The sequence below is a fragment of the Ananas comosus genome, linkage group 1 (assembly GCF_001540865.1).
Source record: "Ananas comosus cultivar F153 linkage group 1, ASM154086v1, whole genome shotgun sequence".
Classification (NCBI taxonomy): domain Eukaryota; kingdom Viridiplantae; phylum Streptophyta; class Magnoliopsida; order Poales; family Bromeliaceae; genus Ananas; species Ananas comosus.
Window position 1 is genome coordinate 11,559,280 of NC_033621.1, and position 63,627 is coordinate 11,622,906.

Genomic DNA, 63,627 nt, shown 5'->3' on the forward strand with positions numbered 1-63,627 from the left:
TTGTTAGGATTATATGTGGATCATTAGAATTTTTATTTGATTATTAGGATTGTATGGATAGATTATTAGGATTTTCAGGCTGTTAAGATTATATCAAATTATATGGATAAATTATTAGGATTTAAAGGTTGTTAAGATTATATATGATTTGTTAGAATTTTTATGTAGTTGTTGGGATTATATATGGGATATAGAAAGAAATAGTGAATAAGTGAAAGACGGTGAATGATTCACCGTCTTTAAAAGAAATAGGAGAAAACGGTGAACGATTCACCGCCTCTAAAAGCAATGGGAGAAAGCGGTGAACGATTCACCGTCTTTAAAAGAAATTCTGACGTGGCGCCGACGTGGCGAAAGAAGGGTTAGTTTTTCAAATAAAATTTTGAGAAGGTTATTTCACAAATTTCAAAATTTTAGAGGGTTGTTTTATAAAAAAGTCCAGCGCAGAGGTGGGTGAGTGAGTGGGAGTTAGGACCCAAATTAACTAATTAATTAATCGTATGATTGATTTTTATGCTTAACTAATTAATATAAACAATTGATGAATCAGCCAATTCGAAACATCATATAAATTTGATAATATATCGTATATTTAGGAAAAAAATAATAAATTGTACATTCTCGTGCTTCTGCTTCACCAATAAGTTCATCTCATAATTCTTTTGTCGTTACTCTCAACGAAAATAATTCACTCCTAAACAAGGAAACTATGCAGTTCACAATTACGTACCCTTTTCTTTGAATAAGGAAATAAACAGACCAACAACAAGATTACTTCATCTAAGTAGTGTGAGAACTTTTATTTAAACACGGACTCAGATAGTTCAACTATACTACATGCTTGAAGCACAGGGAGCAGGCGCAACCGCAGCGTTGCTCGTTAACATGTAGCATCTGAAGAGTTTGAGAGTACGTATAATTAAAGTCACCAAACGCGGGCACTTACAAATGCTCAAGGCACTGCACTGAGCAAATTTACAAACTTAACAAGAAGCACCACTTTTATTAGGAGTATATCTTTCTTCACTACCGTAAAATTAGGCGATTTGGTAATAACACATGATGACAAGAACATATAAATGTAACAGTATATACAAGGCCAGGAGGACTTCTCCAGGTCAGAAAAAAAGAGTTCTTCTATGCGTCCAAACAAAGGTTTAAGGGCTGACGATGAACATCGTGACAAAAGTTGGAATTTCACAAAGCATTTTCTTTGGAACGGGCATGCAACCACGAAAATGTAGCTCTCTCTGTTTTCAAATGTTAAATTTCCAAAGAGAGCACACCCAGACCATACCAGTTAAGGTCTCTGAATTCAGCATTATGATATTTCACAATATTAGACACAACAAGCTTGAGTGGTGACCCAGCTAGAAGGATGACAAGGATGAAGGGTAGGTTCTCTGCATAATTGAGCCGAATCACCAAGACAGATCGCGCCATGGGGTGAGAACTGGAGGTTTGCTGACGCCAGCTGAGACTATATAGGATAGAGCATGAGAGCCGCTTTCTCGGTTCTGAAAACATGAGGGCCCCTCCACGGCAGACACACATGCGAGAAGGGCTCTGTACTCGGTAGCATGGCATAGAAACTTACTTTTCCTCTGCTTTTTAGATTAGATCAGTGGATTGCCGATATAACCCGTGGGACTGCCTTTTCCGAATAATAGAATAAATTTCATGTTCACGCTGCAACCAAAAGAGGAAAAGAAAAACTGTAAATTATGTTTGGAACGCTCACCTCAACAAAGTCTTCACTGAACAAAATCTCAATACTACTACCTTACTAATGTCTCAAGGATGTATTAACTTACCAATTAACAGAACTCCTGCAAATGCTGGCTCGGTCGCAAAGATATGCATCCTTTATCAGTTTCATTAGATGAACTGCTCCTGTGAAGTCAAATACCTCACCATCAAATCAAAGGCACATATTTGCATGCCTTGAAATGACACTGAAAAGGAAGAAAAGAATAGATACTACCTCAATCCAAAAATGTATAAAAACAATCCATACGATGAGTGTAGAATCCAATGGTACCAAAGTTAAAAGGCATACCAGACTAGATCGAAATGGTGAAACACAAATTCCATATCTGCACATCATATCCAGGGTGTCCACCCTTCATACATGTGGCACAAGTTGTCAATACTTGCGGCCTGCTTAAGAAGATGGTCAACTTGCTCCGATATTTCCAATGACCTTAAAAAGCATTCCAACAGTTAACACACAATGCAGGAGATATGCTCGCAAACACAAGAAAAGTATTGAAACTCTCACCACTACAAACATACCTAGTGCCTTCAATATCTCTCCCATGTAGCTTCTGTTCAACCTGCTTCAGGACTGACAAAGCAAAGGTATTTTTACCTGCAAAAATAATGCCTCAAAAATGTCAACAGAAATGAAACTATAACCTTTCTACTGTTATCTCTTTCTTATCAAAAGCCATTCAATAACCAAATTATCGCATGGGACAAAGCAGTCAACAAAGTCAACATACTGTGAAGAATTAAAACAACCTCGTATTAAGGTGCTATAGAGCAAGACAACATAATTTTACCACCATATTGAGGAAAAGGAAAAGGAAAAACAAGCCATGATCAGGCTATGTCGATTTCTATATTTATGTAGAAAAGTTAGAATCAAAATCTTTGAAATATGCTAGAAACACAAAGTTACGAAGAAAAACTCATCAGGTAGACTACACATAATAGAAAACTAGGTTGTAGGAGCCTGACAAGTATCAAAATGACTAAAGACCTGGTGCTCATAAATAATCAGAAAGAGAAAATTTAAGACTATCTAAAGAAAGCATACTATTAGCAGAATATCATGAACTTCTATCCACAAGGTCTTTTTCCTTGAGGGCATTTGATAAACATTAAGGGCATGTTTGGTTCATGATTGAAATAGGAATGGGAAATGGAATTGGATTGCTTTGGAATGGGAAATGGAATGACGAATCATCCAAAAATGTTTGGTTTATTATTGGAATGGAAATCGGAATGAAAATTTAAAATTTTTTAGAGAGGGTTTTGATTAAGAGAGAAAAAAGTGATGAAGGAAGAGGAGGTAGGTGTTGATGAAAGAGGATTTTGAATAGTTTACTTTGGAATGAACCAATCCGGGATTCAAAGCCGGATTAGATCATAAATGGATTTGGCCATTCCCATTCCGGAGTGGAATGGAAATCGGAATCCTATTCTTATAAAACAAACGGCAACAATCGGAATCAATGAATTCCATTCCGATTCCATAGTCTAAAATAGGTGAACCAAACATGCCCTAACTTCCTATAATCATTGATGCTTCCCAACATAGTCTAGAACTAAGAGTGCAACAGTAGAGTCTCAAGCAAAGCTTTTGATATTGCTATCTCCACTACATTGTTGAAGTTGTTACCTATGCCATTACTCATTAGCTAAACTAAGCGAGAAGCAATTCAGTAAACTGAAATACGCCAAGAAAAGCAACCTAACTGCTACTGTATCGTACCTCTCATCGCTCGGTTGGCAGAATCTGAAGGACGGTTCAGATTTTCGGTACTCGATGCATGTCCTTTAACCTGCTTTACAAACTCTGCATTCTCCCTGCTGAGCAGCTTTGTATCCTCTTCGGTGTCCTTAACAATAGCTTCATTTAAAAATGATAAAATTTGTTCATCTGCGGGTTCAGCACTAGTGCTATTGCCAGAGTGATCCCCTGTCATCTGTGAATTTCCCGCATATGTAGATTCTTCTCCATCAGGATTTCCAGAGGAAAGGCCAGCACTTTTGTCACGCAATAACTGTTCCACTGTTTCTGAGTTCTCAGAGAAGCTTGATTCAGTTAAGGTAGTGATGGATCCTGAGCTGCTTGTGTATGTGTGTTCTGGAGGAGAGATCCATTCATCATCTTGCACAGAAAATTCAGCTCCAGCTGTAATTGATTCTTGAGTGCCGCTTTCCTTCCTTTCCGCAGGTTCTTTATCCTCGTTGTTGAATAAGGTAGCACCTTGCAAAAGCTCGGACCTTGACAAAGAAAGGTCCTCCTGAGACCTCACCATTTGACTTCCTCCAAGACCTTCAAGAGCCTGAATTTAAAAATTAAAAAATTAAAAACAAATTAAAGAAGTAGAAGACAAGGAAGAAGAAAAAGAAGAGAAGTTAAAAACATTAATTGCAACTGCCCTACATGTCTAGGTAAAATTTGGCACATATTCCAGATATGTGCCGCACGTATATGCGTACATCAAAATAGACACGTCCTCATTTAATTTCTGAGAACTAGATTGGCCCAGCTATGTTACAAGATCCAGTATGGTAGTATAAACATGATCCTACTCCTTCCTCAACAGTGTAAGAAGCAATTGTATTGCTACGTCAAACTATTCCATGCTATGTCATATGGAATTTTGGGGAAACTGGGTCATTGTAATGTAAGAATCTAACAGAAGTCAATGTTTGGATCAATTTCAGGTCTCAATTTCTCTACTTACAAACTAGAAAGAAGCCATTAGATGTATGTCAAGGTCCCAAATCCATTAAGGAAAAAGACAAAAGAGATTACTTTATGAAGGTTTCTCGCATGCAGACTCGATATCTGGGCAAGCTTGTTCAACATGAAGTGCAACTCCTTTGTGTTGTGAGTGATCGATGGCACTAACGGTGCCAAAGATTGGCAAGTCTCCCTGAGCCTGTAAATATAAGACTCGTATAATGTTTTTGCATGATGAAGAGATATCTCAGCATTACTGTCTCTTTCGTCCAACTTTCCATTAGCTATAGCAGCTAAATCGGTTGACAATGAAGTTTCCAATGGAAGGAGCATCATGTTTGCCTGGAGAGAGAAAAAAAAGAAAAAGAAAAGAAAGAAACTAAGTCTAGAAATAAGAGGGGGTTTAAGGAATCTCTGATAAATCTGAAGGAGAAGTGAGCAGGATTACTTTTGGGCTTACTCAACACAATACTCCACAAACGAGATTAGAGATATTAAAAGGAAAGAGTATAAAACCTTAGAAAGATCTGTCATCAGTGCACTATGTGCTGCAGCAGCTTCCTTTCCTAAATTGTAGACATCATGCAAGCCCTCTGTTATAGCCAAAACCTGCAGAAAATTAGTTAGAAAATGTGGAACTCCAAAAGAGAATTACGTTTTCTTTAAAGAAAAAAATAAAAAAAAGACAGGTCCTATCCAGAATCAGATGCACCAAAGTTAGTGTGCACACAGGAACTAAAGAAGGATGAAACAGGAGAAAAAAGATGTGTCTTCGTAAATTGATTTCTAAAAGTTTGTCACTAAAAAAATAAACCTTCTTGAATATCAGAGACAAATTAAAACGTCAAAAGCAACCAACTTAGGAAACTAGAAAACCGAGTACCAGCTATCTGATATCTGCTAATTACTCATTGAAAACAATAATCAAAGATCATGACTTTCCAATGCGTCTTTGTTACAATAATCAGAAATTCTTGTTGCACATCTTGCAACAAAATTTTATTTTTGCTTTTGAGTTCAATGGATCCACTGTGTAAACTGAAACAATTTGCAAACTTGAACAGAAGAAAATACAGAGAAAAAGTGAAAAATCCAGCTATTCCCCTCGTCATTTTCCGAGTATTATTGTCTCCTACCATTGAGTCATTGATGAAGCTTCTTCTTTCTAATAAGGTCATAATAGAACAGGAGCTCTCCATAAAACAAAATAATCAGTTTGGATCTACAAACTAACTGTTTACCTGGAATCAACATGATTGGTAAATTAGTGGAAATATCATACCTCATCAAGCATCGTACCACATTCCAAAGTCAAAGCTGTGTGGCCTTTTGAAACACGACTGTAAGCAGACAATGCCGCAGAAGCTTGACATGCACATTCATGCATGGTTGCAAGGGTGTCATGCAGATCAACTGACAGAAAGAAAAGAAGAAGAAATATTTAATTTGAAATCCCATAATTCATATGTTTATTCCACTAAATTTAAAGGCCAAAAAACTCATGGTCAGGATCGCATCTTTTGCATATGGAACACAGACTGACCCGAAGCCGAATTTGCCTTCACAGAGGCAATATGAAGTTGATTGGTCGCAGAGAACAAGCCATTTGCAGCAGTTTCCATGTTATGTTGGGCCAGGTTCCATTCTTTTTCAGCACCTAATTTACAGGAATAGTATAAGAAGTTATCAGAAATAAAAGATAACATTCATCTTTGGAAGAAGCATATACATATATAATGACTCAGAAACGGACTGAAGTGGCTGGGGGCTGATAAGTCTGGGCTACTTGTGAACTTATAGTGTAATAGCTGGATCAGGCCCAGGTTCAGAGATACAGGCCCAAATGTTGAACTTGGGTTGCCTAGCCTGAAGCCAAAAATGATGAATACACATGTATATACATAAAAAAAGAAAGAAAGAAAATTCTACTTTTCAAATTTTCAACCATAAATGATGTTCATAATGTGCTAGTTTTTGGCACTCTTAACTCATCAAAGAGTTGGCTCTCTTTTTACCCAAAATCAACCATAAATAAAGTAAAGAGCAGAGAAACATAGCAAGTATTAGCAACTCACGTGTAAATGAATGATAAGCAGCATCTAATTGGGTCAAAGAGTTCAAGTAAGCTTGCTGCCACGCCCTGCCTTTTCTGGCAGTTCGTCCAGAGGATTTTTCACCAGGCATCCAGAAGAGACCATCTCTAGATGCCTCAAATTCCATCACAGCTGAGCATATCTTTACAATATCAGATGCCTGTTCTTGTGCCGCCCAAAGCAACTGTCGTCTTCTTAAGAGATGATCATGAAATTCAGGGGGGATTCCTGAACTACCTGTGGCCCAACCCATGGCTCTTTCAAGTTGTTCTTCGGCTGACACGGAAACCCTTTCAAAAGCTTGTAGGTGCTCCACTGATTTTGATACAGATGACATTGAGGTCTGTATTTTCTCCAGTAATTTTGTCCTGCTAAGGTTTAAAAGAAAGGTGAAGAATTTATTTTCACCAAACATATTTTGTGACAAGACTTTGTTTGTTAAGGAATAAGGCAGTGGAAGATCATTTAGCCATTCCAACTGAACAATTTCCAAGATTGTCTTGCCTAAAGCCTCAATAAGCTCATTCCTCTGCTTTTTCATAAGAGAAACTGCAGCCCTAGCAGCCCTAACAGTCTCGTGGGCATTACAGTACTCCTCAAGCATAAGTCGTACTTTTCTCGCTGCAGCAACATCTCTTTCCAATTGATCAGAAGCCAATTCTCTTCTTTTTTCTACCACACGCTGTAAATAATCATTTTCCTTGTCTAACTGAGATATAAGAGCAGGAGCTACTCTCTCTTTAAAATAACATCTGATTTGCTCTCGTAAATGTCTCACGAGCTTCTTTCTAAGAGAATTGTAAAGCTGGTCAAAACTGAAATTATGATCAACTGAAGAGGAAATCTCATGCATGCATAGATCAAGAACCGAATCCACCACAATAACTTTCCAAATGAAGAAAGAACGATGCTTCAATAAGCTGGCTAACGCCCACAACAACTCTGACGGGGAAGATCCTGATGACACCAGGTCAGATAGGTTGAAACTGGCCTCATTCAAGCTTTGACGAAGAGAACTATAGGATGATAGCAAGAGATCAATTGGCTCCATATCCATAAAGGGCTTTGTTAAGGTAGCAAGAAGAGCCTTGCTTCTTGTCATATAAGAATCTCCCTCCTGTTTGATGCTTATTAAAGATGCAAAGTACTGTTCAGAAGAAGCTAGTGAATTCATCACCGAGGTTTCAATTTTGGAAAGAGATGATGCACGCACATCCCTCTTGCTCCAACTCTGATGGAGTTGGTCTAATTGTGCTCTGCATGCTTCTTCTTGTGATGCAAGCTCTTCAGCTTCTTCCCAAGAGAGATGGTCTCGGCCCTGTACAGCAGCTTCTTCGAGAGCTATTTGCTGCTCCGTGATGGCTCCAACCTTCACAAAGTAGCTTTTTTCTAGTTCAACCAACGAAGCTCTCTCAAGCTCTACCTGAACTATTTTCTCTAGTGCTGTATCAATGGAACCACGGATCTGAGAAAGTGAACCGAAAGCTTCCATTACTTCCGAATTATGTGAGATAACTGATCTAATTATTTCTGGGAGAACGACTTCAGTCATTTGCTCAATCAAGTGGGTACCTGACTGCAAGAGGGCTTGGAAAGTAGTAATCCAGTTTCCTGACACAAACTTGTTATCAGCAATTGTGCTTGGTAAGCATTTGCCCGTCGCTTCCTCAACTTCCCGAGCAAACCTCATGATTAGTACGCACCTTTCAATCTGTTCATCAAATTCATGAATACTGGTCGCAAGATCAGGCTGATGACCACCAATCCCAGTTCCTACAGATTTATTTGATATGGCAATCACTTTAGCTACAACATGCCTATAGAGTTCACTCATAGCCATCCCTAAAATGAATAATATGTTCTCTCTTTTCTCTTCAGTATCATCTCCATTTTTTGAGTGACCTGAAGGCTGCATGTATTTCATAAAAGAAGAGAGTAAAAGTTCTTTTGATTGTGCTTCATTATCTGATCCAATTGAATTCACCAGTTGCGAACAATTGCCATCAAGTTTTTTTATTTCTTCTATGTAACTTTCCATTTTATAAAAAAGATCTTGATGTCTTTGTTGAACCAAATCAAGTCCTTCCCCTTGCGCCTTTGCAACAAGGTCCACAGCGCGCCTTTTGGCAATGGCAAGCACATCCGCTGAAAGATTATTGACAGATAGCTGTAAAACTTGCGCCCAACCACTTACTGGAGTGGTCGCCATGTAATTTATGGGAAGAACTCTTTGCAACGTCAAGGCATATTCATGAAGTGCCTCGATACCAGAACAAAGCCCATTCTCCAACTCTGTCATAAGATGAAAGATTTCCTTATCCATATCATAGCACTGCACTTGTGTTGGCTCCGGCACAATTGTTAAAGGGACTCCTGATACTAAAACAGCAGAAGTAAGAGACAAGGCTTCTTCTGAGCTACTCAGTTGTTTTTGTGCACCTGGAAGTGCGCCATCACGTAAAGCATCAAGGACCCTAGCATGCTGGTCCACCCACAGAGCTAATTCTTGGACTTCCTCAGCCGCCACAGCTTTTGCCTGTGCCAAGCCATGAGTATGGAGTTCACATGATGCCCGGCATTTTTCCGCAAGTGAAGTAGCTTCAGCTACAATAGATTTCGCTGATGTCTCAAGCTGCATAAGGCTTGATCTCTCTTTGTCAGCATGATAAAAGATCGCAGATATGATCTCGTACTGATTTAGCACATCTAAGAATCCCTGGCACGCAGTTATCATTAGAATAGAATTAGCTAACTGAAAATCGTTCTCTTTCATTTAATATTCAAGAAGTATGATTTCTGAAACAGAAGAAAAGTTTTCAACATACCTTCAAGGCAGATTCTGCAGCTGGTAGGGTAGACAATAAGAGATCATGATGCTCCTGTTAAAGAAGTAACTCATCACGAAGTTGTTTTTTGTCCCAATCAAATAGATCAGAAGATGAAAAAAACATACTAAAAAAGAGTACTTCTTCACTAAGTATTTAGTTGCTAAGCCTTGCAAAGTTTAGCCACACTTATTTAATTACTAAATAGAGTACTTCATCACTTAGAATTTAGTTGTTAAGCCTTGCAACATTATCCTTGTATAATTACTAACCATATAATTCTGATACTACCACGACAGTAGAAAGAGTACGTATTCAAGGGTAAGTTTGTTTCTGAACAACTAAATAAAGACAACGCAAACAAAGGAGAAAGGTAATCTTTTATCGATATACAAAGTTACAAACATTAATTAATCGTTCGTCACATTATTTTCACATTCATTCTTGTTGTAGTATGGTTCTATAAAATGAGATGGCTAACGTATTTTTATCTGCATATGACATGTCATCTTGTAACTTTGCATGGGTCAAGAGGCATCATGTTGTACTGTTTTCATAACTTCCTACTTATCAGATATTTCACAAATTCAATGAGAAAATACAGCACAACAAATATTTATATGATAAGCTGAACTCATGATGGGAAGCAACTACCTGTAAAGGAACTCGGATTTCCTGAACTCTGGAGGAGAACAAGCTCAAGCTAACAGCCAACTCCATCCCTTTCTTTTCTTCACCAGCTATTGCAGCTTCATCCTGGTTATTTCCACGTGTCCACTCAATCAGAGGGTCCCACACAAACACCTCCAACAACATCAAGATAATATCTTTGTTCTTCTTAAGAACAGTCATAACTGTCTCGCAGTTAGCCCTAAAAGTGCCTTCTATTCCTGTCAATCCTAACGCAGCTTCGATAGTTTGAGTAAGACGGAAAGGGACAATTTCAGGAATCTTTAGTTTCTTCCCTTTATCAAAACATATGTTGTAATCTATGTGGACAACTTCACCACTGAAAAAGTCCATGAGTATATTATCTAAATGTCTATCACCTAGGCCCAAAATGTGGCCCATCATGCTCATGGCTGCTACACTACCAGAGAACCTGAAACCAGAATAGACCAAGTAGAATATTAACTACACTATAGCAAGCAAAGCACTGAAAAGTCTAACTTGTAAAATAGCCAGATATCTCAAAACTAGCACATTTAAGAGCAGTTTGTAAAATCATGAAAGCTATTCTTCCATAAAAGAGAACAAACTAATAATAGTGTAGAGGATAAAATAGTTGTTGAGGTAGAGATAAGTCTAAGAAAATAATTTCTGTAGATCAAGAGATTGAAAGAAATCAGCAGGCATCTCCAATTAAGATATTCAATCTGAGTACGAAGAACTGAAGAAGTTATAAACGAAAGTACAATATGGTCAACAAGGAATAGTTAAAAATCCAGCAAAAATATTTAACTGTCTGTTTTAACTTATGGAAAGCATGATCTATGGCACTTTTATCTGTTATCTTTCTTAACTTGGTATATATGTGCTTACTCTTACTGCTGCTTTTTCAATTGCTTCTGAATAACATGACATGTAATGAGTGCACCCAATATAAGAACACTTGCCAAAAACAAGATCATATGCAAAAAAAAAAAGAGCACCTCTTTGTTTTTAAGTTAAAAGACTTGAATCCTTCACTGGCACACCACATCTCCTGCCAAAGGAGTTGTTTTGGGGTCTCTTTCATAAGCTCTAAAAGAACCTTCCTTTTGACCTCGAGAGGCCAATCCCTCCGAGAAATCACTCTTTTTATGCCTTTTTCTTTCAAGGCCGGTATTATTTTCCCATAGAACATATCACTAGGGCGTGGAACAGGTGGCAGCGGATTGTTCAGATTTATAGCTCCAATTGCAGAGAGTTGAGCCAGCTGCATTCGTTTCTGCCATGACTTGTAGACACTGTATATACTGGTTGCATTATTTACCCACTGGATCAGTCCTGCTCTGCCACTGATTGGAGTAACAGAGTAATACCGGATCGAAAGAGACCGACTATAGGCATCACCAGATGAATACAAAAAGCTATTTACTGCTTCCAGAAGCTGCATGATACGAGCATCAAGACGCAGATCCTCCCGACCTTTAAGAAGATAAGTATACTTCTGACCATCTGATCCCATCAAAACAAGCTTCTTAGGTTTTGTCTTTGTCGATAGGATAGTCATCTGGTCACAGAAGGATGATATTGTGACAATCTTTGAAACTTGCTTCTCAAGACCAGGCATTGGAATGTCAGAGGTCGCAAGCCGTGCCAACTGCGGGGCCACTTCGCTCAAAGATATGAATGATTTGCGTTGATGAGTATACAAGGATGCTGCAATGGCCTCAAATGGCCGCCAGACAAATGCTAGTGTGGTAGCAGAAGCAGGGGGAGTTTTGAGGCCCAAGATGGCTGATTTGAGCTGCTCAGTATACTCCTTATGGAACCATGTCTCGTGAGAGGTTCTTGGTTCACGAGAAGTAGAAGCCATGCGACGCTCTAATGCAACAATTATTGGAGCCATCATAGCAGAGTACTTCGCTGCATTTATCTTATTTTTTTCTGCGAGAGTGAGAGTTGGATTTGCAGCAACTCTAGCAGTTTCCTCTTTCAGCACATTTAAGCGTCTGATGACATCTGCATTACAAAAGTGATTTGTTACCATTTATCGAGTTTAATGCTAGAATAGGTATTAATTGCCACTCAAGCCAAAGAAGAACATTCTGACCAGAACAACGTGTTACAGTGTAAGAAAATTGTTTTCAATACGACGCTCTCCAAACAAATCAACTATCATACAGTACAAGCAAAAAATAAATAAATAAAGGATGGGCAACAAATTTTACATGAAATTCATTTCTTTAGTGGGAGGGACCTTGTTTACCTGAATGAAGATCCTGAAGAGTGCTGAGCCACTGTTCCTCCCAAAGAACAGTTATCATCCCCAGCTCCTCAATCGCAAGCTTAACGTCTTGAATTAATTTTGGGTAAAGCTTAACCTGAATAAGAAACAGGAACAGTTCGGACAGGACTCTCGTGTAACCAAACAATCCCATAAAAACATTTCAATCCCATAAAAACATTTCAATCAAATAACAATCCCATAAAAACATTTCAATCAAATAACCGGACTCAGAAAACAATTAAAATTTGGGAAAAGAAAAGCACTTTTAACTATAGGGTACTGTAAATTAAATATTGTAATAATACATATACTGCAGATGGCTTTGTTACCAAATGATCCAATATGCGCTGAAGCTCCTCGGAGGGTTTCCCTTCATAAGCATTCAAATCAACTAGTGTAGGATACACTATTGAACAAGGGGATAGCTTGCCTAACATCATCAATATTCCTTCTAATAGTTTTCTGACTTCTTTCTCGGGGTGCGAGCCTAGGCGAGCAAAAAGTTGCGGTATGATCTCCTACATCCAATAAAAGAACGATATCTTTAGTAATAAGCAGTAGCACGTCAGTACGTCACAAATGTAAATGGGAAGAAAAATAATAACAATGTGTATCACCTGCCAGGGCAATAACGGAACCGTTGAAAGACCAAATTCGAGTGTTTCCTTTAACTCAACTCCGTAGTTCAGAATGATATGCAGGACATGCAGCACAGCCCTAAGAGTGCAGCTTCTAGTTTTTCCTTCCATAGAGTCACAAGAAGGGCTAGCCTGAAGCTTGGAGGACGAATGAGAAAGATACTGAAAGTAACCATGTGCAGCATTTCCAAACAGTAAAACCCTCCTACGCCTCAGCGACCACCAAATTCCAATAAGCTCATCAACCAAAGGCAAGACGATGTCCTTCTCTAAAGCACCATTTGTACAAAGAAGAACCAGCAGTTGAGAAGAAAGAGCTGCAGAGGGGCCTCCAACTTCATAGGATTCGAATCCAGGTGCTCCAGCGGCAGCTTCTATTAGATGAGCTGCTTGCTCAACCAAAGAGTTGACTAGGATCTCACGTTCAGGACTAATATTGGACTCAAAGCTTGTTGCGCCTACATCACCAACAGATTGTGCATGTTTATCACCATAGTAGATCTTTTTTAGTATGCTCTCCACTTTAGACAACTCGTCCTTTGTCAAGCGATAGCTTTCTGACGTAATTTCTGCTTGAAGAGTAGGAGATATAGTGGATGAAGGAGGCAAGGAGAGAAAGCTTTTGGCTTGACTAAAGCACCAGGACGCATAAGCAAGCCATGACTTGCCCATAGTGGGACAAAGAACGCAAGATGCATTTATAGCTGTACCGACTATTTCTTGAAGAGTTGCATTATATTTGAAATTAGAGACTAAGCCACCGTCGCTAGACAATGGCTTGCTTGTCGCATGTGAAATACTGTCACGTACATCTGCACTATAATCTTCACATATCTTCGAAAGGATGTTACTCGAATTCATATTTGAACTCATTTGCCCTAACCAAGTGGAGAGTTTCAAACATGCCTTAGCTTTTAAAAGAGCGCCAGCACCAGAAGCCTTTGTTGTTGCAGACAGCAAATTGGGACTGACAAATGTCCAGAGATCGGTTAGAGCCTCCTCATCTTTTCCTTCCGCATGCTTTAGTAGGATACTCTCATACTGCGTGTTCAAATCAAGCAACTCTTTGTACATCTCTTGAGAGCATGTCAAAGGATGGTTCATAAGGTAATGGATCATACGGTTAGCCAACATGAAATTGCTCTGTTTCCGAGCTAAAGTAAGGATCCTTCGGCAGAGAAACAGGGTTTCTAAAGAAGACGGATTTACAGTACGATAAACTCTAAAAACCTTCATCCACAAACTACAATCTTGTTGAATTCTATTAATTGGCAAGTGCAATAGTTGATAACATAAAGAATTCGAGAACAACGCAGATTGATTAGCTTCCTGCTGGTCATAACATCTGGTACCCTCTTCAAAAGCAAAGATACAATGAAGCTGGACAGCATAAGCAGCCGCATCAATCAAACCATCAAGAGGGGCGACAGATAATGCTTCATCCAGAATCAACTTCGCCTTGTCTAGCTCCTCAATGCTCCCTTCACCTTGGAGCATTGATCGTAGAAGCATTTGCTCACTCCTCTCTAGTGCTACCTTCGGATCAAGAGTTAATTCAGAGCTGCTTTTAGGCGTCAAATCAAGATAACCCCAAGCCGCATGAAAATCACCATAGTCAAAGCGTGCTAAGGCATGAATAGCATTAAGTTCAGTACCTGCCGCAGTTAGAGCACCAGAATAAGCTTTCCCAGCATGTGTAGCACGAAGTTTCTGCAATTCTGCGAGCCAGCTTTCTAAGCAGTTCCAATCTGAGAGTGACGTGTAGCACTCTATAACACGCGCTATGATGAATTGGATGCCATCTGATCCCATGGAAACAAGTGCTTCCTCAGATTGCAGTAGATGAGAATAGTGTGCAGCTGCCTTTTCATACTGGCCCCTCGCTTGATAGACAAGCCCTGTAATCCATGAAAAATTCGCAAGGCTGCCGGCTACAACTGGGCTGAATAGGCCGTCTTCCGCAATGATTGAAGAGAACGTAATTGTGGCCCACTTCTGGAGCCCAACTAAAGCATCCGACTCGTGACATCTACACAAGGCCAGGGAGGCATGTCGCAAGACCTTCAAGACATCTTCTAAGGTGACTCTTTTATCCTTGGAAGATGATCCCAACTGATTTTTAAGATCCAGAAGTCTTAATACGCAATAATGAAGGATAGCATCATCACACTTCAAAGCCAACCCAGCATTGAGCATCGGTTCAGACATTCTAGAAAACCACTCCTCGCAAACCTTTTTGTTAGCTCGAAAGAACAAGGAGCTCTGCTTGGCCGGACTTGGTAAAACAAAGGAACCTTCATAGGCATTATAGACATTTTTCTTCAAGGCCTCAACAAATTCCAGCAGCAGACGCATCGGAAGCAAGTGCATGTCAGATGACCACATGTACATGCTGTCACCCTGCTTGACATCCAGGGTTAGCACATTTGGTATGTCAATTAACATGCGCTCCAAAGCAGCAAAAGTCTGGGTGGGACCGCCAAGATTAGTTCGAAGCCGAAGATTAATGCAATATCTAGCAGCTTCATGTATGCACCACCAGACTGCAGCTAGATTGTTCACCGGGCATATTTTGTCTAGCACTTCGTCCTCCAATTTCACGTCCGTTGGTAGATTGTTTGTGCCAACATCACCAACTAATTCATGTTGACTAGAAAATGGATCTCTTTTGCTATGGGAGCTAAAGACTAGTCGTTGTACCCAAGAAGATAAAGGCACCTTCCATCTATGAGAAATGTAACTCAAAATGGAAACAAGTTGATGAGAGTGTAGTTCTCTTTGAAGTTTCTCTACAGCGAGCACATGCCGCCAATCCATGTAGCACTTGTTTGCTGTCTTACTAGTTACAAGCTTGGAAATATTAACTCCATACTCAAGCAAACCACAAGAATAGACTGTAACAGGCAAAATGACAGACATCACCCTAACAAATGCATCTCTTACAGACTTATCTGGATCGCCAATTTTGTCAAGCGCCACTTGTGAGATGGAGGAGTAGCTTCCAGGATTAATAAGCTTAGCCTGGAAAAGAACTTCCAAAGAAGATGCAACATGAGATCTTACTTTAGACTCCCTGTCGTACGCTGAATCCAATACTGAATTGAGTATATCACTGTCAACAATGCAATCTCCATGAGTATCACGAAAATTAGTTGATACATCTGGACTCTTCTCCATCCTTAACACCACTGAGCTAAAAGTTCGGATCCAGTCAAGAGCTTCTAGTTTCACTGTCAGCGGCGAAGAAACTTTAAGCGCCCTTACAATGAATACACCATACTTTGTTGTATACTTTACTATGATATTATACATAAGATTCTTACTTTCATGGCTATCTCGACTTTGACCATCTACAGCTGTGCGAACTCTCTCACTAGAAGTTTTGGAAAGTGCACACTGGCTTAATAGTTCAACCTCGCTCAGTTTGTGTAATGTCCTGAAAATATGGAATTGCAGCTCCGGGAAATCATGAAAAGGAGCCTCAAATGGGTTGAGCTTCTCTAGGATAGCGGATGCCACTCTAGTAGCTCTCTCATATCTGAGAGTATCGAGAACATTCTTTTCTAGCAAATTTTTAGCAGCGTCGAAGGAAACAGGAGCTAGAAGCACCTGTAAATCAAATCTCGTCAAGGAAAGCAACTCACTTTCGGAGTACACAGTACCAGGACCTACATCTGACTTTAGCTGATCATCATCTCTAGTGACATCTAATGAAAGGGCACCTCGGCCACTGCAAAATAAATGAAGTTTTCCGAGCATAGCTTTTAACGACTCCAATTCTTTGAACAAAGACGCGATCGCTTGAGCGACCACATCCTCGGAGCCATGCTTTAGAAAGAAAAGGTAGGTGGCAGCTGAGTTAGCAACAACAAGGTGATTTGGATGTAAGCGCAGCTGAGACAGAGGGGAATGGAATTGCAGTAAGGTTCGGACGGAGGAAGGGAGGAGTCCCATATTCTGTAGAGACAGCAGCTGCAGATTGGTTTTGAGCGCTGCTTGCACCTGAATCGACGATGTAGATCCTCTCAAGCTCTGGAACAGCGTATCAGAGGCCAGCTCATAGAACTCGGCAAACTTCTCCCCCAGTATCTCCGCCAAAAGAAGCAAGCATCTTTGCGAATCTGCTGCCCATTTCAACCACCCAAACTTAGCGCCAAACATCGAAATGCACCCCAGGAGCCGAGGAGCCATATCCAAAAGCGGGACTGCCATCCGTTCGATCATGTTCATTTCGAGCGCGGCAGAGGCCGTGACCTGCAGAACCGTGAAGAAGCAAGAGAACAGAGCAAGCGACCGGTCCAAGCTCCTGCCGGCCTCCAGACCGGCGTCGTGAATCAGAACATCCATATCCCCCAAGAACTTGGCAAGCAGCCCGACAGAGAATTGCAAATTGCCGAACCAGTGCTGGCGGAACTGCGTGAAGCTATCCATTATCACACGCCGATCAGATTCGGACAGGTTGGGAACGAAGGCCCACCCGAGGAGCAAGTCGACGGTGTCGACAAAGTGCGGCCGGAAGCAGCTCCCAAACTTTACGGCCATCAAAGTGAGCAGGCCGAGAAGGCGGCGGAGCAAGCTGAGGGAGGTTCTGTCGTCTTCGAGAAGCTCCTGGCAAGCTTTGAGGGCGGGCGGGACGAGGCGCTCGGCGGGGCCAGCGTCTGCGACGTCCAGAAGCACCGTAAGGCCTTCCAAGGCCGACTCGACGGAGGAGGCGTCCGCATTCGCATCCCTGAGAAGGGGGAGAGCCCAGGACAGGAACCGGTCCGGCAGGCCCCCGGGCGGCGAGTGCGGGGCGGAGTTCAGCAGGACGGCGCACAGGGATCCGTAGGCGATGGCGGCGGCGCGCCGCACGGCAGACGACCTGAACAAAGTGGAAAGGTTTGCTTCGCTTTGCTTTGAATAAAATTATTCACAAAAAAATATAATAATAATAATAATTATTATTATTATTATTATTAATTAAAGGAGGAGGAGATGGGGTTGTTACTTGTCGGAGAGGAGCTGGGAGAGGGCCTGCGAGAGGAAAGGGGCGGAGTGGGGGAGGAGGAAGGAGTTGGGAGGGTAGATGATGGCGCGGTGGAGGGAGTCGAGGGCGGCCGCTCGTTCCGCATCGTCGTCTCTGCCGCCGCCGCCGAACTTGTTCTTCCTCTCTGCCGGCGATGCTTCGGCGGAGGAGGCCGAGGAGGAGGACGGGTTGGCGGCGGTGGCGGTGGTGGTGGTGGTGGTTGTGTTGGGCTTCTGCGAGGGGAGAGCGGCGGAGACGAGCGCGGCTAGCTGCTGATGGAGGTGGTGGGGGTGAGAGTGGGGGTGCCGTCCGCCTTGCATTCTCTCATGGCCTTGCGCTCGCCGTCGCCTTGCCGGCTACTGCTCGTGCTGTTGTGCCTGATTCTAGCCTCCTTTCCGAGGAGACGCAGGCACACACTCTTTTCGTCTTCCAAAATACTAAGCCTTCATTTAAATTTAAAGTTTATCATTATATTATTATTATGTTTTAGAACACAAAAATTGGCAATAAATATTATTTATCTGCTATTTCAGATTGGCTCCTAAAATATTATTTTCATTTTTATATTTTATTGAAAATAATGGGGAAGTTAAATTTAATATAGTCGGATGTTCAACATAAGATTTACATAGTATGTCTATTGCATGAAAGACTTAATATTTACTTGTAAAAATATTGTCGCAAAATAATCTTACCATCCGCTTATATTCATGGATACAATGCTTTATATTATTTTGTACTGACAAAAAATATAACAAAAAAAATACAAATTAATAAAATAATTTAGAATAAAGGTGGTTTTATAATTGGCTTTTATATCATGTTACGAAAAACAATACACAAATAATTTTAATAATAATACCAATTATTTTAATAAAATTTCGGATCAAAATTCCACACACAACTTAAATTTTAAACCTTGTTGAGATTGATGTAATACATGATTAAAATTGATGCAATGGTTAGAGTGTATGGGAGCTCGCAACTTTGTAATTTAGCCTTAAAAATAAGATGAAGCAATTTAATTATAGGGTGTGTTTGGTTCGAAGTCGGAGTCGGAATCGGAATCAGAATCAAAATAAGCTGGAATCGGAATCGAAATGACTCATTATCTAATTCTGTTTGGTTCATCACCTAAATCGGATCAGAATAAATCATTCCCATTGTCGGTGTTTGGTTCAGATGGTATAAAAACATAATCAAATTAATATACTAACATTATCTTTATAATATATTAATTTAAATTCAAATTAAATATTAAATATTAAAAATTTACATCAAAATTTTGAAATAATGTCTGAATTTTAAATCATTTTGTTTTAAAAGATTAAACTTTGAAGTTGAGTGAATAATTCAAAATATCAAACTAAATTTTAATTTTAATTTAAATTTTAATTCATAAATTTAATTTAAGTTTGAAATAAAATTGAATGAACTTTATATAAATTAAAATTTAATTTAAATTCAAATTCATAAGTTAGATTCGAAATACTTGATTAAATTTTAATTTTTAATTTAAGTTCAAATTAAAATTGAAAATTATATATTTAATTTTTAAATTTTAACTCATATTTTAATTAAAAAAGTTGAAAAAATAAATTTAATCTAAATAAATATCCATTCCGTCCGGATTCAATTTCCAATCCCGCCTTCTATGCCAGATTGAAAAGAGGGGCGATTGACCGATTCCCATTCCACTTGGGGATCGAAATCGGTGGGACTCCCACGTATCAAACATTCACAAACGGATTCACTTATTTTCATTCCGATTTCATGGTAAAAAAGAAGGGATCCAAACACGCCCATAGTCTCACCATAGCCTACATTGAAAGAAAATAAATTCATTTTATGCTACATGTACTTGCTCTAAATCTCATACTCACTGGGCTAAGAATTTAGACACCCAATGTTAATAAAAAAAAAAATTATAAATTAGCAAGACTAGCATGAAAATTTTAGCTTCGGATGACTAAAATTGCCCCAAATATAGGCAATTGCCCCAAATATAAAATTGAGAGTCGAGTACAAAATATCAAACTCTTAATCAACTTATACAGGGTAATTGTAATTTAACTTACAGATAAAAGGAAAATAGAGGTGGTTGATGACTTTTAATGAAAGCATAGTCGAGTTTGTTACCCGAACCGAAAGGGGCGGCCCCATCTATCTGGTAGTTGGGGTGGTAGCGTCGCCTCTCTCGAACCTGAGCCGACGTCTTTTCGAGCTCGGATCGAACGAGTTTGCCTCTGCCGCTCCAGGATCAGGATCGGGATCGGGATCGGGGGCGGGGCGGGGCCGGGGGGGAAGACGGAGAGGAGAAAAAGGCGGCGGCGGCGGCGGCGGCTGCTGGAAACCCTAGCAATCTCCGTCGAGAAGGGATCTGATCGATCAGTGCTACTGACTGACTGACTGACTGACTGACTAATCAATGGAGGAGGGAGGGGAGGAGATTCAGCAGAAGCGGCGCCCTTCAGAAGAAGAAGAACAAGAAGAAGGCCCCAAGTCCCAGCCCCAGCAGCCCCAGCAGCCCCAGCAGCAGCAAGGCGGCGGCGGATGGCGAGGTTGGGGCATCTCTTCTCTGTCCGTCTTCTCCGACCTCCAGAAGGCCGCCGAAGAGATCTCTCGAAATGTATTTCCGTCTCTCCTTTCTCCTTCCCCCTCCCGTCTCCCCCCTCCCACCTTCTTCAATGCTCGATCTCATCTTCGTCCTCGATCAGGCGGTTGAGGTTGCCAAGAATGCGGCGAAAGGCATCACGGAGATGCAGCAGCCTTCTTCTCCCGCCGCCACTGCCGACCCTTCGGAATCTGCCGCCGAGCACGATGCTTCCGACCTCGGCGGGGAGGAGAGCGAGAGCGAGAGCGATGGCGATCGGCTCCGGCGCTCCGCCCTCGACAGACTCGAGAAAGCCGGCGAGGATTCTCTCCTTGGCCAGGCAAGTCCATTGCTGTCGTCTGATTCTCTTAATTTAATTGCTGATTGGTGAGATAACAGTAGATAGCATCTTTTGTTCAAGAACTATTTGCTCGACTCCGTATGCTTTTATGTTCTCCAGGGTCTTAAAGCCTTTGACAGTTCTGTGGAGAGCTTCACATCGGGCACATGGACTGCGTTAGGTAGCGCTTGGAAGGGGGGTTCCAACCTTGTCCACATGTATGCCGCCTATTTCTTCCCTCTGCATCATCATCATTCGTGAAAAATATTAGTAATGATATGCATTCCCATGTACCAGTGCAATTCGACTCTTATTCGAGCAAGTTAACGCAGCTCGGCCTAATTCTTTCGGAGATTAGTCTAATTTCAAATTCTTACTCTAATTTTATGGTAACTGAACTTAATTTTGAGTTCTGAAACGGCTAGTACAAATCTTCTTGGATTTCTTTGATGTTTAATAGGCAGTTTTGTTGGTTTTTCGTTTCTCACCGGAAACCGTTTCTCTAACAAATGTCAAAGCTATGGAATTCGGATCAACCATGCTTTACCTCTTGTTACCTGTTTGAAAATAACTTCCAATGTGAATTTTTCTATCGGTGCAAGGAGAATCGTTCTGTAATATTGAGCACACTTCAGAGTGATATCATTCCATTTTCGAGTATCAGCCGCCACATCTTTCTTTGGTGGGAATCGATTTGTCTCGTTATTATGTTTAGCTTATTCACATCATGATTTCTGTGCCTCTCAGGCTGGAAAGTTCAGCTGCAAACCTTGCAGATACCATTCAGCAAGGTAGTCTGCCGGCTAAAGCCTCGTCTCTTGCACCATCTATTATAGAGGTATGTTTATGTGTAGAAACCTTTGAACCTGTTCCATCTTGCGAGGCTAATGCTTTGTGCGTTATATTGAATAATGCAGACGGGAAAGTCGTTTACAGCAAAGGGTATGGAAGTGCTCGAGCGCGTTGGGAAAGAGACCATGGAACTGCTTATTGAAGAGACTGGTCTCGAAGTGGAGCAGAGCCATGATGAGGTCGATCAGCAAGCTGAAGAGGAACAGTTTGAGGAAGTAACATTTGATAGATGCTTCTATATCTATGGAGGTCCTGATCAGCTAGAGGTACTGCTCTTTCTTCTACAATAATGCAGGGCTTACCATCTTTCACTGAAACCAATCTTCTTGTTTTCTTGGTTTTTTTCCTTTTTCCTTCTTTTCCTGTGACCGTTTGGGTGCCAGGAACTTGAAGCATTGTCAAGCCACTACGCGTTGTTATTCAACAGGAGGAAGGCAAAACTATTATCTGAGCAAAAATCATTCTACGACGGAAAACTTAAGGAGATCCAGCAGATCTTCAATCTAGGTACCGAATACGAGGAAAGCGGACAAGATTCGGATAAAGGAAAAGGCATTGAAACAGCAGATATTGACGGGGATGTGGAAATGAAAAAATTGCGTGACTCAAGTGTCAGCAAGGCTGCTAATATGGCTGCAGGGTAAGTGGTGTCAACTACAAGGCTTGATGAATATGGAATGGATAAAAGATGAAATATTTATGCTATGATATCTGGTCGCACCGACGATGATATCTTGTTCTAATATTGTCCATTGCATGTCTTTAGTTTTGTTGAGTTTATTTTGTAATGAATTATGGTTTGGCTATTAGGGTCTAGTCCATTTGTGGGCCTGTTTACATCAAGGATTTGAATATGAAAACAAAATTAATTTGAATAATCAATATTAGATTTTAGATTCATTATAGTAGATCCAAGAAAGCTAGTCAGTGTATCTGAATAATTGATTGTGTGGGTCACATCTAATCTCTTACCTGTTGTTTGGACCATTTGTTGAAACCTGCAAGCAAACCAATCCTAGTTGCTTAGCTTTAGATTTAGGTAACAAATTGATTTATGGAAAGAAGGCATATCACTTATGAAGTTTTGGATTGAAACCTTTGGATGGAATAATATGGTTGGATCATTAGATCTCACTGCTAGTCGGATTAACCTACTGGTTAAAATGATTAAGTAAATAAGTTTGTTTTGACGTGAAAAGTGAAAGAGAGGAAAATTGTCAAAGATACCTTCTGTTCTTATTTTGATGAGTCTCACTAGATTTTGACTAGAACGGAAGTTCAAATGTGATTAGGAGCTTCAAAAGTTAAGTGCTAACTTTTACATTTCTAGGTGGTCTCATTAAATTCTAATTATTTTTGCAGGTTCACATCTGCCCTAGGAGGTCTTGCTGCAAACGAAATCATGCAACGAACTACTGATAGACTAGAAACTCTTCATTCAGAGGGTGTTCATGTATGCATGAATATGATCAGCAGTTTATTTACACTCACATGAATAATGTTGCTGATGAAATTGCATTTATCGTGCAGAGACTGTCAGAGCTTTGTTGCTTTGCAGTATCGCAGCTCCTGACGCTTGGAAAGTCGGTTATCTCTAGTGCAAACAAAGCGAAGAGTGAGGAATCAGATGGAGATAATGAAAAGATTGACTGGCCTGAAGATTCTGTTCTAAAAGCTAAGATTATCAGATTCAAGGCCCAGTCCATGTCTGGGGATGTGGAAAGAGTTTCTAGCAGTTTCATGACAGGTGCTTTATCATTTTATAGATATTTTTAATCCTCGGCCTCTTTTTTTTCTTTTTATCTTGTTTTGTTACACAATTGGCTGTTTTGTTTCGAGTCGACAGGCAATAGTTGCACAATATACAGCACATTAAGCTGATTTGGTATTTCCCTCTCCCATCTTTGGTAATATGAAGGGATATTACTAAAGTAGAAAGCTATGCTGGTAACGAAATCCGGTTAGTAGGTAATGAATAAATCAAAATTAGGTTATCATTGAGAAAGAACCTGTCGGAAAAAGTCGGGGACATAATGTAAAATTAACATTTTAGTATTTAATGGATGTTTAAGTTTGAAAATGATCATAACATACACTCACCAAGCAGACAATATATTCTAAAAACACCAGGAGCAGCCATACACCCCCGGGCCTTTTTTTTTTTTGTTGATCAAGATGGACAAAGGGAATATTTTCACTGTTGAATGAAAAGGATTTTTCCCAGTAGGGAGATTTATTTTTCTGGAAAATTAAACAGAGAATGATGGTAATAGATATGCAAGATTGCTCGTCAGTAAGGTTGGTTTCTTGTTGGGGCCCCCTTCTATCAATAGTTGCAATGTTACTATTGCATTTCATGGTGCATGAAATGTAACCTTGAAAACATTTGAATAGCTTTAGATTGCATTTTAGCATTCAGTGAAATCAAGCACTTACAATTGGAGCATCTATATTTTGAGTTATTAGAGGACTTCTTACTTCGTTTAATGTTAATTTCATGTAGATGTATCTGCAATCTTATGTATCGCGGTTTTGTTCATGTAATTTCTTGGTTCGTATTACATAAACGATGCGGTGTGTAAAGTAATGCTATGCATGAGTGGAGAAAATGAAAAACAAGGATTGTAATGTTTGAAACTTGTGACGGAGGTTACCAACGGTTAGAATTAATCTTCTGTTCACTTTTAATTTTCAGGGATCTCGGACATAATAGAAGCTTATCTAGCAGCCATACAAAGTGCCTCCTCTGATAAACAGGATGGCCTTCCGCAGCAGAAGTCGATACAAGAAAAAGCTAATGCAATATCCTATCATCTCCGTGCTGATCAAACAAGTGCACTAGGCAAGATACAAGATGCGCTCCAGTACCTAGCGTATGTGGTTCTCTCTACGTCGATGCCAAGTGTATGATATTAACCCCCTGATTATAGTTATCTGCTCGAGTCATTCCATTTGCGTGCCAATAGTGTCTGTACATGAGCTAGCAATATTTCCTGCTTTGACATTTAGAGTTAGTGCGACCTTATTAGGTGATATTGAGATTACTCAGATTACACTTGTTTGTTATGGCTTGCCCTTTTCTGTTCTTTTCTTTTTTCTGTCTTTCTGAAATGCCCGGGCAGTATGAGCTGGCATTTTGCGCCCCCCCCCCCTACAAAATATCTCCTGATTTTGTTTCTCTTGTAATTTTTTTTGGATTCTTATGTTTTACAACCATACTTGGTGTAAGTTACATCATTTGTGTCTGATCAAATTATGGAATTTCTCCAAACGTCATTTTATTGCAGTCTAGCGTTCTGTGAATGCAGGGGGCCGCACGACCGTTGCGGTCAAAACACCCACAAATGCTTGAGACTATGCTTGTCATAAGAATTGGGAAGAGAAAAACAATTACAAAATGATCAAGTAGCCACCAAACAGAACACACTCTTATCGGTAGCAAAAATGATCTTGCCCTGTTGGTCCTTGCGGTATAATGGGGACAGCAGAAATGCAAAAAAAAGGGGTTTGGGGGCATGATTGCGTTAAATGAGCAACCAAACAGTGTAAATAATAAAATATCAAAAAGCTCCTGACCAAGACATCCGTGGAGAAACATGAAGCAGTGAATGATAATCAGCAGCAAACCAAATAGTTCTTCCAGAGATCCAACGTACAAACATGGTCATTTCAAAAGCTAAACACAGCCAAAGTTAAAAGCATTCATCTCTACAGCACCTGGACTCCAAATCCAGCATAGCAGCATATAGCAACTGAAACAACTGGAGAAATAACTATACACAAACCAAAGCAGTCGAGGAAAATATAAAAGCTTAAAACACATATTAAAAACCCATATACGGCTACTCAAAAATAGATATCATACAGCAGGTCTCTCGCCTGGTAGGTAAGATGGCGAGCTGCCATCAACCTGGCTCTTCTTCCTATGGAAAATCCCGCTGAGGTTAGGCAGAAGTGCCTTCTTCAAGGCTGCCTTACCGGTGGTCTTCTGGTGTCCTTCGCTCTTATCACTTGGATTAGCCCTCACTGGTCTAGGTGGAGATGCCACCTCTGCAGGTACTGGCTGTGCCGACTCGAGTATATGCGCAGCAGTTACTGCGGTCCTTTTCTGCTCCCTTTCCCGCTGTCTCCGCAATTCTAGCTCCACAGCCCTCTTTGCTGCCTCAGCCATCTCTGCCCTCTTCAGAGCCTCCTCTGTTGCTATCTCCATGTCCTCCATCTCCTTCCGAGCTGCCTCGAGCCTCTTAATCGCTTCATTCTCGCTCGCTTTAACGGCTTCCACCTGGGCCATTGCAGCTGCAACCTTCATCTCAGTCAGCTTCTCAGATTCCTCCACTTTTCTGCTCAAAGATTCAAACTCCTCTTTTGAGATTGTAATCTTAGCCCCATGCTCAGAAGTTGACGCTCGAGCTACATTAGCTCTTTCTGAAAGCTCCTTGATCTGATCAAGGGCCCTGGCCTCTGCTGCTTTCGCTTCTTCCGCGTCCTGTAGAGCTACCTGCAGCTTCTTCTCTGCTTCAGCTAACGAAATCCGTGCCTCCTCCGCTTCAACTCTTAGTTCTTCAGCACTTTTCTTCATCACTTCAGCTTCCTGTAATGCGCTCTGCGATTCAGAGGATAGCTGATGAAGGGCCGATATCAAGTCATCTGATGCCGAGGTTGCTTTGGACTCTGCGGCAACAGCTGCCTCGAGCTCAGCCTTGCACTTCTGAAGCTTGACGTGAAGGTTCCCTACAATACTCTCAGTTTCGGCATCCTTCTCTTTTAGCTCATCGTGCTCTTTCTTTACAGCTTCCAGTTCTGCCTTCAGTGATTCAACCAAACTCCGGAGAGAATTCTCTTCTTCTGCCACTTTTTGCAGCACCTCTTTGGCACCATCGAGCTCCGTTGTAACAGTGGTAACAGACTCCAAATCCGAAGCCTGAACTTCTTCCATTTCCTTCTGGACAGCTGCAATCTCAGCAGTTGTTTTGGCTAGCTCTGCTTCGAGGTTCCTGTGAACATCAGGATCAAAATCTTTCATCAAGGAAGCCAATTTCTTCTCACTTTCCTCTAATGCTTGTTTATAAGATTTACGGGCTGCATCCTTCTCAGAACGGATCTTGGAATCTTCTTGCTGGGCTTGCTCTGTAGCAAACTTCACATGCATAAGAGACTCATGCACCTCCGCAATCTCTTTGGAGAGTTGAGTCACCTTCTCCTTGTTGGCTTCGGTTAACTGCTTAGCTTCGGCTTCTTGCTGGATGGCCGATAGTTTGGCTTCCAACGATAGTTCAAAATCCTTCCTGAGTTTTCTGAGCTCCTGCTTTGCTGCATCAAGATCTGTAATGGCGACTGCATATTGCTCCCTAGCATTATCTAGCTCCTGTTTCCAAGCACCATCCTTTCCGGTACTGTCTTCAGAGCCAACATCTTCGAGTTGCTTGGTTTGGCTCTTAGCGGCTTCTGTAGCTTTAATTGCCAGTTCTTTGGACTTGTTGATTGCATTAAGCTTATCGGTCAACTCCTCAACAGTTTTCTTAGCTCTCTCTAGCTCGGCAAGTGCTTGAACCCTGGTTGTCTCAGCATTCCTTAGCTGTTCCTTGTACTTATTTAGCTCCTTCTGGGCCAAGTGAAGTTCTGTCTCATTGGCTAATGCTCTCTGTCACACATAATAAAAAATAAATGCAAGTTAGACCAATACAGTGCAGCAGCATATAAGCACAACTCAAGGAACAGAAAAGTCATGCTAGAGATGGGTTCAAACTTGTTATGCTATTTATGTATAAACATGTATGCTATGTATGTAGCTTCAAAGAAGTACTGTAGAGGGTACCTCTGCTTGTTGAGGCTTCGGCTTCCTTGTAGCTGCTTTATCAGCGGAAAATAATGTCTCACCAAATAAGCTAACAGCAGCTTTCACAGACTCAAAAGGAGCCCTTGTGTCTATCTCTCCTACCTCTGCTTTGGGCGAATCAGTAGCAGTAGTTTGACTTTGACGAGCTTTTACACCCATCTTGTTTTCCCTTTTTACTTATTCTATGCCAGTCTGCAAGAGTGACCAAAAATAATGTCAGTTGAGCCAACGGAACTAAAATGTCGTATACATACCCAAATTATGCATGATATAAGTACTAATAGACTTTGTTAATATCTCACGATTACATACAAGTATGAGAATATCAAGTCATATCCAGCAGGTATCTATCGGTTTTAGCACGTTCACTGATTCTTGTATAGATAATTGTAAAGACAGCACAAATTGTAAAATAAAACAATCACGTCAAACAGGCAAGAGTACAATATTACATGGGACATAGCTTTGGCAAACCATGTTTAGAATCACTATATTTTTTAAGCAAAACCTGTAGAACTAAGTTCCTCGCAATCAACAATAGTCAATACAATAATTCTCATGATAGATTGACTAGATTCTTTTTCTTTGCTTTTTTTTTTTCTTTTGTGTTTTTGAGGGGATAGACTACATTCATCCATCTTGATTAATGAAGGAATCAACAATTTTCACTTTTCTCCACAGTGATAATCTGTGGCACCTTTGATTTTCCAAGTAAACGAGTCGCACTACTATTGGTCCTAAAATGGTAAGCAAGCAACCATAATTCATCTCCATACAGCTTCAGAAATCCAATGGTCGAGGTGTTTAAGTCACTGTCCGATTGGGTTGAAATAATCAAGTATATATAATCAGTCAGCAATCCTGATTAAAATGTCTACACTATCTACCTGTCCCTCGTACCAAATATCTAGCTAAACTTGACTCCTGCTGTTCAACCCAGCAAACCACATGCAAATAGTTGAATAATACTTCTACATCCGCATTCAATAGGTTGCAATCTCAGAGAACAAACGTAACACAAGATTCTTGCACATCATTAGCAAATTAAGCAGGATTAAAGAATGAAGACTTTGATCCTTCCACCACCATCTCTGCGATTTCTTTTTAACTGTCAACTTACTTGACAGACACTCAGTAAGACTATTAACTATTGAGTTCAGCTAGAGTAACACTAAACTTCCTGTGTTTTACTTTCTCAAACAATGACTTAATGAAGCACAACAAAGTTATCTGCATCCCTACAGGAGGTTCCACTGATGAACATGATGCTAAGGAAGATGATCCAAATGAATGATGTGACCAAATGAATGGCTATGAATGACCATGTGAAAAATTGCAGTTAAACGCACGAGTCAGCAATGGCTACTTTTATACAAAAAAAAACCCGGACCTTTTTTGTTGGAAAAGGAAAACCTGGATCTTTTGGATCCTTCTGAACAGATAAAAAACCTTACAAAGTACATAAATATTTAAACAAAAGCAAAGATACAAATTACAAAATCATACTGGGAGGATCATACTCAAATCAAAGAAAAGATATTTTGATGAACTTCCCAATGGGAACTATTAAAATAATAGCATTGATTGACTAAGAAACCAGATTGAGAAGATGGAAAGCCCACAAAGATGAACCGGATGAGCAAATACAGCCAACGAAAAAATCCTTGTACCTAATGAAAATCATGCCTTCAAAATCAGAGTTTAACAAGTCCAGGAGTTTGCTTCTTAAACAGGATGAGTCATACATAAATGATAGGTCATTAGTTTCAAAAAACAACACAACTAGTGAAGCCACTAGCTTGCTTGACATTACGTTGGAGGCAAAAGGAAAATGTTATTGGCCTTAGTTAGTCATCCTATGTTTTTCTTGACACATTTATTATGTTTTCTGAGTCCCAAAATTGAGATGAAAGTCTATCGAACTCAACTTCAAATAGCCAAGATAACATTTAGGACTGATCAAGAATTTAAGTACCATGGTATGGGGCCGTGCTGGAAACTTGCCCACACGATGTGACACGGTACGTGGGCAATGCCAGTTACAAAAAATACATGTGTGCCGACACATAATGGCATGAAATATTTATTTTCTTTAGCAATAAATATTCTAACTGTTTTTTATATATCTTTATCAAATCTTTTGAACTTTATTGAGAAAATTACTTACTAATTTAAAGAATAGAGAGTTTTGAGCTGTGCTATCGGTACGAAGGCTGTATTATACTGATATCTTGTTAACACGATACGACACGATGGATACAGCCGAAATGCCGATCGAAACTTAAATCCTTGGGACTAATAAATATTTAAACTACATATATACGACTACAGTAGTACGAGGCAGGAACATGGAGGTGCACTATTGATTTGCTAGAATTGATTAAGCAAATTAACAATTTAACATCAACCAAGAATATCATGAAGGAATATATATATAGTGGTGGCTGGAATACTATTAATAGTATGCAAGTGGTGTCTACTATTAGGGTTTACTATTGCTATTTAGTGGTAGAATTATGAATCCAAGGGAAGGAAAGTGGATAGTAAATACTATTCATAAACTATTAATAATAGCCTAGCTCAACCCTATATATATATATATATACATATATATATATAGAGAGAGAGAGAGAGAGTGAGAGAGAGAGAGAGAGAGAGAGAGAACTAGGCTACTATACTATTAATAGCACCAAGTCATTGGTGCTATTAGGTTTTCGGCCCTTGGATGCAGGGATGCGCGATTAGGATGATAGTGGTGCCCTAAGGTTGAGTGGGTGGTTGATTGAATAATATGATCTAACGGGTGGAAATGATCAAAGGAATAGATCTAACAGCCGAAAACTTGGTAGCAACAACTTGGTGCTTTTGATAGGATAGTAGCTAGACTCCCTCTCTCTCTCTCTATAAAGAGAGAGAGAGAGAGAGAGAGAGCTGAGCTATTATGCTATCGATAGTAGAGGAATAGTGTTTACTATAGGTTTGTTAGTCCTTGGATGCCTAGGGTTTACTATTTGGTGTTGTATGGATTCAAGGCCTAAAAAATCTATAGTAAATACTATTCATCTACTATGTATAGTACAACAGCTGAACTCTCTCTCCCTCTATATATATATACACAATGGGTAAGACAATTCTTCTATAAAGTATAAACTACAGATCTCAATAAATGCTTTAGAATATCACAACGGCAATAACCTAAATAAAAAAAAAAAGTGTTTTCGCAGCCACAACAACAGTAGCACAGGTACAACTGCTTACAAAATCCAGAAATAAAAGCCCAAGAAGTTAATAGTGTAATACCTCATTGCGCCCACCTTTACACAAATATACAAGAAAAAAAAATGAATAGACTAACATGTAAATCTTTGAAATAGGCCAATTTTGATGTACATCAATAGTACTAAAGAAATCATGTCCTTCTGATCTTGTGATGCTATATAAAACTTCATAATCATAATTTTAAAAATAACCATTAGGCTAGGCTCTTGCGCCAATTCCCAAATGTCTGGCATGAAACGTGTCAACATCCCGGAGCATGCACGCTTAAAAAGCATGTAAACATAGATATATGAATACTAAATACATATATCAGAAGGAAGTTTTCAACTGTTAAATAGATGGAATTCGACATTTATAAATAGTATAAAGTCTTTTCACAACAAACTAGATAAGATGGTATGAGAGCTAATCAACTGTGCGATAGAAACTTAAACTCACTTACACAATTCACGCAACATAGAAACTAAAATTAGAAGTTTTTTTTTTACTTTGGATCAAATAAAAATAAAGTAAAATATGTGAATATAGACATTATGCTACAGTCCATTATAATCAAGACCACCAGGACCAGAGGGCGAAGGAGTAGCGGTAGGTAGAAGACTCAGGCGACAGGATGGGGGCGAAGGAGAATCCAAAGTGGGGCTGAACAAGGCGGCGGAGTAATCTGTTTGATGGGTCGGGTTGTCGGGAAACGGGTTCAGGTTGCCTTATTAGGTCATCCAACCAGATCCTCATCCGCTTTATAATTGAGTCTGGGCTTTACAATGACGGCCCACTCCAATGGCGAGCTAACTAGAGACACTACGATCCTGCTTACACAGAATCAGGGCCCAAGAGGGAGAACTGCTTGTAAATCATTTTTTATAGATTACACCCTGCCCTTGTACTTGTCCCATATTGGTCCTCAGAAAGTTATAGTATAAATAGTTAAATCCATACCTGTAATCAACAACGAGTGATAAATAAAAATCCCAATTCTCCCTTAATTCTCTTCTCCATTCTTCTCTACTCTTCTTCCTCCTCCCTCCTCACCTCTTCTTTATTTCACTCCCCTGTTCTTCTCAATCCAGATCTGAATTCACAAGCTTCCGATACCAACTGTTGGAGCCAAGGTTGGATTCCCATCATCTCCTCCACCGGCACTCCTCGATGCAAATGGGCCTCATCGGAATGAGCAGAGGATCAGGTATTAACGATCCATCATCTCCCTTGCCTTTCTACTCGCATTAGTGGTTGCTAGGGATCAGGTTCATAACAGAATTCTCAGTTTCTAGGGACGTTATGTGGTAATGTGGCATTGATCAACTCATTGGGATAGATGTTAAGATTGAATCCTCCGTATTTGGAGACTTTCTCAAAGATTTTAATACATCTGGATCTCATGAAAACAAGAAAATTACTAAAACCAATTCCAACAAATTCTCTAGAGTTCAGTCAATTTATGCACATTACAGAGAACATTCTTGGAGCATATACTAAAGAGATAAAGCACTTAGAAAAGATATCTCATCCAAAATTTTCCTAAGATTCAACAGTGCTCTACCCGCAGTCAAAGAAACTGCAATCCATCAAGATGGTTATCTACTAAAATTTTGCCAAAGCAGAACTCAAAATCGAATCGATGACAACAAAGGAAAATACTGAAGTAGGGAAAAAAAAAACATTCAGGTTAAAACCAAGAATAACCTATCCATTAGATAAAAGAAAACATCTAACTAATTCACAACATTCATGGCGTACGTCCAAAACTGTACCTGAGAAAAATGATTAAGTTGAAAAGTCCGACTCTGCGCTGCGTCCACAAAGTCAAAATACAAACACAGATCTAAAAAAGTGTTGACGCAGCACCAAATGCAGTGAAGGTCGCCAAATGGTATGAGGTTAAGATTCTAAGGATACAGGATAAGGGCCTCTAAAACTCTCATTTTTTGAAAAATCAAACCCTAGGCCAAAGGTCGAGCTGTATGTGGAAAACTAGGGCATATAAGCTACGCATCAACAGATAGCTAGGGAAAGAGAGACGACGTTGGTTAGGGTTAATCGAAGCATTAGGGCTTGCGATGGGACGGCGACTTTTTGATCAGAAAAGAAATAAAAAGAAGGAAAAGATCGTCAGAAACCGAACCGAGACATACGAAGATAAACAATCATCATAATCGAGAAAGAAGAAGCAAAAAAAGAAGAAAAGAAAAGAAAACGAGAATGGAAGGAAGAGGAAGAAGAGATCGAGGAGGAAGGGGAGAGGGAAGGGCGTCGTACCTGAGCTCGGTTTGGATTCTTGTCCTTCCTTCCTTCCCGCGGTCTAGGGCGAAGAAGGGGAGGGATGGAGACGACGGATCGGATGGGAGAGGAAAGGGGCGAATGTGACGGGGTCTAAGAATAGTAGAGGAGCAGAAGAGTTGTCGCTATTATTCGGGCTCTTGTCTTTTCTTTTGATTGCGAACCAGCAAGGCTTTAATAAGATTGCAACTTTCTCTTATTATTGCGCCAACAACAGAATTAGAATAAGAAGAAGAAAATTAGGGGAGGGAGCCGCTGAGCTGATCGTGACCGCGCCCACGTCTGCGTCTGCGTCTGCGCTCGCAGCAGCCAGCCAACCCAGCAGATTAGAACAAACAAACGCACAACACGGACCGGCCAATTAGATCCTGGTTTTATACCCGTCGGTCGTACAGCCAGCACCGACGCTGACTGTCTACACGAGGAATGAAGTCTACTGTATAAATAGCAGAATGCACTAAATTATTTTAATCAGCAAATTATCTTATATATATATATATATATAATATGATAAATATATTTTTTCTGAAAATTATGATAAAATTGATGAATCTTGAAAAAACTATTTAATTAATGGGAGATATCATATCAATAATAATATAACATTTATATTCTAGACTTTTTTCCTATGCAAGAATCGATTGCCTACGACCGGTGCATCTGTACATATGTGGCATGCACCGCAATCATCTGCCCTCAATAATTCGAGGAAGGAATTATTATTGCCCTCCATCCTCCGTGCGCAAACACTTGTTACAATGCGTAAAATTTAATGCTTGCCGGCATTTCAGAAATTAGCAATTGGAGGGTCAGTCTCATGTTTTCTTTGAGTCATGGATTTATAACCTGTTTGATGCGGCAGCGAACAAATCTCTGGCATCATAAAGAAGAAGAACTCAGTTAGCAGACAATATGACATACATGTCAACAGACTTATTACTGTCTATTCAGTACTTTCTTTATTAATTGGCCTATGGACTTTTATTAGCCAAGACAAAACGAAGACGAAGAAGGCCTTTAAATCCTGGTGAATCCAACCGGCGCACTCCGCACAGAACATGGTAGGCTCCAGCCCAAAGAAGACGGGAAAAGGCCCAGGAAATAAACTTGGCCCAAGTTCGAGGCAGTGTAGCATCGTAAATAACATGTCAAATCAGGGCCAGGCCACATCTGAAGTAAGACCCAACTAACCAGATCCCGGAAGCCCGTACGATATAGGAAGTAACCAGAAGATCAGATACCGTGAAGGAAAGGAAAGGAAAGGAAAGGAAAGAGAACGGAGGGTTATTTTCTGGGCAACGTGGCTGGCGCATTACCCAAAGAACTGGAGATGAGGCCGGCACAAGCACAGCCACTGCCCCTGGAAAAAATAAATAATATTTCCTTCTCCATTCCCTTGACTGTTTCTTCTTTTTCTTGTTTTTAATTTTGATTTTTTGAATTTTTAATTAATTCGTGCGGTTCGGTTCGGATAAGACGCCTGTGGCTGACTCGCGCCGCGGAAGAGACCTTCTGTGTTGATTCGTGTTGCGGACCGTGGGATGACGATCCGACGGTCGAGCTTCGATCACTATGCCCTCCGGATATGTCCGAGCCTCCTCTACGCTCTTTTATTAAGCACCACACAAGCATTACCAACCACCCGTCGAAGAAGCCTGACAAGGAAAGAAGAAGAATAAGTAGTAGTGAAGAGAGCGAAGGAACAGAAAAAAGAAAAAAAAAAAAAAAAAAGGAAAGAAGAAGAAGAAGAAGAAGAAGAAGAAAGTAATGGCGTCGCTGGGCATCGGTATCGGAGCGGCGCCGATGATGGGCGGGCGGGTGCTGGCGGCTACGGCGGCGACGAAGAGCGCAGGGGGCGGCAAAGAGGAGAAGGGGCTGCTGGACTGGATTCTGGGGGGCCTCCAGAAGGAAGACCAGCTCCTCGAGACCGACCCCATCCTCAAAAAGGTCGACGACAAGAACGCCGGAAACGGCAGGAAGTCCACCACCTCCGTCTCCGTTCCCAACAAGAAGAAGCCCGGCGGCGGCGGTACCGGCGCCTTTGGAGGCCTCTTTGCCAAGAAATAAATTTAGTACGAGTTTTTACTGCTTCTTTGGGAGGTTAAAAGAAAAAAAAAAAAAGAAAAAGAAAACAAAACAGATAGAGAGAGAGAGAGAGCGCGTGCGTGGAAAAAAGAGACGAGCACCGAATGAATTAGCCTCTCTCTATTCCTCAGCTTTGCTCTAAATTTTATTTTTAGTAGTTATTATGAAACACTGTATTGATTCTGTCCCAACGAATGTAAGATTTTTCCGAAATTTTCTTCATGTTATGATTATGCTAAGGAGTTGCACGAACGTCCTTCATTCATACATAAAGCTCACAGGCAGCTTAGCGATATCCTAACTGCTTTGAATCAACGTGGGTATGACAACCAGGCTGTTCAATTGAGATCAGCAACCGCAGATTTCCCACACAACGCAATTGAAAGCACCATGAGTACAAAGTCTCAGGCTCTGTTTAGACTTATGGACAAATAGCATTAAGAAAGTACGATAAAAAGAATAGTTTATTGAAAAAAAAAGGGCAATTTCATTGATACCCCTCCCAAAGTCTTAAATATCATAGAAATCCTTATAAAGTTTAAAATATGACCTATATCCTTAAATTTTAAAATAACTTATTTACCCTTAAGTTTCTCTTAAGTAAAAATGTATGGAGACCCCCTCAACTATATGCCATTTTCTAACAGCTCCCTAAACTTTTATTTTTTCAGGTGATATCCCATTAACTTTTAGTTTTTAAAAAAATTAACTAATTTCAGTATATAAAAAGATGAATAAATAATTATATATAAAAATTTAAATGAAAAAAAATGTTCAGGAATTATCTATATTTAAATTCAGTTATACGTTTGGTCTATATTTAAACTGAAGCTGAACCGAAATCCGAAACCAAAAAACAAAACCAAAATCAGATAAAAACATACTATATATAAAATATAATTTTTATATTTTTTAATAATTATTTATNTTTTTAATAATTAATATATATTAATAATTTAATTTAATATGTATATATTAAATACTCAAATTTAAATTTACAAAAAATATCTTGAAATACGTCTTAATATTTCTACTATTAATAAGAGATAAAGGATAAAAATGGTACTTTAAAAATTTAACTTCGTTTCATACAGTTCTTAACGAATTTTAACTAATGAAGGATATTTATGATAATTTTTAACATATTGAAGGATATTTGTGATATTATCAATTTTAGAAGAGTATTGATGAAATTAATAGTTTCTAGAAGGCCATGTATGAAATTATTCCAAAAAATCACTTCGTGCTGAATTATCATATGCCAGTAGGCAACCAAAAAGCCACCGCAATCAACTAAAAATAAGAAACGGATAAAAAGGATTGAAATTATAACAAGGAAAATGAAAAAGAGCAATAGCAACTGAAGAAGGAAGAAAAAAATAAAAAACAAAACAAAAAAACGTGACGCTCATGACTATCCATCAATATGAGAGGGGTAAAAGGACATTTAACAAATAAATCATCATACAGTAGGCCAGTCCGCAATACAGTCAGCTAGGCTGCTTTGTCTTTTGGTACATCCTCCTGTATATTCTCGCCCCTTCGAGCTCTGCATGTATTTCTCTTTCCGTTCGTGTTCCCATTGGGTTGTGTAAGAGCCACCCTTCGGCGTCACACAAAACATTCGAGTCAATATGATCGACATGTTCAAGCACATCAGAGTAGGCGTCGAATTGATCCCTCATGTCAGATGCCACTTCAAGCACGTCAGATTGTAAAAGAACCTAGCCAAATGAAAGACGAACATAATATGTCAGGTGCCATTGAAGCCATCCTTCAAAGTTAACTGCAAATCATAACTACTACAAGAAATTTGAAGGAGCACGAGCTCCTAGCACACTCCTAAAATACAGATTAGTTGAGACTTGAGAACAAAGAATGATAGCTCACCCTTCAGAATCAAAAACAAAATTAATGTAAAGCGCGTATAGTTTGAGCAAACGTGCGTGGAGTGTAAGTACTAAAATGCCCTTAACCCCAGCATGATGCGTCAGAATTGATCCCACGTCGGGTCTATCATGTTTACTAGATAGCGAAGGTGCGGGCCTCCGCACATATGGCACGGAGGGCAGCAATGGCTCGCTGACGGCACACTTCTCTTCCTCTTTTCTTATTCTCCTCCCTCTCTTTCCTGTGGTTAGCAACCATGCATACGAGGCAGTGGTATCACCAGCACTTTTGATTAATCATAACAATGTATCAAAATTCGATTACCAATGGAGACCCCACTCTGCTAATTGCGGGTTCTCCGCTAGTGTTTTCAAGATTTGTGCAAACTCGAATGAAGGACAGAACAGAAAAGGAAATCAAAAGGACAAACACTTGATAGTTATAAAACAACCATATCTTGTCGTATCATATAGGAAACAAAAAGTTTGATCAAGTGCATGAAAATCATTACTATTTTGGCAGTGAAGGTCCTTGACGAATAGACAAAATACACAAATACACAAATACACAAATGCACAAAACACAAACAGACACATTAAAGTTGAAAATCCGTGAAATTTGGTTCCTAGAGACTTCAAATACTCTAGATCATATTTAACAGCATCAACCATAGACTCAAATGTTATATCATTAAAAACAAAGTGGAAGCAAGTGGAACCACAAAGCGTGCTTCCAAAAGCATTCCAGCTTAACTCTAAAAACTATTTCATTTTATTTGTGGTGTCCTTCCCGTGTTGATGCCCTATTTTTTTCATATTGCCATGTTCCCCAATTTCAGTTGTCTCGTGTCCATGTAACTTAGGCTAATAGGCATTTGTGTATAGCTCCATATGTAAACAAAATATACAACCGAAAATATAAGGGAAGGATACCTTGACAATATGAGAAATCCATACCTGTCCCCCAAGAGATAAATTTTTCGAAATAGAATCAACTAATGGTGCTTGCACGACTCTCCTTTTGTGATGCCTCTTCTTGAAGTGAGGGTCTGGACACTACAAAGATCAGACATAGGGCCTTTAGTTAGCAAACTTTTTGAAGATATCCCCTGCACATTTAGAAACAAAAGAAGACACTTCGTTTGAGGATTAGAAAGTACACTCAAAAAAAATACCAGCTACTAGAAGGTAAATGACTGGCCTACAACAATCCTGTTTGGATAGATGAGTCCTAAAACAAATAGAAAAATAAGGGGAATGATGCTCCTAAACTTACCAGTATTGAAACCAATTTTAGAGAACCAGGATAACTTGACACTAGCTGATCAAAAGACACCGACACATTTGCAAACAAAAAGTAGCTGCACAGAAAGGATCTTTAGCATGTGAAATGGCTCGTAGAAGTTTCCCCATACAAAGATAGTGGATGTGGGACACAAGAGCTTACATATTTTCAAGACCCAACTCCTTAACCCAAAACTGTGAACGCTGAACTAACTGCAGCAACAGAGCAAGACTGAGGTGAGGGAGGAAATAGTTGATTAAAATGGAATATGCAAGGATTATTGTTGGCGAACAGAAAATGATAAGCATATAATGCCAGCATTCTCATATAAGCAGCATATTGCTTCATAATTGTGTCCCACACCTTCTGACGAATCTCCAATCCCAAATAATTTCTAGGTTCGACAGAATTTTTTGCAAGCCAAATAAGAAACCTGCCGCTACCTGGGAGCGAAATATTTGTTAGTAACAATGCCTTATATACATAGAGCTTTAGGCCAACGAGAAGGGGAAACATTTTGTTGTTTTAGTATTCAAACTACCACGCTAAGGACTCAGGAATTTAAACTAGTAATAAAATTGAGATGTTTCCCTGGAAGTTAATGCTTGTCAAAAAAATTTTCATTTATCAAGAAACTGCAAAAAAAGAAGAAGAAGAAATGCAGAACACGCACAGGTGGAGAAGAAGTGGCAGCAAGAACAATATAGTGGCCGGTCTAGGATTCGTACCACAGCCAATATCCACCATAAGTGGCAGTGTTGAGTCCCTGAAAACTTCCTTCCACTCCGGTACCTGCACTGGCTCCTAATCCCGCCTCATCAAGGAAAGAAATTATCAGCACAATTGTGATCAGAGAGGGGGAGAGAAGTGGAAAAGAAACAGGGATGATCAAGACAGCGAGCACTCACGGTGAAGGACGAGCTAAGTGGGTTCACATGTTGCCTGATACGCACGTGACCCATCTGTTCTTCTCCCCAGTTTTTGGTGTTAAAGGACAAGAAAGCTAGTAGTTCAAATCAATCATTTGATGGTACAGAAACACAGCTTTGCAAATCAAGAAAAGGCCAGCAAGAAAGAAAGAACACAAGAAAACGAGATGGAAAGAAGAAGGCAATATAACAAAAAAAAGAAAGCAATAAAAGAAAGAAAGCAATAACAAAGAAAGAAAGAAAGAAATGGGAGAGGGAGGTGTAGGAAGGGGTTAGATACTGACATTGGAGACTCCGTACATCGGTTTGAGATTGAGATCCGCATACTCCCTCTCAACCACATCGGGGCTCCTGGCCCCGCCGCTGCATCTTCTGAGGGATGTAGTGCTCTTGCGGTGCCTGTGGATACGCATAGAGAGATGGAGCAGAGGGCAAGGCTTTGAGAGGGAGAGGACAGGATAGCCCATGCTGGTGCTCCACTGGTTCCCCCCCTCTCTCTTTGAATCTGTTTTCCCTTCAAGCGAACAAACAACAAGATTGACATTCGACCAACATCAGCTCAAGTCTCCAAGTTTTACAGGGCATACATAGCGCTACTTTCCAATACGGGGTTGGGCCAAAAGAATATCTTAGGATCCAGGCCAGTGTATAACATTGGGTTGGGTGGATCCTATTTGCCATCAGAACTAATTGTTGGCCCAGTTTGCTGGGCGTTGTCTACAACTCTACATGCTTCAACAAAGAAAAATTTAGAGATAAATATGTTCGAACAAAAGTACACACTGCAGTATTTTTGTTCACACTGTTGTATAAAACAATCTAAATAAATTAAAAAGCTAACATAAAACTTTGTTGTAGACGTCAGAAGGTGTATAGTCGAACTTTGTTGCATAGATTATTGTTCTTAAAGCCCTAAAATACACAACTTTTACATGAAAAGAATTGGGTGCAAAGTGAAAGTCGACAATGTTCCAGAGCTACAATCCCAGCAGAAGTAATTCAGATGAGATCAGAGGATCACCTATCTAACTTTCGCTTGATAAAGCCACCTGATCATCAACTTCAGATCTGTGATGTAGATCCATGTGATCTAGTTGAGCAATATATCCAAATCTACGATTTTGTTGTCGAAGTAAGAAAGTACTGAAGGAGAAACGTATCAAATCATGGAGATATTGGAATAGCAGTCTAGAATTAGCAGCAGTGCAGCTAAAATTTCACACTCATGTTCACATTTTTTGTATACCTATATTTTTTTTGGAAAAAAAAACATAAATGAAGGACTCCACAAACAAGTATCTCCCCCCACATCTTAGCAATCAAACGAATAGAACAGAAAAAAATCATAAGTGAAGGAAGAAATCTACAAACAATTATAACATTCTTAAATTAAAAGACAGGGCCATAAAATAGAAACTATTAACATTAAGACATCCCAAACTTTTATAAAGATGAAGATACTAGAGATCTATTATTCTGAATATGATTTATGAGAATATAAGCACAGGAAAGTTCTAAAGTCATAGCTAGACAAGTTACTATGGTATTTTTCTGCCTAAACTGTGATTCTAACTGCAACAAAGCTCACAAGTAACTCAACAGGGAGGAGGGCAGGAGGCTTAATTACCACAAGAAGAATAACCGGCGCCGCTGATTCAACTAGAGCTTCGGTGCTCAAAAGGAGAGCTAACCCTAGATATCGCCACCACCTCCTCCTCAATTTTGTCGTCCTCCTCGCGAGAGAGCGGGGCGCCGAAGTCGAGAGTGGGCTGAACGAAGTGAGAGAAAGCGGATGAGATAGAGAGTGGGTAGATGTGGGGAGGCCGGGAGGGAGAGAGAGAGCGGTCGAAGGTTTTGGGTTTTACCGAGCAGTCGGCGTGAGGGAGCGAAGCGGGACTCGGCAGGGATTAGGAGAGAGAGAGAGAGAGAGAGAGAGCGCGCGCGCGCCCTGAGAGCGGTCAAGGGAAATATTAGATGTAAAATTGAAAATTTTAAAGATTACTGCCCGTATTTGATTTTTTATTTTTTAAGTATGTAAATAATTTTGAACTTTCTATAATTATATTTGTATTCGTATCCACTCGCATTCGAATAGATGGGAATGATCAAACTTCGTTGTGCTCAAATCTAGCCTCTCAATCTTTTTTCTATACTCATCGACATTTAATTTAATTAATACATTCGTTTCTCAAAATCATCATAACATGGGTTTTGCTTGAATTTGTGAAGCAATGCGTTAGGTCCGGTGAAAAGAAATACGAAAGAAAAATATTTCATTAATTTCATACATGATATCACACCACACAATATCATACTACTTGCCAAACAGATTTTCAAAATCACTTCAGAAAAATCACTTTTATTTAAACTCCGCCAAACGCTCTACAGCTTTTAATCAAAATTACTTCTCAAAACTAAAATCACTTTTTCAGAAGCTATGCCAAACAGGCCCATAGACAATTCCCATGTGCTTTCTTTTTGGTCCAGCACATGCAGCCTGCAGCCTGCAGCCCTCAGTATCTAACGGACTTACAGTGTTGGTATAATAAAAGTGTTAGTAGAAACTTTTTCCATATTAGTAGTGAATATCTGGATTTATATAACTTTGGAATATATAAGTAGATGGGTTATCGATGGAAATATGATCTTGATCCCAATGTTTTCTAGTTCTTTAAATTATTTTTCTGCAAAGAGTAGCTTAATTGTTTCTGAGATTTAAAAAACAGATATATGTAGCCACTATCAAAATGAGATATACAAACATAATTAACTATGAACCAAACAGCCATCCACCTTTCACAGCACCAACTGGACAGTAGGAAGAACATCAAACATACTGTGATGCAGTGCAGACCCAGGGGCCATTTAACCCCCAAAGGTTGTACTCGTTCCAATAAGCACCTGCATCAATTTCAACCTGAGCTTCATCAGACGAGACTCTGTCTCGATTAAGCTTGATTGACCATCACATATTCAGAAGTATCCTATGCAACATATTTTTCTTAAATCTGTATCTGCAGCATCTACAAATTTTGTGCGACGTGTAAGAGACAGTAATTATGTTTCCAATCAGCCAGCAGAATACCAGCAAGAGTTGTTGCTATTCTAGGACAAAACAAAACAGTTGCCCTCAATAAATGCCCTTGCTATGCTTGCAAGTCTCAGCACTAGAGAGAAAACACTAATTGCAACAATCAAACTCCCAAAATTGCATAAGCAAGATAGAAAAAAAAAAGGGGGAATAAAGGGAAAGGGGCAGCGTCCACAGGTCTAACTAACTACTTTCTCCTGGTTTTCCTGTGTGATTTTCTCAAGCTCCTTCTGTCCGGCCGATATGAGGCCCTTCACAGTGTCAAATGCCGTCAGCTTAATGCTGGAAATTGTCAATTTGTTAATGAGCAATCAGATGAAAGCAAAATGCTAAAAACAGAATAAAAGTAAAAATGTAGCTATCCACTAGAGTCCAGATTAATTGCTAATAAGATTTAAGAAAATGAACCTGCTATTTGGCAGCGTTTTCAGTGCATTGGGCACAAAACCTCTATACAACCCGATTAATCCATCACGCTCCACAATACCTGCTTTTTGCATGACAAGAACAATACTTTCCTATTAGACCGACAGAAAGAGCATACTGCAGATGATTGCATACATGCGCTATGTGCTGTAGTCATTCTCCTTTAAGCAACTAATAAGTGCATGTAATATAAAATATTGCTAGAAGAGAAATAATGCTTGTCTACAGAGGAACAAATCATGCTATGCTGGCACATAAAGAAGAGAAAGTCAATAACATACTAATTAGAAAAAGGAAGAAAACAATAATCCTAATGTATTGGTAGAATATCATTATACCAGTTATTTAGAAATTTAAACCAGTCATGTAGCTGTGTTCAAAAATAAAACAAAGACTATATCAATTGTGTGTTTTGCATTGTTTCGAAGACAAAACGTAAGCTAACTACCTTATTAAGCTTGTAAAAAACAATGCAACCAACCGACTGGATCAAACTGAAAGAGGGTTAGGTTGCTTGGAGAAGATACATTAATTGAAGTAAAAGGTCGATTTAATCCATCAAGGAAGATTATATAAGAATATGATTTTCTAGAAATTTTACAATGGTGTACAGGTCCCACATGTAACCAAATTTACAAAATAGGAAGCACCACCCTAGTAATTAAATTTAGGAAGCACCTCTCCACATCATCCGGCAACAAAACATAACCTTTTTTTAAAGTCAAGTTTATTACCATACTTATGTGAACGTAATTTCCTGTGGTCATTTCCTTCTAAACATCACCTTCCTTATGGTCTGGGCTTCTTAGATGTTAACCAGAGGCTTTCAAAGACATGGTGTGATTACTTTTTATACTAAGCAAGAATAGAGAGTCAAATTAAAAGGTCCCCATAAGATCTATCAGGTTGTTCACATGCAGATGTGAGTAAAGAAGTGAAGGATCGAAAATAGTATCAGGCCAAAACCTAAAAGCTCAAGCCTTAAGATTGAATGGGTTCTGATGGGTTAGTTATATACTTGGGCTAACGTGGCCTTGGGGCTCCCACAGCACTCATGTGGAAAGATCGGCAATTTACCTGGAAAAGCATCAAGAATAGTATTGTACGGTGAGCCTTTCATTTGCATCTGTCTTCTTACAGTGTCCAGAGGATAGCACATTAGTGTAGCAAGTGTCGCTGACACAAGAGCAGTCGCAAGAGATGTCTCTGGTCTCCTCTGATATCTCTCTGGTAGAGATTTCTTCACCCTACAATAAAATGCAAACAGTACCATGTATATTTGGAACCAAATCATGATTTCCTCTATAAAATCTATTCAACGAAGAAAGTAACCTCACAAGTCAAACATGCAGAAGTTCACAGCAATATAAGGTGCTATCCCAATAAGAGATGGACCAAGACCACCATAGAAAGATGCCAAACCTTCTTCTCTTAACATGTTTAGGGCGACCTAGAGAGTGAGTTATTCATCAGCGTATATGAGTGATTCATCATTTTATATATAGGACAAAGCAAAAAATATTCTGAACTAGTCATTCCTACCTGAGACATTGTCCTGCTTCCAGGTTCAACTGCAAGCCTTAGCCGCAGGACATCCAACGGATATGTTACCTATTAAACAGTAGAAAGTGTGAGCAACGAATAAATAAGACACATGTTATGGTGGCAGAACATGGCGTGCGATATCCATATACAGTACTAACCACCAATGACAGCATACACATAAAGCAATAGCGTTGTATCGCATGTATATTTAAGTAACACTTACAAGTGTGGAAGTCATTCCAGCACAAGCACCTGCAACAAGTCTCCCAAGAACAGATAGTTCTCCATCCTTCTTCCTAAAAAGTTTCTAAAACAGATGAAAACATTTTAAGATGGAAAGACAAAACTTGTTTGTTAACCAGATAAGCCTCTGAATGAAGTGATGCTAATGAAAAAGGGCTTATTTTCACCTTGTAAACTTCATATGAGAAAAGCTGAACAGCACTATACGGAATAATGCGAATGACCTGAAGGAGTTCATGGACAACATTCTGAATCCAAACCATTTAAACCACATAAAAAAAAGTGGCTAATATCAAAAACCTGGGGAAGATTGCCTTTCCAGTAACCCTTGATACCCTCGTCCTTCCCAATCATTGTAATAGCCTGATGAAAATTTCTTGCATTAGACTAAACATCTAAATGCGCGATACACTTGAAGAAGTAAATATTTCGCTTATCCATTTTCTATCAGCATAAAGAAGCAAGCAAGCATGAGGCTTTCCTAGGAAATAGTACCATTGAGATCTTACAAGAAAAGTAGTTCAAAAGAACTAAATAACGTTAGAGTAGTACCAAGATTTTTGATTTTCAAATATTCATTAAGAATGCCGTTCAAATTGTTTCATCACCTAAAGACCACTTGCTACTTTTATGATTTCTTAACTATCATAACAGCCCAATCAAAGAGTTGTGATCTAGCAAATTGAACTTTTGATTCTAGGGCACGCGCTAGTACATTTTGTCCCTGGTGACAAACTTAAAAAATCTAGTCGCAGGAACTCAAGATTTCTACAACATAAACCTGAAGCTGTTCTATCCACTATTATTTCAAGTACCATATTCGCCATAAAAAAGAGTACATGTTTGCATTCCTGATATCAGTCAAATAAAAACACGCAACATGTTCGATCATGTAAAATCAGAAATTCACAGCAGATAGCCCACCGGCAACGGAACGGAGTAGCGACAAGAGAGGCATTAATAAAAGACAAGTGATGGACTTAGCTATTACCTCAACAAAACCAAATCCCTTCTTCCCACCGCCTTGGGCCGCTCGCAAACTGTGGGTCTGCAAGTAAACGAAATGAGAGGCACCAAATCGGATGGCCGCCGCAGCAGCCGCATGAAAACGGCTAAAAGAGAGGAGGAGGGCCCGGGGAATGGATACCTGCATGAGAAGCTTGACGCGGTCGAGCGGGGCCGTGAGGGTTTTGGCGGCGGCGCCGGAGATGGCCCCTGCTGAGAAGAGGGCCACGCTGTTGGGGACCAGCGCCAGCAGCGCCAGCGGATGCCTCAGCAACTGCTGCGGCGACGGAAGCGGCGGCGGCGGTGGCGGCAGCGGCGCCACCTCCGACTCCTTCTCCCCCACGCCTCCGCCTCCGCCTCCGCCTCCGCCTCCGCCTGCTGTGAGGGATGCGAGGGAGAAGGAAGGCAACGATGCCCCTCCGGAGCCACCCTCACTTGTAATAACGGCGGAAGGAGGTGGGAGGGGGAGGGGGATGGGGATGGGGATGGGACGCCACTGTACCACGCCTTCGCTTCCGCCGCTCATGGCGCAGGGGACCTAGAACCTACACACCACTACTGCCGCGCCGACGCAGGGTCGACTCGATTCGGCGGAGAGAAGATTGGAGAGTGCACGAGGAACCGGAGAGCGACGGGAGAGTGAACCGAGGAACGAGATAACGAGGAAGCTGCTCGGCATAGGCTATTTTCTATAATAATTTATTATATATAAATTAATTTTTAATGTACAGAAGATTAGTCAAAAAAAAAAAAATCAATATGTGAGAAGCTAAACAAATAAAAAAACATATATGCTGGTTAAATAATCTGAACAAATTTTTGTTAAATTTTTTCATATGCAATTTCTAATCAAATTGAATAGTCTCCTTGTGGATATATAGTATGATACTCTTTTATTTTAGTTGCTCACCGAGATATTACAAAATTTGAAATCCGGATAAGATGCAGAATAAGATACCTCATTGTTGTAACTGCAGTAATTTTTTGTTATAATTATTCATATGCTATATCCAATCAAATCATCATCCTTAGATAGTACAATATAATAATATGGTAGTAGCGTCAATGATTTTGTCATCAGGGGCTCTATATTCGCCTAAGAAGAAGGGATGACTCCATAGATATATTCTCTTTGGAACGTTATATGAGCGAGGGGGTCGTATCCAGTCATTCAAAATTCAAATTTAATAAATTTTAATTCAATCATTTATTAATTTTCAAGAGGTATACTTTCTGGAATAAGAAAACAGATTAGAGCTCATTAGTCCAGATTTCTCTCCCATTGACCAGGTGCTCTGGTAGTCTGGTAGGACCAAAGGCAGCAAGTTGCCGTTCTGCCCTGCATATGTCCATTTTTGTGGTCATTATTTCCGACTGTTATTAGACTAAAAGGCATTATTCGAAAATTTAATTAGTATTAGTGTAGAAACCCACGCGATGCGGCGGATAAAAATTTTTAGTAAAAATTTTTAGAATAAATAAACAAATATGGAACATAAAAAAGAAAAAGAAAAATATAAGTGTATTTGATTGAAAACATTACATATTTTCTCATAAATGATAGATTAAGAGCCACTAAAAAAAAGAAAATAAACGTGAGTAAATGAAACGAAAAATAAAAAGTTATTTGAAAAAATAAAATAAATATAATTTTTTAGAGAAGAGAAAAAATGACTTAGGCCCCCCACCTCCCTCAAATTAAGGAGGTACATCCATATAGGATTTAGACATGAAAATTTATGTATAGGTATAGATTACAGGTTGCGTACCGTTTTTAGACTAATAAAAGGCAACTGATGAACCGGGCCGGGTAAGGGTGCAATAATACAAAATTTTATTTAGGAAATAATTAATTAGTATATATATGTATTAAGATGTTGTTGGGCCTCATAGATCATATATTTAGTTTGATCAAGCCCAAAGATTTTTTCAGATATTGTTAGGCCTTATACAAGATCCGACAAGGCCCATAATTCACCTAACTCCTCGGCTATTCATTCATCAGGAAGCACCGTCAAAGTACCTTTACCATGGGCCATGGCCCATGGGGCTAGGGCTAATATATATACCAACCCCTCGGCGAAGGAAGCAGAGATAGGCAAGGACTAAAATCATTCGATCGTAATATTTCTAGTTAGTCACAAAACTAAAACTCTCTGAAATAGTATTGAAATTAAAAGTTTTATTACTCATGAGGCCTAGCAGACAACGACACGAGAAATTGAACAAGCTTTAAAAAGTATTACGAATGACTCTATAAACTATAAATAAAATCCATATTAATCTTCACATGCATGATTAAACTGCTCCTTAGTGAAACACATAGTTTGCTGGACTCTGTTCCACCTGATTAGCATAGATCTCTTTTGAATTGAACACATTTTCTCTATCGCCATTTCTCTGCCCATTGTTTTCTTAGTGGGTCAGGCCACCATAATTCGGCCCGACATTTTTGTTGCTGAGCTGAATCGAATATTTACTATTGGGGCGGCTTGAAACCTCAACGGTTGGGCTTAGTGGTGAAATATTGTCATAATATTTACCAGCTTGAATCGGAGAGGGAGGGGGTCTATTTTGAGATTAGATTTATCAAATCCATTCGTCAATCTGTGTGTAAGCCGTTTAATATCTCTCTCACTTATCTGTTTTATATTACTTGATTATTGTTTTAAGCTAATATGCACACCATTATTCATATAGTCTTATTGCTGAAGAAAATTGCATTACGCATGGTAGGAAAATATGGCGAAAAAATATCCTGTTTATTTATAGTATGTAATATTGCTCCTTGCATATTGGAATGAGTTGATTACAATATATTTTTTACGATCCCATAAAATATATAGAGACATAATTTTTTTTCCGACTTCATTTTATTCATTAGCGTTATTAGATAGGTCTTAATACGAAATGAGCGCATACTATAAAATTATTCTATATATATAAAATATGGAATAGTCAATGGTTGATAACAACTAATAAATCAGCAATTTATAATTAAAAAAATAATTTAGTTTTAGCTAACTATAAAAGTATATACCATATATTCATATATACCATTGAAATAAAGAAAATTCTCGCAAGCAATGTGTGGGCCAACGATTTGCTGTTTTGAAAGTCTCAAAGTCCATATCACGCAAGAATAGTTGGGCAGGCCTAGTAAAGGCCTGGGTTTCGTTGTCGCTTATAGGTCTGGGCCTCGCAAATTTGTCATCACATTGCGCCTATCTAAGATCATTCGGATGGGCTTGGGTCTTACGCCTTCCATTTGTTCCTTTAGGCGGGAACCCAAGGCAACCCCAAATCTCTCGTTCAAAATGTTATTGTTTCCTCAATGCGCCGTCTCCTTTCGCCCTCGGATCGCTCGATTTTTCCAATCGAGAAACCCTCCCCTTCGCTCGCTCCATTCCTTCAATCGAAAAACCCTAGAGCAACCCTCTCCCTTCCCCTTGGATCGCCCAATTCCTCCAATCCACCAACCCTAGAGCGAACCCCTCCGTTCCCTCCGATCTTGCTCGATTCCTCCAATCGAGAAACCATTGGGCGTACTTTACTTAGATTGCTCGATCCTGCTCGTGGAAACTAACTCGATTGGAGGCTGAGAAAGTTTCTTACTGGAGCTAAGATTTCTAAACGGAAGAGGTAATCAATCTACCCGTGTTTGTCGATGTTGAAATCTCTTTAATTCAGCTTTTAGTTTTATTTTCTGTGCTACGGTTTGTTCTACTTAGATTGCTTTATCATGTATGCGGAAACTCTCTCGATTGGAGGCCAAGGAAGGTTCTCATTGGGGTTTCTGGTGGGAAGAGTTAATCTATATTTTCGTGTTCATTGATTGTGAAATTCCTTAATTCAGCTCTTAGTTTCACTATTTGTTTGGCCATTTCATGATTTGATATCATTTCTTGTGATTTAATGATGAATCCATGTTTTTCGGGTTTTCGTGTGCATCTTTTTTAGTATTTCTTTTAGAGATTATGAACCGTTCATTCAGATACCACTGCTTTCTCTCAGAGACCACGATTTCAGATTCACATCAATTGCTCAACTAGATCAGATGAATGTAAGGTCCAACACTAGCATGGATCTAAGATTGGTGATGAGATTGTCTCGTCAAAAGTTAGATAGGTGACCCTGAAATCCGAGCCTAATTACTTCAGGTGGTGTAATCTGATTTCTTTTCCACCTACTTCACATGTCTGATGTCTCTTCATGACATATCTGCTCAGCACACATTTTTGAAAAAAAATGTAGACTAATCGATCACCAAATGAGTCGATAGGACAGCTGCTGACTCTTCTTAGAAAATTACAGCAGAAGCACAACTAGTCAAATTTAGTTATAATGACAAGGATAATTTTCCTCTTCTTTATCTTTCCTCTTCCTATAGTACAGACACTGTATTTGTAGATACTTTCTAACAAAAGCATTGCAGAGGACAAGAAAAGTAAGCATCAAACTTGGAAACTTGAATCAAAATTTACCTTTCTTTTCAGCCACTTGGGAATTTTCTCTTTTTTTTCGTCTCGTAGTTGTTTATGTACATTTTATTTTTTTAAAAAAATTCTATTCTCGTCACTATTTTTCTGTCCCTTTTCTTTTTGCATTTCTTTCACTTCTTATTTTTGATTTTATGTTTTAATGTATTTATATCTCTTAGTCTAATATATCTGAGTATGGTCTTCTATTTATTATATAGTTCTTATATTTTCAATGCTTGACTGCTCTTGTGATTTTTAATAAGGCATTTTTACTACTTTTTTCTCTTTCATATGTGCTTTCTACACTCTTCGGTCCTAGTCAAATTTTCTTTTTGTGAGGTTTTCTTTTTTCTTATTTTCTCCTTGGTTTTCCCTTCGTTGTTATTTTAATTCTCTTTATTATCAGATGTCTTATGATTATAAGTGTCTAAGACTTGTTGTTACTTTAATTTCAGATGTCTTATCATTTTAAGTGTCTAAGACTTTCAATATTTCTTTTTGTGCTATTATTTTTCTAAATCTTATAGCTACAATCTGTCTGCACTAGTAGCATTCCGCAGTAGTATCCGAGCGTACACTCTTGGTTAGTACGTATGATCAAGCTAGGGCTTTTCTATGCCTTCATTCTTTCTTGATATAACGATCCACTATAGTGTTGCCACTAGCAGGGGCTAAGTTTAGACGATGTCCTCTTCGACAACCATTATGCATGACACACGCAATCTTTTCACCATTACTTTTCAGATTGTTATATTCTCATACCTTTTTACCCTCAATTGGAAAATCCTCGCGATCTTCTCCTTTGTTATTAACCTGTAACTTTAACATTTTCAACTTTCCCATACAAGCGAATTAGGATTAGGAGATCCAGCAAAAGATGTTGGGTCATTCTTGCTACAGATAGTAATAGTATATAGGATAGAGAATAAGCTAGGTACTCAAGCCATTGAATCTTATTACGAGAGGGTTTAACTGTTGACTTTCTGTTTTATTACTTACTGCCTGGATACAGTTGTTTGAGTAAAGTTAAAAATGTGCTATATAGGCTGTTTTGAAACGGGCCCCTCAACTTCATCTTTCTTGATCAACACTCCTTTAGCTTCTTTCTTTTTCCCTTGAATTATTCTATTTATGCAAGTTAAAAATTTTGTTAAATTATTCTATTTAGCAATTAAGTGTTAATTGTTTAAGTTTCATTTAAAAAAAAAATGTAATGGACTCACTAGTGACTTCGAAATCCTCAATGTAGTGACTAAAATCATGCATTCCCAAATCAAAAGTTAGGGGGCGTCATTAGGGGAGAAAAAAGTTAAGGGGATCATTTCAAAATGACCTATTGTTAGGAAGTCTCCATCCATTTTCTTCTTGAGTAAATAATCAAAACCTTTTTTCTCCAAAAAAAAAAAGAAAAAGAAAAAGAAAATTCTTTTTGTTCATAGTGTGTGTTCTATGTGCCCGTGGCATTACTTTTCCAATACTATTTCTATTCTCAATTTAAGCTGTTGAGTTCTTTGAATGTTTGAGGCGCTCCTTTCTTTTTGTCCTTGTATTTTTCCCGAACATGACGGGAGGCTAGAGAAAGACTACTTAGAGTTCATTGATCTTGTGTTTATTTTAAACTTGTAGTTGGTTGATTGAGGGAATTTAAGCATAATATTGTTAAGGAACAAAAATTACTACATTGTACTCGTATATAAATTTTGGTTTTGTTATAGTTTTGCTGGGCACACTGGTACATGCCCTTGTGTATTATCCCTTTTGTGCATGATGTAGTTCTTCCTCTGATCTCTTGTTTTGTAACTTTCCAAACTCTTTTCTTTTCCTACTGCAGTCTGTGTATATAAAACATAAGCTGCATATTGGTTCTTAACAACTATCCGAGTGCTTATTGCAACTGAGTGTCACCTAGGTTATATGGAGAAAGATGAAATATGTAGGTTGACTCATTCCAGGCGTTAGAAGAAATTTGCTCTATAGCTGACCAAAAGCAGGTAAAAGTAACTTCGCCTTTGACCTTTTATTATATATTTTGATAAGTGAAAGTGATTATACCATGCATGTGGGCATATGTTTCATCTTAATCTCTTGTTGCTACATATAGCAGTGCACTTTCACATCATGTTGATGGTATCTTTCCTGTTAAAGATGCATTTTTGCATACTTATATCTGATCTTTTTCTTTTTTATGTCATTCTCTCTCTCTCTCTCTGGTTTCCCTTTTCCGTTGTAATGAAAATTGAGGTAGACCTTTTCTAGTTGATTGGTAAACGTAATCAGCTTTTCTTATTTCCATTTCTGGATACTTATTTCTTATATGGTTTGAATTGATTTGCACTGATTTTTGTACCTCGAAGCTCTGAATTGCTAATTAATATGTAAATGGTTAAAGCAAGTACTTGGTATCTCCCTCAGTGTAGGTTCATCTCCTCCATTGCATTTTCTATGTTTAATCCCCTCTTTTTACCAATCTTCATTAAGCCAATCTTCTCTTTCTGCTCTTCTTTTTTACATCTATTTCTTTGTTCGTTCTTTTATATTTTTCTTCCTTTCTTTTGATGTACATTAGGGAACCAAAATTCAAACCTTTATATGGGCCCAATCCAGATCAAAGTCCAAGTCCAATCAGAATTGGATCATATGTACTTCAACTGGCAGAATCCCAGCCCAAAATGAAATTCAACCCAAATCTGAGTTGAATGAGATGGGCTGCACAAAAGTACTATATTGGCTCTAGTGTAGCCCAAGTCTAAAGCCAAATCCACAAAATCTTATGGGCTTATGGGCTTATGGGCTTATATGCTTATGTGTTTAGAGCTTAGGGTTTAGGGGGGTATAGGGTTTTGTGGAAATGGCAAGTCAATTCGAGGAATTTATTACCCAAGTATTCAGTTAGTTTGTATCTGGGTCGTGTTATAAATGCTTTGGCTACACCTATTGATGGGAGAGGGGAGATTTTAGCTTCTGAATCTCAGTTAATGTCCCCTCAAATAGGGCTTATTGGGCTTATTGGGCTTATTGCTATTGATTCTATATACGTAGATGAAAAAATATGTATCATACTCTAGACTATTAACGAATATGTATCCTGATCCTTCTCTATTAAGTATTGGTTTACACACCATTTGTCTTTCTGCCAGCAGCTTATTTAGTGGTCAGCCAAAGTCTCACGGCGTCTAGTACTCTTGCCCCAACTTGATACCCTAGCATCTAAATAGGGACTCTTCCTTAATTTACTTGTGCTTGGATAACGAAGGAGCATATATAAGCATGAATCTTCTTACTGCACAAAAAAAAAAGTGGGTTATGCTACTTTAATTTTGTTCTTTTGCATCTTGATACATTTTCTTTTGAGTGGTTTTTCTATCTTTGTTTAATGATTCTTTGCTGTGTGGCAAACTTTTACTGAACTTTTAATTCGACATAGGTTTCACTGTCTATATATTTTATTTGGCAACTTGAAAATTTTTTGAATCAAGTCCAGATTTAGCCTATGGTCTAATTCTTAATTTTATTTTGTACCTTTGTTGTAGCTAATTGAAGTTATCATTCTAAATAGCATTACTGACTTGTTCTTATAATTATTACATTTATTATTGTCATTTCAACAGTATATTATTATAAGCTTTTGGCCGTTGGATGAAAAGATGTGAGGTTAGGATGATAGTGGTCTTCGGTAAGGATGGTATTGGTCTCTTAGGGTTGAGTGGTTAGTTGATTGAATAGTATGATCTAACGAATGAAAATAATAAAAAAATTAGATTTAACGGCCGAAAACTTATGAGTATAAAAAAATCTATACTCATAAGAGTATAGTAGCCGAATTCATTCTTTTGAATTAATTTTCTTTATTTTTGTCTCAATTTCGACGTCATAATAATTTAAGGTTGCTATTGTTCATGGCATGTACGGTTGCTATTTCCTTTTAATTCACAAATGTGAAAAAATTGTTAGGCTTGGAAAAATCCTTTTCTTTTATTTCCTTGAGTTTTCTTTTGATTTTTGGCCTGTTGCAAATTTTTTGTTGTTGGGTAACATTTTATTGAACAAAATGAAGGAAATACTCTAGGTTACTCCCTTTTTCAGTTAAAATTTTGTTTGTGTTTNGAGAGAGTAGGTCTTGTATGCTATTAGGAGTATGGAGGCCTCCGTACTCCCAAGCCGTTTTCGATGATGGAGCTTCTGAATCGATGATTGGCTCCGTTAGACTTGATCTCAAAATTAAAGTATCTAGAAAATAAATTTTGTGATTTTTCAATATCATTTACCTTGCTATCGAAAGGATTCAAAATCAAGGGCTGAAAATAAAAATCTCACAAAAAGTGGTGATATTGCATTAAAATTTTTTATCAGAGATATTGATCTTGCTGTAAATAGTATAAAGAATTTTGTATCAAAATTTCATCTGATTTGAATACTTTTACACAGTTAAACTTGCAAACGAAATACATCAACCATTAAAAATTATTGATTTTGAACCCTTTTGATCGCTAGGTAAATAATAACGAAAAATCGCAAAATTTATTTTCTAGATATCTCAAATATGCTAGATCAAGTCTAACGGAGCCGATCGTCGATTCGGAAGTCCCATCATCGAAAACGGCTTAGGAGCACGGAGGCCTCCGTGCTCCTAATAGCACACAAGACCTACTATATATATATATAGAGTAGGGCTAATGTGTTAGGAGCACAGCAGCTCTTGAACTCTTAACTTCCTAAACATCCATCAATTTTGATGGGTGGTTAGGATGAGAGAGAGAGAAGGGAAGTTGGAGAGAAATTCAAAGAGATGATAAATTGAGAAACCAAATTTTTCTGCAATTTCTCCTCTCTCTCATCTAATTTGATGGGTGGTTAGAAAGTTATGAGCACAAGGGTTGCTGTGCTCCTAATAGCACAGTAGCCCTGCTCTCTCTCTCTCTCTCCCTCTCTCTATATATATATATATATATATATNACTAGTATATGTTCTTTTCTATTTTTATGTATCCTCTATTATCATCGTATATCTTCTTTTTTATTTTTATGTATCCTCTATTATCATCGTAAGTTTATGTGCTAGCTTCATAAAGGTTTCTTTTATACCGATATTATTAGATATTTAAATTTGCCAATCTTCTTCCCTTCTGTGGATTACAACATCTATTTCTTTTCGTTCTCCAGTGTGTTTTTCTTCCTTCCTTTTGATATGCGGAACACAAAGCTGAACCTTTATGTGGGCTGAAGCTTAATCAAAATCTAGAAATGAGTCCACCTCAAATCAGAAATGATATGGGTTGAACACAGCCCAAACAAAGCCCAATTAATATTCAACCAAAATCAGAATTGAATCATGTGGGCTTCACCTAAAGCTATATATGGGCTAATGTTTAAGCTCGAACTAAATTCAAATCCAACTCAACTGTATGAGTTGTACTCTCCAAAATCTCAGCCATACTCTAAACTGCTCACCAAAACTATATATGGGCCTAAGATTGGCCTAAGCACAAAAAGGGCTGTATGTGTTTTACTCTCCAAAATCTCAGCACAAAAAGGGCTGTATGAGTTTTACTCTCCACAATCTCAGCAATATGAATTGTATGGGCTATAAGGGCTTAGGGCCTTTAGGGCTTAAGTTTTCTAGAAACAATTTGTGAGTTTTTTGATATTACCTATTAATGATCACTGTCACCTTATCCATCCCTTTTCCTTTTCTTCTTCTTTTTTGATTTCGGCCTAACCTCTAATGGTCTTCAATTTTGCCTACACTCTATTTTATCTCTTTGTTTGTCTGCTTTTGCCTTTCTTTTACTCTCGTTTTTGCTCGTTTATTGTCTTAGGCAATTGAGTTCAATTCTTTAGGACATCTAAAAATTTACTATTTGTTCTTGCAAATTTTTTGTTGGTAACATTTTGTAGAACAAAACTAAATATTCGGGATATCTCCCTTTATAAGATAAAATTTTCTTTGTATTTTTAACTCAATTTTGTTTTCTTTTGTTATTTAGTTATTTTCTTTAACTCTTTGGCCTGGCTAGTTTTGTACTCTCTTATTGTTCTCTTTTTTTTTTTTGTCAATGTTTCTTGTATTATTGTGTTTAAATGCTAAACCCTAAATGATAACATTTTTGAGTTTCAATGTTTTATTTTTTCAATGTTTCTTGTATTGTTGTGTTTAAATGATAAAATTTTTTGTATTGTCTGTTTTGTACTCTCTTTTTTTTAACACGTTATTTATGAAACATTTATATGGGCCTAAGCTTGATGAAAATCTATATACAAGGCCGACTCAAATCAGACATCAATCATATGGGCCTTACCAAGTTCCAAATATGCCCAATCCTTATTTAACCCAAATTTGAAACGAAGCATATAAGCTTCATGTAAGTTATATATGGGGCCAAGGAAGTAGCCCAAGAGTAAGCCCAAGTCCAACCCAATTATATGGACTTTACACAATCCTAGCTCACGCTTGGGTCCTTTAGAGGCCTTTCGGGCTTTGCGGACTTTAGGGCCTTCAGGAGCTTACTCTTTTGAATTTTATTTGGTGTAAGACCTTGGGGCTTGGGGCCATGGAGCCTTTTAAAGGCCTTTCGGGCTTCAGGCTTTTAGGACCATTAGGGGCATTAGGATTCTGGGCTTTAGGGTACGAGCTTCGGGACTTAGGCCATTCAGGGTTTTAGGGTTTAGGGTTTTAGGGTTTAGGGCATAGGGTCTAGGGCATAGGGTTTAGGGTTTAGGGTTTTAGGGTTTAGGGTTTTAGGGTTTAGGGTTTTAGGGTTTAGGGTTTAGGGTTTAGGGCATAGGGTATAGGGTATAGGGTATAGGGTATAGGGTATAGGGTATAGGGTATAGGGTATAGGTTTTAGGGTATAGGGTATAGGGTATAGGGTNTATATATATATATTAAAAATATTTATAAATATATATAATTATATATAATATATATGTTAACTATATATAATAATATATATTATGTATTTTAATTATATGTGTATAGAGTTTTGGTTATTGGGTATATTTGCTGGCCCACAAAACCAAACCAGCAAAACCCTATTCGAATTACTCTCTCTTCCTCTCTTTCACTTGCTCACATAGTGGCTTCCTCTAAATTATTTTTATTAATATTATACTACCGTGTTCATGCATTTATTTTGTATGTTGAATTGTTAGATATATGTTTGTATCAAATTTTAGATAATGTTCTATAAAAATTAAACTACAGATTGTATGATGTTAAGAATTTCAAATGGTTCGTTTAGGGCTCGAGCTCGTTTGACTTGAAATTAGGCCTGCTCGAGCTCGGCTTGAATTAATTTCAAGGCGAGCTTGATCCTAAATTTAGGCTTGAAATTAAGTTCAAGCCAAGTTTTAGCTAAGGAAAGTTCGATCAAGCTCGGCTCATTGCCATCTCTATTATAAACCCTCTATACTCTCTCATAGGCAACCTACAAGACAATAATTATTCTTTTTCTATAACAATCTCCCGGGCAATAATGTTCCATATCCTCTCGTAGGCAATAATTATCTCGAGGCAATAGTTACTGAATCTCCCGCCATTGCAATAATGATTTTCTCTTTATTGCCTACCTCTTAGGCAATAATTACTCATAAAGATTCTCTTTCTCTTCCCTCTTATTTCATCTTGCATATTATGTATCTTTCTGCGAACGGACCTACAAATCCCCCACACTGTGGCATCGTTCATCTTAGGGAAGCGCCTTCGGTCCAAGGCCAACTATGCTATTAGAGAGGCATTGCCAAAATTGAGCTTTTGGCGTTTGGAGGAGGCACTTCAACAAACTTTGCTTGAGTTCTTCTCCTCTTCCTCCTGCTCCAAGTCACTGCCCCCCTATTCTGGCTGGCTAAAGCTGATCCGAATTGAGTCCCGGTCTGAACCAGTCTACCACCACCACACTGTGATCTGATCGCCAAGTCTCTCCCAATCCCTCTCGAAGAAGAAATCGAGCTCGATCCGGAGCTACATTCGGTTCTGGATATTGAAGGCCCTCCTTTCTAGGATGCTCGCCCCGCGAGCTTCGTGAACTCGATCTCCGCCGCCTAGGCTGGAAACCCTCAAAGCGCCTCTTCTTTGTTGCCGAAGCGACGAGCTGGCGCAAGCCGGTGTAGGCGTGCTCCACGACATCGTCTTACCCACGATAATGATTTAGCAAAATGCCGTTGACCTAGCGCGGGCATCCCCCATGATAGCGACGGTGGCGAAAAGATCAATTTGTGCAATGTAGTTTCCAAGAGCCTAACAGCAGACAAAAAATAGCAAATTGATTCGAATTGTATTGTAATATAACGAACATCTAATTCATGAAGTTACGATGTATGTTAGCTTAGAAAGCCATTGGAATCATTCCGGCGAAGTTCGGGAGCATTCGGGTGCTTCGGTGCGCGTAGGGCGCAAGAACGGAACCCGAAAGGCTATGTTGGACCATGGACTAAATCCAGCATTAGCGTGGATGAAAAGATGATGAAAACATGTTCGAAAACATGTTTGCAGAGTCTCGGTTCGATTTGAAAAGAAACGGAGGTCAAACGAGCGAAAACGAGCGAAAACGAGCGAAAACGGAGTGAAAAAGGATAAAGGCTGAAAATACTGAAAAATTGGCTAAGTCTGAAATTCTGGCCTTTCAGGGACCGGTCTCTCACTGCTTGGGACCGGTCCCAGAGCCCCGAAAATGCCCAGTTTGGGCTGATGCAAAAAGAGAATTGTTGAGGGACTTGTTGGCATTTTATGCATGAGTTATGTGTATAGAGAGGATTAGAACCTCTCTCTCTCCCTCTCCCTCACCGTATCACACCAAAGCCTCCTCTCTCTCTCTCTAGAAAGGAAAGGAGAAGAGAAGAAGAAGAAGAGAAAGAAGAAGAAGAAAGGGAAAAAGAAGGTGAAGCAAGTGGAGAGCTTCCCTCCATCATCTTCTTCTTCACCTTGGAGCAAACCTAGAGAGGTAAGCTTCTTAAAGTTTTAATGGTAGATCTTTAGGGTTAAGTTCTTATACTCTAAAGATGATTTTAATGGAATCCTAATTTGCTAAATAGATGAACTATGCTTGATTCATGAGACGAAATGGAGAATTTTGCTAGAGTAGCATCTAGGGCTCCAAAAAGGGATTTTTGTAAATAGTTGAGTTTGATCTCAATTGACCCTATACAAACCTAATTGGGGGTATAACGAACGCGTTGGTGCGCTCGGTTCGACAATCCGACGAGTGTACGCGAAGTTATTAACGAAACAGTCTGTTTTGGTACAGATAGCCGCAGCACNAGCTTTTTCAAGGGCTCGGATCTCAAGGCCATCATTTCAAATCGCCTCGTACTGTCTACTCCTCTTAGCCGTCCCTTTACATTCTTTTTGTCTCTTTTGACGGCCACGATTTTCCATATTCTTTTGTCTCTTTTGATGCATTAATTAGGTCATTTATGGCCGCCGTCTTTTCATCATTAAAGCTTTTTTCAAAATTCCCTCCAATAGCTTTATTACTCTCGTGCTTCGTTTTCCTTTCTTTCTTCCTTTTTCCTCTCAATTTGAAAATTTCTCCTCTCACACTTCTTTATCTTTTCCCTTTCTATTCTCCTTAGCCTCCCAATTTTCTTTCAATGGCTCCAATTCCTCATCTTCCTTCGTCTTCTTCCTTTGACTATACTCTCCTCTGACAATATGTCTAGTCAGACCCTTCTCGGCTTGTACTAGGCTCTTTGTTTGTGGATACCCCTATACCTGAGGATTTTTTTTTCTCAACTGATGGCCTTCCTTTGATGGCTGATGTCATCCATCTGCCTTCTTGGTCGACATCGAAATCATCGGGAAAAAGTCTGCGGTCTTGGCCTAGTGTTTTCGACACCTATTTGGCCTGGTTGGACCGAGTTGAGGAATCTTACACTGGACTTTGGCGCGAAGTTGGAATTTACGACACCATCCAACTTTCGAAAGTTTCTCCTCAAGCCGACAACCTTTTTCTAGCTATGACTTTATATTGCTGGTCCCCTATTTCTAATACTTTTCGTTTTCCGATCGGGGCCCTACACCCCAACTCTTCTTGATGTGGTGGTGATAGTTGGTCTTCGTCCTCATGGTATTACCCTTTCGAGCACACACCCACACACGCATGGAGTAGAGAGAGAAACACCTCTACCTCTTTCTAGATATCTCTCTCATCTCTCTAAATATCTCTCTAAAAATTGGAGGGTTGGTGGAGAAGATGCTTGCGAACGCGTTGGAGGCGACGGATCGGGCTTTCGTGCGGCCGTTGGAGCGGTGTGTTGTCGTCGCGGCGTTCACATTGAGGTAAGCTTTTAGGATTTGGCTTAATCCTTAGTTTTAAGTGTTCTAATAGCCTCTAATGAGCATTCTAAACATGTTTGCTCCATTTGATTTGGATTATTTAGAGGTTAATTCATGTTAGGGCTCAAAAATGCAAACTTTCAAAATATGAGGGTTTGATCTCATTTGACCCTTCGTAAACCTAATTGCTAGGTAACGAAACGCGTTGGCGAAGACGGTTCGGCAATCCGACGAGCCGTTACAAAGTTATTAAAGAAATGGACGTTTAGGCTTTATTTTGGGGGTTTTTGGATTTGAGGGCTTTGAAACCTTTTTGATGGGTTTGGAACCTTTATATAGGTTAGATTGGAAGACCCTACCTTCCATTTGAAGATTAAGAGAGGGTTTTTCACTTGAGGTGAGTTTTTCCCAACCCTAGCTTGAGTTGGTTAATGATTGAGCTTAGCGTCATTCGTTTCGACTAGATGACACTTGTTTTCATACCTTTGGAGTACTAGGGGTGTGGTGGATGCCTTCGTCGTGACAAACGAAAGCTTTCGTTGACGACGGTGGGTTTGGCTTCGTGGAAATGGGGCGAAATTGCCCCTATGTTCTTTCTACTTGTTGTAAAATATTTTTAAATTTATTTCTATGCTAAATGAAATTTATATGAATTTTAGAGCACTTAAAATGCATGCCTTGTGTATTTTGAAAATTTCACTATATAGTAGAGCTATATGAGTAGAATGCATGCATATGGAAAAAGTGTTTATTTACAAGTGAAAAATACATCACTTATGAGGATTATGACTTGGAATATGTACTTTGGAACATAGTTGCCATGCTCTGGCATAGAGAACAAGAGTGTCATCAAGGGGCACTTGAAACTAGTAAACTATGAAACTGCAACATAGAGATATATTGATAGGCCACTACTTATCCGCTACATTCCATGTTAGAGACATGATGACATAGGGATAGGCCGTTGAGATACTTGACACATTCCATGTTATTAGACATGAGGACTTGGTACTTGCGACAGATCGTTTGACTACTTGCCATTGTGCTCATTCGCACATGCTTGTGAGGGTCGCTCCCTACAAGCCGGCACTCCGAAGATAGCCATCGCGATTCATATTCACCGTGCGGGATTGGGCGTCGAAGTGGATTGCCGTGGGACAGGCTCATTCCTAGGGTGGGGATGATGACTACCACGGGGCCATTAGGCTCGGCACCGGCCAGACAGCCTACGGGTGGGTCTCAGGGCCATAGACAGCCTTCGGGTGGGTCTCTTCAGATTTGACTTTGAGTATTCATTATGACATGTGGACAGATGATGACTTAGTGTACTACTTGGACATGGACCAGAATAGTAAACAACAGAACTTTACTATTTCGCATTGTGAACAGTATGATAGTTGGACACTTTTACTTCATGCATAGTTGCTTCATACTTATGCTAATTATGCTAAGTAGAGATATCATGTTGTAGTAAGTTACATTTTTACTTACCTTTCGCTTTTCTACTTTTATAGTCACTGACATCTTTTGTAGCTTTGGGCCTCGTGGTGCATTCACTGAAGTCAGTAATTGCCCACTGGGAACTATTTTTAATAGTTTTCACGCCCCTGTTTTATGGTTTACTTTTCAGAGCCTTCGGCACCGGCGGAGGCACGGGATCGCGGCAAGGGGATCGCTTAGCTAGCTAGCGAGGAGCGGTACTTTGCCTAGGTGGTTTACTCTTTCTTTTTGTAGTTGAGAGAGTGAGAGGTTTTTGTATCCATGTATAGAGACCACCTATGTATCTACCTATAGCACTTGTATCTGGGATTTCCTTGTATCACTTTATGTTTTATTTAGTGGATTTACAGTTTTATCCTTATCCCTTGTTGTAGCATTTAGACATTTATTATGCTCTGATACTCCTAGATGTCTTTTATTATTGCTTTTATTATTGTTGTTTTTAGACGCCTTATACGTTTTAGACGTATGGCGAGTCTGGGCACGCGCTGGGCGGGCTTCCGCTGGGTCCCGGGGCATGACATAAGTACATGTGAACCTTGGTTACTTTCAATGACATGTTTCTAACGTAGTTGAACATAGAGAAAAGTAGAACCATAATGGACATGTATGTTAGAACCCTATTATTGTGTGAATGTGAGAGTTGGACTTGGACATTAGTAAACAAAGGCGACATTGACAATAGAGACATTAATATGCATAAAGGATACAGTTGTTAAACATAGTTTAACCAAGAGTGGCATTGGACCAATTGACATAGAGTAGCATGATTAAATAGGTAGAAACCTATTGTGACATTGGCATTGTGACTAGTGGCTATGAATCCTCAAGTTGAGGATTGATCGATACTCACGATAAGTCTTGGCTTGAGGGAGGTAGCTCCTCCTCGGGCAGTGTGCTCCGGAGTTGGTCACCACTGGGCGTAGTAAAGTCCCCCCAGAAGACGGTCCCTAGGGAGGTTCGAGTCCCCCGCTATTAAGGGATTTTGGGTTGTGAGTTATTGGGGTTAACATGGTTAACCGGTAAGATTGGGTCAAAGCCAAGTGAATGTACAGCATTATGTGTTACGGGTTTGGTATCCCAGCTGAGAGGATTTAGGGCTGAGGTGTATGTGAGACGTCCATCACCTCGAGCCTAGTTTTGGTGCAGTATTCCGCAGTTGATTGACTCGAGACCGAGTCAGGTGGTTAGCTTGGCTAGGGTAGAGGAAAACCTTAGGGGCAAATAACCAATGATGTAAAGTGATAAGATGTATAAATTATGAAAAAGCTATGGATAGCATGATACAAAGTAAAATAATTTATTCTACTTGTATAGTTGCATGATTCGCATATAGCATGGCATTATTGCATTCGTGAGGCAAAGCATGGTTTTATTAGTTGCATAATAAAGATATATATCTATCTGTTTATTGAACTAACTTGCAGTTGCCTCCCTTGGACCTATTGGTCGAGCTTTTTCCTTGGGTGGCCGTACCCACTAGGAACCATGGAGTTGGTTCTCACCCCACGTGGTTTTGGGGTGTTACAAAGGTTCGCACGTGAGCGGCGTGGCGGCGCGAGGCGAGGGCGTAGTTCCATAGTTAGCGCCCTACAACCGAGACCAGAGAAAGCGGTACCCTGAGTCGGCCTTACTTAGGAATGCAAGAAAATGAAAAGGATCAAGTTGTAATAATATTATTAAAGCTAGATTGTATTTGGAAGCTAAAAAGAATGTATTATG

General features: G+C 39.3%; 6 protein-coding genes across 17 annotated transcripts; 2 read left to right on the forward strand and 4 right to left on the reverse strand.

The window, feature by feature from the left end:
- LOC109717509 (serine/threonine-protein kinase SMG1-like) lies at positions 975-18,413 on the reverse strand. Of its 3 annotated transcripts, none has more exons than XM_020243357.1 (17): positions 17,959-18,413; positions 12,951-17,832; positions 12,663-12,851; positions 12,313-12,427; positions 11,051-12,065; positions 10,053-10,500; positions 9,399-9,452; positions 6,556-9,289; positions 6,024-6,137; positions 5,763-5,893; positions 4,997-5,089; positions 4,553-4,822; positions 3,500-4,076; positions 2,296-2,371; positions 2,060-2,203; positions 1,815-1,893; positions 975-1,689 (listed from the first exon to the last, which is right to left on the reverse strand). In XM_020243357.1, exons 1-15 carry the CDS (start codon positions 18,294-18,296, stop codon positions 2,104-2,106), a joined length of 11,136 nt encoding a protein of 3,711 aa, XP_020098946.1. In that variant the 5' UTR covers positions 18,297-18,413; the 3' UTR covers positions 975-1,689; positions 1,815-1,893; positions 2,060-2,103. The 3 variants fall into 3 exon arrangements, with proteins under 3 accessions (XP_020098946.1, XP_020098953.1, XP_020098937.1); XM_020243364.1 differs by having other exon boundaries at positions 1,985-2,203; XM_020243348.1 differs by having other exon boundaries at positions 1,815-1,955; positions 17,959-18,412.
- LOC109717448 lies at positions 20,284-25,037 on the forward strand. Its single transcript, XM_020243251.1, has 9 exons — positions 20,284-20,605; positions 20,694-20,909; positions 21,030-21,127; positions 21,657-21,747; positions 21,827-22,027; positions 22,145-22,401; positions 23,124-23,214; positions 23,292-23,508; positions 24,457-25,037. Exons 1-9 carry the CDS (start codon positions 20,405-20,407, stop codon positions 24,669-24,671), a joined length of 1,587 nt encoding a protein of 528 aa, XP_020098840.1. The 5' UTR covers positions 20,284-20,404; the 3' UTR covers positions 24,672-25,037.
- Positions 25,349-33,345, reverse strand: LOC109717437 (WEB family protein At5g55860). Of its 2 annotated transcripts, none has more exons than XM_020243230.1 (3): positions 33,136-33,345; positions 27,577-27,789; positions 25,349-27,402 (listed from the first exon to the last, which is right to left on the reverse strand). In XM_020243230.1, exons 2-3 carry the CDS (start codon positions 27,754-27,756, stop codon positions 25,621-25,623), a joined length of 1,962 nt encoding a protein of 653 aa, XP_020098819.1. In that variant the 5' UTR covers positions 27,757-27,789; positions 33,136-33,345; the 3' UTR covers positions 25,349-25,620. The 2 variants fall into 2 exon arrangements, with proteins under 2 accessions (XP_020098819.1, XP_020098828.1); XM_020243239.1 differs by lacking the exon at positions 33,136-33,345 and adding an exon at positions 32,631-32,961.
- Positions 34,851-35,493, forward strand: LOC109717455. Its single transcript, XM_020243263.1, has one exon. The coding sequence runs from the start codon at positions 34,924-34,926 to the stop codon at positions 35,221-35,223; it is 300 nt and encodes a 99-aa protein (XP_020098852.1). The 5' UTR covers positions 34,851-34,923; the 3' UTR covers positions 35,224-35,493.
- LOC109718151 (tRNA (guanine-N(7)-)-methyltransferase) lies at positions 36,531-41,301 on the reverse strand. Of its 8 annotated transcripts, XM_020244189.1 has the most exons (11): positions 41,210-41,301; positions 40,972-41,113; positions 39,932-40,076; positions 39,629-39,858; positions 39,324-39,377; positions 39,144-39,219; positions 38,779-38,858; positions 38,578-38,627; positions 38,407-38,491; positions 38,088-38,186; positions 36,531-36,965 (listed from the first exon to the last, which is right to left on the reverse strand). In XM_020244189.1, the coding sequence occupies exons 3-11, from the start codon at positions 40,023-40,025 to the stop codon at positions 36,732-36,734; spliced, it is 1,002 nt and encodes a 333-aa protein (XP_020099778.1). In that variant the 5' UTR covers positions 40,026-40,076; positions 40,972-41,113; positions 41,210-41,301; the 3' UTR covers positions 36,531-36,731. The 8 variants fall into 8 exon arrangements, with proteins under 8 accessions (XP_020099778.1, XP_020099770.1, XP_020099803.1 ...); XM_020244181.1 differs by lacking the exon at positions 41,210-41,301 and having other exon boundaries at positions 40,972-41,203; XM_020244214.1 differs by lacking the exons at positions 39,932-40,076; positions 41,210-41,301 and adding an exon at positions 40,366-40,412 and having other exon boundaries at positions 40,972-41,203.
- LOC109722364 (probable envelope ADP,ATP carrier protein, chloroplastic) lies at positions 42,289-46,352 on the reverse strand. 2 transcript variants are annotated; one of them, XR_002219457.1, is made up of 10 exons: positions 45,797-46,352; positions 45,641-45,697; positions 44,950-45,012; positions 44,817-44,873; positions 44,630-44,713; positions 44,404-44,472; positions 44,199-44,311; positions 43,880-44,108; positions 42,844-42,922; positions 42,289-42,717 (listed from the first exon to the last, which is right to left on the reverse strand). XR_002219457.1 is itself a non-coding variant. In XM_020250407.1 (10 exons), the coding sequence occupies exons 1-10, from the start codon at positions 46,178-46,180 to the stop codon at positions 42,615-42,617; spliced, it is 1,179 nt and encodes a 392-aa protein (XP_020105996.1). In that variant the 5' UTR covers positions 46,181-46,349; the 3' UTR covers positions 42,289-42,614. The 2 variants fall into 2 exon arrangements, 1 of the variants encoding a protein (XP_020105996.1); XM_020250407.1 differs by having other exon boundaries at positions 43,939-44,108; positions 45,797-46,349.

Excerpts from the sequence above, each read along its gene's own strand:
- LOC109717509 (XM_020243357.1), bottom strand. The coding sequence starts at position 18,296 with ATGCAAGGCGGACGGCACCCCCACTCTCACCCCCACCACCTCCATCAG. Across the intron at positions 5,090-5,762 it reads GTGGTACGATGCTTGATGAG|GTTTTGGCTATAACAGAGGG; the intron begins GTATGATATTTC and ends AATTTTCTGCAG. Across the intron at positions 2,204-2,295 it reads AGAGATATTGAAGGCACTAG|GTCATTGGAAATATCGGAGC; the intron begins GTATGTTTGTAG and ends ATGCTTTTTAAG.
- LOC109717448 (XM_020243251.1), top strand. The coding sequence starts at position 20,405 with ATGGAGGAGGGAGGGGAGGAGATTCAGCAGAAGCGGCGCCCTTCAGAA. Across the intron at positions 20,910-21,029 it reads AGGATTCTCTCCTTGGCCAG|GGTCTTAAAGCCTTTGACAG; the intron begins GCAAGTCCATTG and ends TATGTTCTCCAG. Across the intron at positions 23,509-24,456 it reads TTCTAGCAGTTTCATGACAG|GGATCTCGGACATAATAGAA; the intron begins GTGCTTTATCAT and ends TTTAATTTTCAG.
- LOC109717437 (XM_020243230.1), bottom strand. The coding sequence starts at position 27,756 with ATGGGTGTAAAAGCTCGTCAAAGTCAAACTACTGCTACTGATTCGCCC. Across the intron at positions 27,403-27,576 it reads CGAAGCCTCAACAAGCAGAG|AGAGCATTAGCCAATGAGAC; the intron begins GTACCCTCTACA and ends TATGTGTGACAG.
- LOC109717455 (XM_020243263.1), top strand. The coding sequence starts at position 34,924 with ATGGCGTCGCTGGGCATCGGTATCGGAGCGGCGCCGATGATGGGCGGG.
- LOC109718151 (XM_020244189.1), bottom strand. The coding sequence starts at position 40,025 with ATGGCAAATAGGATCCACCCAACCCAATGTTATACACTGGCCTGGATC. Across the intron at positions 39,220-39,323 it reads CACTTAGCTCGTCCTTCACC|GAGCCAGTGCAGGTACCGGA; the intron begins GTGAGTGCTCGC and ends AGGCGGGATTAG. Across the intron at positions 38,187-38,406 it reads TAAAATTGGTTTCAATACTG|TGTCCAGACCCTCACTTCAA; the intron begins GTAAGTTTAGGA and ends TGATCTTTGTAG.
- LOC109722364 (XM_020250407.1), bottom strand. The coding sequence starts at position 46,180 with ATGAGCGGCGGAAGCGAAGGCGTGGTACAGTGGCGTCCCATCCCCATC. Across the intron at positions 45,698-45,796 it reads GCGTCAAGCTTCTCATGCAG|ACCCACAGTTTGCGAGCGGC; the intron begins GTATCCATTCCC and ends GTTTACTTGCAG. Across the intron at positions 44,473-44,629 it reads CTGGAATGACTTCCACACTT|GTAACATATCCGTTGGATGT; the intron begins GTAAGTGTTACT and ends ACTGTTTAATAG.